Below are 72089 nucleotides of genomic sequence, written 5' to 3'. Positions count from 1 at the left end.
TTTTTCATTCCTTTTAGAAATAATTCCATAGCAATACAAAAACTTGGCTTAAAAATGAAATAGAACTGTTAAAATGTTTGAAAAAATACACAAAAAAGCCACTTTGAATATGATAGTAAGATAAAAATCATGAGAAGTTTTTAAAAATATGTTTGAATTAATTCTGCCAAGTGTCTAGTTTGAACCATAGGATCGGAATATTTATTTGATTGTTTCAAATAAAATAATTTATGTATGAAAATAATTTAATATTTTACAATCCATAAAATCTAGTTGTAGTCAAATTATCTCTGGCAACAAATTTGTCTGACAAATTTGTGCTTATGTTTTATTTTTTATAAATGAATAAAATTTATGATGTCCATTTTAGTCATTTTAAATATATTCAGTGTTACAATGAGAGCAATGGAAGATTTATCCTTTGGGTGAACTGAGAAATGATCGTGAAACTTTGATTTCTAAAAAAATATAATTCTTTAGTAAACTACAGGTTTGTTTATTAGAAAATCAAAATACCTGCTAAAAAAAATAAGGGAAAAAAAGCACCTAATTCAGCTAAATCTATTGAGAAGTTTGTAAAATCCTCAATACTTGGTATAGGGACTGCATAGATTGCAGAAACAAAACAGGAGAGCATGGCATTCACTTAAGATACAATAGAATATTTGATCAGAATATCTAGAGACCAGAATATGGCATTATAAGCACTATTCAAATGTTAACCATTCGGTATGTTTGAAGAATCATATTCTCCTCGCACATCTCTGCAGCACACATCCATGGCTATATATTTGGGGTTTTTTTTCTTTTTGTATGAACATCATGCAAATCCAGAAAAAATTGTGATGGCATCATAGCCGGGCATAAAGTTGGATAGGAAGAAGAATGCCTTTTTCCTACGGTTACAATTTGCTTTGGAAATAATTTCCTAAGCATATAGCTAAAGTCTTCTCCTATGCTGTGGCCATGCTCTGGAATATACTCTCTTGGAACTCTTTCTTCAGAGAGGCAAAAAATATAATGAATTAGACCGTGGAACAATAGAATAGGGGAAGAATGAGCAGCCTGGAATCCCTGAAGAAAGTTATAGTGACACCTTGAGCTAGAGAATGGGGAGGGAGCAATAGGAATAGTGTCAGGATAGGTCAGTGCTACCAATTGTAAATCCCTCCCTTCTCTTCAAATGGAATTTACATGCAGTTAGAGGCTATATAGCATTTGAGATTCATCTTATTTTGATAATCTGCTTCTAATTTGGGTTCATTTTTTAAAAAAAAGTTAGCCCTCAAAAATATACATGCCTGTTCACAAATAAAACAAAAGGCAAAGTGGCCTCGCATTCCTTATATTTGGTGTGGCCTACCTTATTCTGATTATAGCCGTCATCATTCATTTAAAGAGCAAGAGCCATGATTGTTAGGCCTCATTATTTTCAATGAGGCCTGACAGTTCCAAAGTTAAACAGAAGACAGCAACTTTCATCCAATGGGTATTTCTTTTCAAACATAGACAACTCTATTCTGCCTTGTCAACTCTATGGTTCCTCAAGCCTTCCCATTTATGTTTTAGGTTCTTGGGTTAAGTTATTGTATTCCTTATATTCTAATAGATGTGCAATTCAAATAGTATTGAAATTCACTTGCAAATATTACTAAAGTTCCAATTAGGCTTCATGCAGAATCGATGGCCTTCCTTCCGATGGAATGAAGATAGTTTTGTACATATATGCTAATGATGAAAACAACAAGGGACAGAAAGAGTGCTGACTTCATGAGAAGATAGGGATTAAGTGAGACATAAATCCCCAAATAGTTACATAGTTAGTCTAATATCAATGACTTGGATAATCCTTCAGATCCTAGATGTCTGTTAATTGTTACCTGATGCCTTTTGTATGCACCAGAGCCATGATGGCGAACCTATGGCATGTGGGCCACAGGTGGCACGCGGAGCTCTCTCTTTGGGCACTCCATCCAGCTCATCACTCCAGCTCAACTCCACCATGCATGCATGCGCACATGCCTCCCACCAGCCAGCTGATTTTTTGGTCTCTGCTGCGCATGCAGGAGACACGTGTGCATGCGTGGGGGACAGTGTGCACCCCATGCCCCATTTTTGATCCCAGGAGGCTACAGGGAGGGCCTGCTAGGCCCAAAATGGGCCACAAGGGGGGACGTGTGCATGCGCTGTTGCGCATACACGCTTTCATCACAAAAGGTTAGTCATCACTGCACTATAGTGTCCAGGATTTTGCCAAAGTAAGCGCATAGCACTGAGGAAAAGTACTAATTATCATTAGGTGCCTGCTGTACAAGAAAGATGCACCCTAAACTATCAAAAGCAAATATAAAGCAAATATTTTTATAGAGGTTGAGAACTATAAGGCAGGAAATCCTAGACATCTGATTGGCAGACCAGTTTGGGCAAGCTAGGTAGGTCCTTGGCAGTGTATATGAGTTGAGTTCTACAGTTACAAAAGTAAGCCTTTCAGGAGGGCAGCAAAACTAAAGGAGCCCATTGTTAAGGAGATGGAATGTTAGGACTCATCAGCTGATACATGATGTAAAGTTGGAGTTTCTCTAGGTTGCATTATTTTTAACTCCTTGGGCTATAGTACTGTGAGCTGATAAGGGCTTCTATTCTTTGGTTGGTTCTATTCTTTGGTTGAGGTAGGATTGCAAGGGGGCTTTGTTGGGGGCATGGAAAGTCAGTTTGCATTTGATGGGATTAGGCAAAGAGAGAAACTAGGCTTTTCCCTTGAAATATCTGAAGGATGGGGAGAGGGGCACAATTTCCATTTTTAGGTTTAGTGTTTTACCTCACTGAGGCCCATAGAGTATTTTATGGAAGCTCCAAGTTGATGGAAGCCAATTTCAACAGCAAATCAACAAGCTTTTTTTTTTACCAAACTTATTATTTTTAGAATAGATTACTTTAAAAATGACCAATTAAATAAATAACCTGGAAAATTAAAAAAAAGACCCAGACATATATGTATCTGTCCTGTCACCCTGGTTGCTTCCTCAAAAGAGAGGAGAGGGAATACATGTGGCCATTGACAAGCATAATATTGTTCATCTATGCTTTCACCAGGAATGCTCAAAATTAAATAACTATAAGCACAGTCACACCTTTGTGACCCTCTTCTACCCCTGTAATTCTTTGAGTCCAGGCAGTGATTTTCAGCAATATAGAGAATATGAAAAATATAATTAAATACATATCTGGCATCATATTCTGTTACTCAAAAACTCTCTTACATTTTCCACTGTCTTTCCACTACAATTATTTTTTGGGTTGGTATATTTATACACAACTGTATGAAAAGCTAGAAGTTTTTTTTGAATAATGCTATAAAAAGTGGTATGCAAGCTTGTATTTCGTGAAGAAAAAGTTACAGTTTCCGTATTTATTGTTCACCTCTGCTGTTCCAGCTTGCATCATGAAAATTGGTACGAACTATAGTATCTTTTTTAGGGATAATTGTTGTAGATCTCTATTTCTCATCCATTAGTCCTTAAAAGCTCTCTGTGCAGAGAGTGGAATTCCTTTTCATATTACATTAATGTTTCTGCTTAACTTCCAGAAAATCACAAAAAGTGTTGTATATTTAATTTCCTATATACTGATGGTGTCAACGCCTAAGGCGTTTTCATGACTACAATCACCTTGAGAAGGGTAGAGAAATTCCATGCATACTTTTGGCCAGAGTAAAAGTCTCATATTTCTGTACTGGGATGGCACGTAGTGGATGCCATTATTCCTGCTGCCCAAACCACTACCCAAGTGACCACCAGATGGCAACGCCGTGACCGGCAAGACCAACTTGCGAGCGACCTAACCACGAGGCTCAAAACTGAGTTGCTAGTAGACCCCTGTTTCCAAACCAACCAACACATCTTGACAAAGAGAGATGACCTTGCATGGAAGGGGACAAAACTCTCCAGAATCCCTACGTACCCTAGTTCTCCAGAGGAGTCATGATGCCAAACCAGCAGGCCACTTTGTGTTCCTAAAGACTTTACACTTAGTCCAGAGGCAATTCTGGTGGCCTGGCATGAAGAAAGATGTAGATAGTTATATGAAAAGTTGTACCATTTGTACCACAATGAAGAGACGACCAGGAAAAACCCCTGGACTACTGCAAACAGTAGCAGAGCCAACGAGGCCGTGGGAGGAGATCGCAATGGACTTTATAGTAGAGTTGCCAAAAAGTGGGGGAAATACAGTGATTTGGACTGTAATAGACCTGTTCTCCAAACAGGTACACTTCATACCCTGTAGCGGACTACCCTCAGCTCACAAGCTGGCTAAACTGTTTGTGAAGCATATCTACCGACTGCATGGAGTACCTCGAAGAATTATCTCAGACAGAGGGGTCCAGTTCACGGCTAAGTCCTGGAGGGAGTTCCTGCGGTCCATTGGATCATCACAGGGTCTTAGTTCAGCTTTTCATCCGAGCACCAATGGGGCAGCAGAGAGACTAAACGCCATGCTAGAGCAGTACCTGAGGTATTACGTGAACTATCAGCAGTCCAATTGGGCAGACCTTTTATCTTTTGCTGAGGTCGCGTACAATAATGCTGTCCACAGTAGCACAGGACTCACGCCATTCAAAATAGTGAGCGGTATGGACTTCGTCCCAATGCCTGAGTATCCAAGGGATCCCCCCTCCTCAGTCAGCTTGGCTGACTGGATGTCAATGCTGAAAGCGACCTGGGAAAATGTCAAAAAGGCACTGGCTAAAGCGGCACAAACCTATAAGAAACAACAAACACCAGGCTCCGCAACGGCCATTCCGGGTGGGAGAGAAGGTTTATCTCTCCACAAAATATTTGAGATTAAAACTGCCTAGCAAGAAACTGGGGCCAAAGTTTATTGGACCATTCCCTATAGTAAAGATCTTCAACCCAGTCACAGTGCAATTGAAACTGCCTCGATTGTTGGGGAAGATACGCCCAGCATTCCATAGCAGCCTCTTAAAACCCGTGATTGGATCCACTCTGAGACCACGGGCCCTATGGTCATAGGGGGCCAAACCCATTATGAAGTTCAGCGTATCCTTGATTCAAGGTGGCACAGGAGACAACTCCAATACTTAATCAAGTGGAAGGGCTACCCCTTATCAGTGGCATCTTGGGTGAAAAGTAGAAATATCCAGGCTGATCGCCTTATAGTAAAATTCCATGCAGAAAATCCAGGCAAGCCTGGGGGAGGGACACATCCCTATGTTATACACCTGTACTCAAATTGCTTTGTTTTATACAGGTCGCTTTCAGGAAGTGAGGGGAGCCGGATGTCAATGCCTAAGGCGTTTCCATGACTACTATCACCTTGAGAAGGGGAGGGAAATTCCATGCATACTTTTGGCCAGAGTAAAAGTCTCATATTTCTGTACTGGGATGTGAATGCGCATGTCCAGAACTCTGCTATAACGTCCTGTTGGAGAATGTGATTGATGACCTCAGCCAGAGGGGAGGGGGCACAGGGGTAAAGATCAGACGCCATTAAATGTGATTTAGTTTCAGCTACACAGAAGTCTGTGCCAAGATGTTAGTCCTAATAAACGAATGGTTTTACTTTGAATTTCATCCTGGGGCTTGTAAATTAATTAGGGCAACTCTTAGAACCTTCACAGATGGATTCATGCTCATTTTTGTTCACGTGTATTTTTATGCCACATGTTTATGTGAAAAATGTATCTTTACAAAAAGTTGTACAACACAGAAAAAGGAATACATAACTATTAAAATATCAACCAAAATATGTTCAGTTCATAGAAGTAGATCAATTTTCCAATATGATTTGTTCCAGAGATATTTGGACTACAAATCCAAGCATTTCCAATTATCATAGTATCAAAATGTAGAAACCTGACATCATCCATCAATTTACTGCTATTCAGGATGAAATAACAAGTTTGACGAAGATCAGATATATTATTTGAAATGTGACTAAAATGTTGCTCTATTGTTTTCACTTTTCTGAACCTTGCTACTTCTTCTGATAGGTTTTCCTAGAAGGGTTATAACAAAATTACCGTAGTTAATCTTCATCTCAGACAAATCAGCACCAGATACCAGTTGCTATTGTGTTTTTCCAAATATAACAACAGAGTTCTCTATAATTCAATATTTCAAAGTGCCCATTTAAACATATATTTTGAGAGGGGAAAAACACTTTAAATCCATATTAGAACACATTCCAGGTTTTTTTCCATCATGGACTAATAGAAAAATAGATAACGTGTGCAAATATCAGTATGAACTGACTGTATATTGCTTCAACTTTGCTCTTTCCCTCAACCCTACTCAGTATATGAAACAGGAAAATTCAGAGTTGCAAAACATTCTTATCACTACTTTCTCCATCCTTTGCTATGCCTGCTAAAGACGTCAAGTAGTTACTAGTCATTTCAGGTGAAATATTTGGAAAATCTTTTTAACAGAGATCATGAAGAGCCATTGTCTGCTGATGCATCAAAAAGTAGATAAATGCTAAAGAGTTGTCTCATATCCCAAAGGTGATTTTTATCAAAAGGCAACTGGATTTCTTTGTTTTTCCTTTAAGACATTTCACTTTTTATTCAAGGAGCTTCTTGAATAAAGCTTCAGCTTGAATATCCAGGCTTCTTGAATAAAGCTTCAGTTCTGAACTGAAGAAACCTCTTGGATGAGAAGCGAAGCATCTGCAAGAAAAAACAAAGTCCGTTTATCTTTTGAAAAAATGCACCTTTGGGACAACCATGACCTGAATGACTGAGAATCTCATAGACCAGTAGACTTGTGTGCTTGTATCATTTCCATATTCTCCATCACTGTGCAAAAATACTCATGTATATCATAATATAGGCAAGAGAGATTATGCAAAGGTTCTTGAAGAAACTGAGGTAGCAACAGTGACATTCTATAGATCTGAATCATCAAATGAAAACCATGTATGTTCTTAAAAATAATTGGTTTATACTGCATTTGGGAATAAGGGAATCTGCAAGGAAAAAATGCTGAAATATGTGTCATAAACTCCTCAAATGATGGGACACAATTAGTTTTGTGTCTGTTTTCATCAGATGTGAGATACATAGAACTCCAATCCAAGATGGTAACTTTTGATCAGTAACTTTCTGTCAGCCCTAGGAAGAAAGCGGTGTCAAACCAGTTCCAATTTTTTTTCCAAAAAGAACCGCATGGATCTGTCAGCTATCAGAAGACTTAAAGCCACCTAACTAAATAAATACTCAAGAATTAGAAAGAAAGCTGAAAGAAAATGAAACTGTTCTTTTCCCTATAGTATTGGAAATTGAATTAAAAACCTATGGTAACAATGAGCAACAAGATATATCTGTATCAGTGTTTATAATAGAACAGTGGGTCTCAACCTTGGCCATTTTAAGAGGTGGAGACTTCAATTCCCAGAATTCCCCAGTCAGCATGAGGAATTCTGAGACAGGAAGTTCACACCTCTTAAAGTGGCCAAGATTGAGAAACATTGTAGTAGAATAATATTCCCCTCATGTTGCCTTCCAAAGATGTTGGATTTCAGCTTCCATCATGCCTGGTAAGTACTACCCCATTCAAAGAGTATCAAGCTAGAGAAGGCTAAAGGTAGGAGGTGGAAAGAAATTGTAACTCTATAACAATAGCAATTGCATTTAGGCTTATGTATACTACCCCATAGCATTTTACAGCATTCTCTGGATGATTTGGAGTGTAGAAGTATTATTTTCATATTTCCCTCAACATTCCTGGTCCCCATTTTACCAACCTTGGAAGGATGGATGGCTGAATCAACCTTGAGCCACGTTAGGATCGAACTCCAAGGTGCAGGCAGAGTTTGCCTGCAATACTGCACTTCAACTATTACATCACCTATAGGGTTTAGCCATTCAACACTTTCCACCAAATTTCTCTTACTGAACAGTATAAAAGTATAATTAACAAACACATTTGCAAATGCTATTTTACATAATCACATCTAGAAAAACATAAACTTCAGGGAGCACCCAATTAAAGCTCACGTGCAGTTGAGGCAGAAATGAAGGCGTAGTGTTTTAATTAATTAGATGTTCCATAGTAGAAGAACCACTACCAAGGCAGCAGGGTATATACTTATATATTCCCCTCCACATACAAATACCATGGATTTTGACGTTGCTTGTGTAAAGGCATCTCTACAAGAAGCTTCACAGACAAAGTGTCAGAATACTGTGTAAACCTGGAGACATGAGAGCCTGAGATATTGTGTTTGTCACAGAGTGGAAGATGAATTAACACCCTCTTCTGACTGTGACAAGGCTGAGTTGTAGGTGAAAAGTTTCTTACAAATTGTCTGCATTCTGCCTTGGGAGCCTGTCTCGGTTACAGTAATGCTTTGTTTCTTCTATGACCACCCCTGGGTTATATTGGTCCAGAGCAAACACTGTCTCTTTTCAGTCAGGACATTCCTAATATTAGTTTCCTTTTCTTCCTCCCCACCCTCCCCCTTCCTCCATTCCAGATTGCAAAGACTGGTGGACGTCCTAAGGAAGAAGATTGGAGCAGGGTCTATTAGGATGGTGATCTGATAGAAAGCACCAGTCTAAGGAAGCATTCACATCTGGAGACCAGGCTGCTTCATTCAGTGCTATGTAAACATTAAAGCTTTAACTTAGCAAACAGTTGTTAGAAGTGGGACACTCCAACGACATTCCAAGCTGAGATAAAATCAAATCATAAATGTTTAACCACTTGGCTGCTGAGATCTGAGATTTATCCAAAGGTATTTGGTCAAATTTACTTTTGTAGCAGATCTATTTTGGTACATTTAGTGAACCTGTGGTTGTCTGCGGGAGTCTCTGTTTAATGGTCAATTGTTCTTTATGGAATTCTTGCTTTTTATTTGTAATTTAAGGTTCAAAATACTGTAGAGTGTTCCTAAACTCTTACATTCTCTGAATTGAATAGAAAATTTTAAGATTGGCAAAAGATGCTGAAATAAAAGATGCGTCTAATGAAAAAAGGGAAACCCAGAGGAAAAAAATATCTATTGCTAATATGCTGCCAACTGTCATATTACTCCTAAGGTATATTGATTTTTTATGAGTCTCCTGTTGGTGAATGAGAATATTCACTTCCAGACAGTGTCATATATGCTGGGTTGTGTGTTCGTGTTGAATTTTTTTATATGATTGTTGTTTGCCTAAATAAAGAGATAAAATAAAATAAATTGGTTGATTTATTTATAATTAAGTATAACTTAATTATACTTAAAGGTGATGGATGAAATCAATGACACATATATGTATACCCTACACTATTTCAGACACTATCATAAATCTTAAGAAACACAAATTGCTCCAAAAGGTACAATAAAACATTTATTCCACCAAATGATGTGGAACACATGAAGTTGTAAAACAGGAGATGTTCACGACTGTTCTATGCATTGTACAGAGCAGACTAGCATGGTTAGTAGGAGGAGAAATAGAAAAAATCTGTTAAAAATTCCAGGGTTTTCATTTTCAACTCTCACTTTTATTGTAAAATGTACTTTATAGAATCTTCTGCACATTTATTTTTAAGATGTATGCCTATCCAACTCAAACAGTGTAACTCTGGACAGTGTAAAGCATTTTTTAAAAATACCACATATACAAAATATAATATAGTGAACAAGTATGCAAGAAAAAAAACAAAAGAAGACTCTCACTCTATTGAATCCTAATGCCTTGGGAAATACCCTCTAATATCAAAGGATATAGGTTGCTTATTGCTTGAATAAATACATTTTTTACTTTGATAAATATATCCTTACCCAGGTGCCCAGGTAAAGTTAATAGCAGCAGGGATCTTTAATCCGATGCCTTTTTGCTATATGTGTAAGCACATTGAACTCACTTGGACTTGAAGAACTCTAACAATTTTGGGGGTAAAAACTTGCCTGAGCAGGACTTCCTGGCTTTTATGTATCTGTCATTTCTTCTAAAGGAGTAATGTTCCGTACTAGAGGAACAAAATAATATCCACTTTTCTCATTTCAGTAACAATGTGTTAAGGTTCTACAACAAGATGGTTTGAGAAGGTAAGAGGTAAGTCATATTACTTACAGCATACAACTCAATCTTTTAATAGAGATAAAGCCAGCTAACTTTTTTTTCCTTGATTCTGTCTTTACACCAGCAGTCCTCAACCTTTCTTGCTTCCCTGATTAGTTAACATGTTAAGTTGGAAATCCATACTGTTTTAAAGGACAAAATAATGAGGGAAATGGTTCAGAAATGTGAAATATAAATAAAAATAATAAAGATTATAAAATAAATAATAATATATTACATGGCCAGTACATTATTTAAAAATAGCAAGCAAGGCCTATAATACCTGGCAATGTCTAAGAGCAAGAAAATTGAAGAAAGAGACAGAGGAGCTAATTTTGGCTGCACAAGATCAAGGTCAAATGCATACCAATTCAGAATTGAGAAGACAGCAACAGACAGCAAAGGCCACCTCCACAAAGAAGCTGAGTAAACCACCAGTGAAGAAACAATGAACCACTTAGCTGCCTCAAGATTGTGCAGACTGACTACAAATAACAGCACAACAAAGTAGCAACAATGGAACACTGAAATATCTGCGAGAAATACTGTTACTATTGCAAGAAGAACTAATGGAACCATAAAATATCTAATACAAAAGAAAAAGCAAAAGTGCTCTGGACCTTTACTATCCAAATCGATAAGAACCATCCACATAACACCCCAGACTTAACGCTTATCAATAAGAAAGACAAAGAGTTTGGATAGCAGACATGGCTGTACCTAGAGACAGCAGAAGGGAAGAGAAAACTAGAGAAAATCACAAAATACAAAGCTTGCAAATAGAAGTGGAATGATGTGGCAAATGAAAGCAAAGATAATACCAATAGTAATAAGTGCAATCACTGAACACCATCAGCATTGACAAAATCACTATTGGTCAATTGCAAAAGGCAGCTTTATTTGGAACAGCCAACATCTTGTGACAATAACACCATCAAACAACATCTACACCTCTCAGGTCCTTGGGAAGGACTTGATAGGTGGATAAAATACCAAATCCAGTCTGAACATCTGGCTGACTCTGCGATGAACCATAATATAAAATGAATAGTATTTTTAAACATTTTTGGTTTATTTTAAGAGGAAAAGAAGAACTGAAAGAAGTTGGAAGCAATATTATAGATATGGTTAGACTTCAGAGCCAAAATCCAGGAGGTTCCAATGACCAGCCAAAGAGTAAGTTCATTACTGTCCCATTGTATGCAAGGTCTAATCCTAGCTACACCATGTTTCCAGTCCCTTGGAAACAACTGCCTACAACACTTACCATGAGGAAACCACTTCACTCTCTAATAGATGTGGCACTGGTTCCTCTGCTGTGATGTATAACTCTAATTTAGCTCCTCATTCTCTCACACAATTTCTTATAGCTATAGCATGATAACAATGAGCTGAAACTGTGACATATTGGCTGCTTTGTACAGCGTTTGTGAGACTATGTCTAATTTTGCACTGAAAATGACTTTCCCTTTCTCAAAGTTCAAAGGCAGACACTTTTTCTATCACCATCCCACTGGCAAAGATAATAAATTTAACTACCACTGTGAGTAGTGTTACTATTACTTCAGTGCTACATAGAGATATTGTGTATTTTTCTGTGGGATTCCACAGTGATCTGTGAGCTATCCATGGTCATGTCATGGTATAATATGTAAATAGCATCACGTTTCAGAGTAAGAATATTATTAAAGCTTTTCAGCACTGTAATTAGATTCATGATAAGCCTTCCCTAAGCCCTTACTAATTAACTGTATTGCAACAAGTCAACTTGAACAGAGAACAACTGAGGACCTTTACCCATCCAACAATGTTTCCTATGTAGCCCCCAAATCATTATGTGGCCATGGTAATTTGTACAATGAAACCCCTATCCCTCGATCCTGATGTCCTCTTACATCTTCAAGGAGAGCTCTGGGTGTACAGCATATCAAATGCCTTACTCAACCTAAACTTATAGGGTCTTGGATTTCTCTCTGAAATTAGTATGTTCTAATCATTCTAAATGCTTTTATCTGCTGGTGAAACCAGCGGTATCTAATCTGGAATGTCCTTTAGATCAACTTTTCCAATGTGGTATTTCCCCAGATTTTTTGAACCTCAACTCAGAGATTGAACACTTAGAGCCGTGGTAGCACAGTGGTTAGAATGCAGTATTGCAGGCTCTAATTCCACCAACTGCCAGTAGTTCGATTTTGCCTGGCTCAAGGTTGAGTCAGCCTTCCATCTTTCCAAGGTCAGTAAAATGAAGACCCAGGTTGTTGGTGGCAATATGCTGAGGGCTGTGAAGCACTATGAAGTCTAAGTGCTATTGTTATTGCTAACTCCCATAATGCTGGTTAAGGGGTTGAATGAATCAATGCAATGAATTAGGGAAGCTCTCATAGATAGTAGTGCTTTCTCCGCTAATTGTGGCGCAGTTACCACAATGTTATGCAAGTTGAGCAATATGAACTGTGGCTCTGAATCAGCTTAATGCTTATATTATTGGGGCTGATCAGCCACCAATTTTTTTTTAGGCAAAGGACAACAAAATCTGCTTCATTGTGGAAGTCCACAGTTCGGTATACTACCAATAAAATAATATTTTATAATGTAACTGAACAAAGTATAACATTCCAAGAGATATTGGGGAACATAATCAAAACTACTTTGAAAATATGGGGCTTGCTTAGTATATGTTATTGTTTTGGTCCTCAATAAATAACGTGATAATTGCAGAATTTCAGGAATGGCCTTTATTGGGATAGATGCAGTGGTGGGATTCAGCCAGTTTGCACCACTTCGGGAGAAACGGTTGTTAACTTTCTAAGCAATTTGGTGAACTGGTTGTTGGAAGAAATCATTAAGACAGAGAACTGGTTGTTAAGTTATTTGAATCCCACCACTGGATAGATGCCTCATTTCTCTTTATCTGGTTCAGTGGAAAAGCTGGCAATCATGGCTCTGAAGATGGACAAGGAAACATAGTGTGAATTGAGGTTCAATCTGCAAATAGGGAATTCTCCTTGGTTATCTGGTCCACATCTTGAGTTCAGATCCAAAATAAATTAGGAGACTCACATCTAATCCATGTATAACTTGTAGATATCTAGCAACCAGATGGTGATGCAGTTAAAACTTTTAATAGCTCCTAACTATTATAGACTGTTCCAGCAAGAAGCATTTTTGTATTCATATGTATAAAATAGTATACACACGAATATGTGTACATCACTTTTCTGAACTAAAGATTTATGACATAAAGCTATTCAATGTATATGTGTTTGTATCGGTAAATATACTCACACTTTATTTGTAATGTTCTAATGAATATTCAAAAACTTCTGACCTGTCTTACTTTGGAAGTCAGTTTGTAGTTTTGAACAGTCTAGACTTTTCATTCTTCAGTTTTGTTGAAGCTGCACGTGTTCCATGAGGCTTTTAAACAAATAGTTGGAATGGTTGAATGATTTACATTGCCAGTGCCTAGCTAAATATGTAGTCTTTAGAAAAGATGTGGTTTATTTTGGCAGGATTTTAAAAACTCAAATATTTTAAACATTTGTTAAGTTCAAGCCTGCACATTTGAACCAGGAGTATTCGTTCCAAAATTGAATCTCAGGTTACCTGTCTCTTACCCTTTTGTAGATTATAATCCTTTTATTAAAATAGTCTTTGAAAAGGTGGCTTTAAAAAACAATTCAATGTAAAGGATTGTCACCGCATAAAGGAGAATCAGTATTAACTATATAAATTAGAAATGAGGGAATTTAAATCCTATATTGCTGGTCCAGATTTCTTTTTCTCTAAGAATGTACTGGTCTATTCTTTCTTCCTCCAAACATTAGAGCCATTTACACATCAGCAAAAGAGAAGAAATATACCAAAGAAGACAAAAGAATACATGTTGGCATAATATACATAGGAGGAAAAACCCTAAAATATAAATACTATTATAGAAATAGAGATAAAATATTCTACAGTACAGTGGTCAGAATTATGACCAGTTATCCAGGTATTAAATCAAAAGTTATGGTCTCTTATGGTTCTTTATTTTTATCTGGGTAGACCTTCAAACTGTTGAGTATGTATGTCTTTTTTTTCACATACCCCTCTTTATGAATAAATAATTTGTACAACACTTAAGTAGAATCTGTGTACGTTTTGATACCTTTAGTTGATACTTGTTCTAATCTTTTTACAAATAATACTTCTGGACTCTATTTCTGGACAGAAATTGAAAATGTCTTTGATTATGTCAAAGAATTTCGTCTGATTCTGTTTAGAACCAATAGCATCACAGGAAGTTCTGTAATATCACTTCAGTTTATAGTCCCTATTATTGTAGACCAGTGTTTCTCAACCTTGGCGACTTTAAGTCCCGTGGACTTCAACTCCCAGAATCCCCTAGCCAGCTGGCTGGGGAATTCTGGGAGTTGAAGTCCACGGGACTTAAAGTCACCAAGTTGAGAAACACTGTTGTAGACTGTCTACACCGGCACAGAGACAAAGAGACACAGCTCCCTTATTGTGTCTCTGTATCTCTGTGACTTGGAATATTTTGCTCAATATCACAAAGTCTTTTGGGGCTTCTATGGATTATATTGAAAAGCTGTGTCAGTATGTTTTTTCCCAGAAGAACCTGAGTGGGGACTTTCCATATTACAAAGAAGATATCCCTATAATGTATTTTCCCCATTGGTAGCATTTCTGAATAGAATCTTGACAATCCTCACAGTTTCCAAAAATCCATATGATTCTGGATGTTTGGGATTTGAGGTCACATGTTTCAATCCGTACACTGTGGCAATTTTTTTTTAAAGTATTATATTTACAACTCATGGTGTGCCATGTCTAACAAATGTAGTATTGATGTGTTTAATAATCAGCTACTTCTGGATAATTTGAAAAGCAACCCATTATCTTAACATAGTTTCTGTCCTGTTGGGTGAACCATTCAATGCCTACCTTTTCCCATAGGACTAAAGGAAAATCCTTATTTTAGAAGAATTCTGCCTATATCGGATAAATCTTACAATGAACAATCCACACTTCAGTGTCAGAGTTCCTGGAAAGCCAGTAGAGTGTGTCTCTGGCACATGTTTCTTTGGGGGGGGGGGACTTTTTAATTCCTGCATGACCTTCATGTAGTTGAGCTAAATTAGAGTTGTAGAGAATGAGATATGACGATGGCCTAACCTTGAGGAACCGTTTTATTCTGAAAGCTGAGGCAAGACCAACCAAAAGCTTCTAGGTATTGTCTGCTCCTGTACATTTTCTTGAATTAATTCACAATCCTCCGTAAGAACTTTATCTGCTTTGGTGGCCCTGCAATTTGTGGTCATCTGTGATGCGTCATTGAATGGCTCCACTCAATGCCATTAGTAGAATTTCAGGATCACAGTTTCTATCAATATTAATTACAATTTAAAAATATCAATATTACAGACATAAAATATTTCATCCAGAATTGTGTATAACACACACTCACTCACTCACACACAAACCAAACGCTAAGATTAGGCATCCAATCTTATGTATGATAAAGGTTTCAGACTTAAGCTTACTGATAAGGTGTACATTGTATTATTACTCTATGCATATGTGCACGCACACACATTGAAAAAAATAAAGCAATTTTAAAAAGAATTAAAATACCAAAAATTGAAAAAAGATTAGTTCTAATCTTTCCCTTTTTATGCATTTGCTTATTTATAATATTTGTAGACATTTAGCCCGCCCTTAGAAGCCAGATTGTAAATGATTATATATGCTATGCCACATGATGCATTGTATGAATAGGAACCATTCTTGCTTAAATTTGGTTGACTTTTTTTGTGTATATATGATACAGTTCTGCCCTTATGCCATTCTCCAAGTTTAAGTTCCCAATCAGACATTAACAGAATTGTATCTTCCTTCCAGTGCTGAATAAAATGTTATTTTCACTGCTGTAAGCATATTTCTCAATAAGTTATGTTTCTCATTCAGTTGTGTAAGACAATGCCTAGTAAGAAAAGTGGCTTCGTTTCAGATTTAGATTTTCTGTATGTCTTTCTAATACTTATGGGGTTTTTACATGCGCAACACATGTGACAAAATGTTCCTTCTATTTCATGGCATTTTCAACATGTATTACTGTATGATTTATCTATCATATATATTATTGATGGAAGTTGTGTAGCATCTGTAGAATATTTTCTACCAATTTTACTTTATAGTGTAATTTGGTGTAAATTGTACAGATTTACTCTGTAATTCTTCCCTTTGCTGTGTTGTAACTATTTCTTTAACAATTTTATCATACAGGTATTTTTTTTTGTTTAGTCTGTTGTTGTATCATAGTAAAGTAAAAGTTTGTATGTGTTCCCCAATAGAGAGTGTTGGTAGGTATGACCATTTCATTTTTTCCCCCTTAATACCACTCCTTCCCTTTTTGAAATCTGATGTTTTGTTGTTGAGATTGTCAAGAGTCTTTCAACTGCTAGGTTAAAAATTAATCAATCAATTAATTATCTCATAGCTGCTCAGTAATAGTGCAATTATCCTGCTAACCTAGTGCTGACTTTCCATGATCTAACAGTGCAGTAACACTCCCATTTTCTTCTTTTAGCATATAGCAGAGGTTAGTTGCCAAAAGTGGATCTTTAGTATCCCATCATTCTGCACAGGAATTCAGCTTCACGTCTGACACCATCTTTCTTCATTTGGCAGGCAGTAATGACACAAAAGGGTGAATTACATATATTAAGATTAACTTTGACTCAGTTCTGACCTGAAACAAAAAGAAAACTTAACATATTGCACAGAACATACCATTAGCTCCCACATCATGAATAAATAGTAACTTTCTCACATTTTGGTTTCTCTAGAATATAATATAATATGTCCAAATGCCAAATATGTGCCAGTTGCATTGGATATTAGTACACTTTCAGTTGCCTTTTAAATCTTTGGGCATTTCACCAATGTAACCTTATCTATACGCTAAGATTTTTTTCAGACTTCTTTTTAAAATGCTGCCTTCTATTAAAGTTGGTAAGGCTGTTGAACAGTAGTGATAGAGCTTTGGGTTAGCAAAAAGTGAGGCAAAACAATATACTTTCCCCTTATTTATTCAGCCTATATCCTGAATACATATTGCAGGTTCCATTGGGAGGAGATGGTGTAGGTTTTTAAAACTGTGAGAAAAGACATCTATCTGTTCCATCCCAATGACACTACTCTGCTACACTACCCGAAAATGCAAATGATTTGCAAGCTTCAGAAATGAAAGTCAAGCAAAACAGTGAAAAAATAAGACTATGATTAAAAATAAAGAAAGGCAAACTAATGTCAACAGGGACAACAGCCAGTCTTAAAATTAACAATAAAGAGTGTGGTTTAGGAACAAATAGTAAGGAAACCAACCATCAGGAATACACCATAGACTTGAAAAGATATTCAGATGCCATGACAATATCTGCACCTAAAAAGATCAAAATGGTGCAAGTGATAGTTTTCCTGTGACACTCTAGAAAGTGAAGTTGAACTTTGAAGCAGCAGTATCCAAAGGGCATGGATGCTTTTGAACTCAGGGGTTGGACAATCTCCTGAGAATACCATGAGTAAGTAGGAAAACCAACATCTGAATTGTAGGACAAATCAATCCAGAATTCTCATTCAAGACACAAAGGACCAGGTGCAAATTACCATATTTAGGACATGTTATATGAAGATGAATGTCTTTTGAGAAGTCTATAATGCCAGGAAAAGTGGAGGGGGGAGACAGATCATCCTGGAGAAATTCCACCTTTGTGGTTGCTGAGTGCTGACCTTGTAGGTAAGTAGATAAATAGGTAGGCACAACACAGCTCCAAGTACTGGTCCCTACTCTTTCGTGAAAGTTTCACTTTCATCAAAAGTTAAATCCAGGTAATTAGATCTCTTGCTTGGAGACAAAACTAAGAACCCTGCAGTTGCGATATTTTGGCAACGTTGCCATAAACAGATGTCCCTAACATTAATTACTGAAGCTATGTTGCATGGACTATTTGCAGACATGGAAATCTAGGCATGGGCTTCATTTTGCTCAGTTTTATTTAGTACTAGACTTGTTGGATCACCCTTTGAGAGAAAGATAATGCACTCTGATGTGACCAGAATGAACATTACATTTTTCTGGATGGCATTGCTTTGAGCAGGAGCATCTTCGGAATTCCTGCTAGCTTTGCCTCTTACTTTGCTTGTGGGAAACTGGCAGGGAATGTGAGAAATCATGATCTCACGATCACAGGAATTCTATAACAACCAGACTTTGCAAATAACAATAGTCTGATCATCATGAAAATTTGAATTCCACAAGAACAATGACTCCTGGGTTTTTTTTAATGCATTCTTTAAGTTAACGGATTTGAGATATATTGATTCAAAAATTATTCCAGTGTAATGCACCATTTGAGCTGATTAGAGTATACAAAAAGACAAATACAGTGAGAGTTTTAGTGGTGTATGCATGCATGTGTATTTTACTTTGTGCGTATATATGTCATCTTCCCTCAGGGGTATGGGTCCTGGTGCTAATTGTACAGCGAGATCGCAATACCTCTTTTTTTTGTCCTTAGAAAATTCCTAAATAATTACTCAAATTTACAGATTTTTCATCTCTTCTTTTTTTAGTCACTGGAGTTACATCGGTGTTTTTATACATTCAAACAAATGTTTGGCAAATTATGAGCACAACAAATTCCTGACTCAGCTCCACTGAGATTTTTTGCTTCATTTTGTTTTTGCTACGGCATCTATCAAAAAATACAGATGTACAAATATACATTCCTGGTTTCAATAAAAAGTAAAAAACAAAACCTTTGACCTACCGAACTTTGTTAGTGGAGAGCATATGTCTAGAGCATTTGGTTGGAAATGAGATGTGTTGACCAACATTTTCCAAAACAAAACAACTGAAAGAGAATTCCAAAAATTAAGATACATGATACAAAACTGTCTGGGAACTGCTGAAACATGTATGTCTGGAGGTCTACAGCTTTGTTCTCCAGTATTTGATTTTCACAGATGTTGTTTTATTGTTTCACAAGTTCTTTCTGTAGCATGATGGGCGTGTTCTCACTCTACTATTTATAAAAAAACACCCTCTGAAATATGAGGCCATGAACAAGCAGGATTTTGAGAGTTTCAATAGGTTAGAAGAATCCCACACACACATTTTTTTTCTCCCCTCCTGCAAATAAAATTAGCAATTCTTAACAGGGTCATTCGGGTTACTTGGCAAGAGCAGTTTGCTCGGCATCACTTAGCAAATAAGCTGCCTGCCTGCTTGTGTATAACTTCAAACGCCACACAAATAATTTCATAGCCAAAAGTTGAAAGGTTGTATCAATGCTAGGTTTGTTTATTTGATTATCTGTTCTCATGCGTTTTCTGAGAAATCATTTGGGTGGTGAATCTACGATGAATAATGCAGAGTAATGCAATAAAATGGGGATCAGCTTGGCGCTCCAGCCTGGGAAAACTCAGAGGATCACCGTTATCCTACGATTGACCAGTCAATCTGCTTTTAAGGATTTGAAGTGTTGACGTTCTTTCCCAGTAAATCACTAATAAAACTCTTTCTTAAGAGAAGGTTGTCATTGAACAAGTAACTGCAATTTTTTAACAAATTCTTGCAGTTGAAAAAGTATCACGGTTTACATATGATGCTAAGCCATGGTTTAATCAATGAATAAATCACGGTTGAATAGATTCTCACATATGGAGTCATAAACCTTGGCTGACAAATCACAATGACTAACATTAACCATAGCCTGTTTATGTGGGAATAAGTTCATTGTACTTTTTTTTTTTTACTTTTTGAACATGTTTAGTAATGCATTGTAATTACCCTATGTGCATTAGAAAATAAATCATCTTGAACCAAGAAGGACCAGAAACACTACAAAATTAGGCTTTTATGATTTTTTTGCAATTGCCCTGCCTCATTGATACCATTTTATTAAGAGTTCGGGAATCAGTGCTTTTCATTTTGTTAACAATCGCTTGTTTTTGTTTTCCTATCAGTTTCTTCATTCTTTTTTTAACCAGATAGAGATGTAAGAAACAGTAGCTGCACTGTCTTTTTTTAAACTTCTCACACTAATTGCCCTTAGTCTGGAAGTCCTAATAAATGCACATAAGAAGAATTGAAAATAACGCCTGGCTAGATATTGCAAATTATCTCCAAAAATAACATTTTAAATCAAGGTATCCATGGAGTAGTTTTTTTTTTCTTTCTCCCTGCCAAGGGAGTTGCAGCATCCCCCATGATCACATAATCAAAATTGAGATGCTTGGCAACTGACTCACATTTTCGATGGCTGCAGTGCCTCGGGGTCATACGATCCCCTTTATAGAGCTTCTGACAAGCAAAGTTAAAGAGGAGGCCAGATTTAACTACCATGTTACTAACTTAACATCAATGATTCGCTTAACACCTGTGGCAAGAAAGGTGGTAAAATGGGGAAAAAGTCACTTAACAACTGTCTTGCTTTGCAACAGCAATTCTGAGCTGTATTGTAGTCGTAGGTTGAGAACTACCTGTATCTGCAGCATTAATCTAGTGCTGTGTGTATGGGGGGGTCCAAACATGGTCTGGCAGATTCCTTAAACCAGCCTTTGTTCTTGGCTCACAAGTGTCAGCCCTGATATTTAGTGCAGATGTTAGCTAGGAAAAGAGGTAACATATCGAGTATTGACAAATAACCATACACAATAAAACTGCTGTTAATAGTATACTGTCTGTTGTGAAACACAAATGCCAGAGTGGGATGACACAATTGTAGACACAATTTGTCTACAAAGACAGACACATCAATGATTACACCAAAAGAGAAGAGAAAGAATATGACAGTGTAAATTTTCTAGGTGCTTAATCTCACAAAAACAAACCAACATTTGGGATGAGGGCTCCGAGGACCATCAGCCTGTTTAAGCAATCTGTGTGAGAAAGGGAAACTTTGAGAACTGTGGGTCTTCTAAAGCATAACTTTCTTGTCATAAGCCTAGTTTAGCCCATGTCTAATTAAATTGTTCCTTTTACAGAGCTTATTTTCATGAATATGCACAGGCTGGCTACAAGCCTACTCCACACAGCCAATGGCAAGCAATGTAGCTGGACCTCCTCTTTTGCAATAATCATGTTATGTCTGCACTGCTCCAGTCATTAACTGTCTGTCAAAAGAACAGCTCTCATCAGGCTGAATATTTCTCATTTAAAGCTTCACACATAGAAGTCTCATTTCCTTTTAAATGTCATAAGGTATGACATCAGGCTAACCTCTTTTTCCTTTCCCTCCCTTCTCTAATGAGTGTCAAATCTCTTCACAGCCATTTCAGGTTTTGTACAGGTATTATCTAAATCCTCCCTGAGCGACATATTTCGGGCAAAAAACCTGGTCATGTAGATGCTCCTGTTACTTAACTCGGTTATATTCTTTTCTTAAGTAAATTTTGGTATAAAGTTCATTTCAAGGTTTAGAAAAGGCCACCATTTTCCATGTCTTCCAGCCAAAGTACACATTTAGAAATCATCTCAGACTTATCCCACCCAAGGCTATATAATTGACCACAAAAATACATCTATCTCCGTACATTTATAAACATCACAATCCTGAAGCTCTAACATGCCAGTGGGAAACTTTCCATTTTGTCTTCCTGCAAGTGCATTAGTTTTTTCCTTTTATTTTCCTTACTTTTTAATGTAGTTTTATTACAATACTTTTTAGTGTTTTTATAAGACTTTTTAAAATGTTTTTAATGTTTTAAAAATGTTTTTAAAGTTTGTTTTAAAAAGAAAGCAAAAACTAAAACTAATATAAAAGAAGAAAAGAAAGAAAAAGTTATCAGATACCAGATACCAGAAAGCTGATAGCGCAAGAAAGAAGACAAAGAAAAGAAGAAAAAATATAAAGAACTGGCTTCCTGTCTTTACAGCAGTCATTACAATTATAAATTTGCCTATTTGTCTATGGTTACATGATTCTCTTCTTTCTATAGTGTATTCTGTCTGATTATAAAAACCACAAAGCATAAATTCACTTATATTTTTATGGAAATAGTCCATAAGGGGTTTCCAGGCAATAATAAATGTAGATATTGGCTTTCCTCTGATCAAATAAGTCAATTTAGCCTTCTAAGCAAGTTTAGTCCTCCATTGTAGTTAATGCGAAATCTTTTCACCTTTGTACATTCCCTAATCTCGTTGCAATTATCATTTACAAAACAAAAGCTTTGTAACTTTTTTCAATTGTTTATCCATTAATCTCATCACAATCCTCTGCTCTCCATTTTATGTTTAGTTTTAAAATCCTCTGAATTAGTGTATGTATTTGAATCCCACATTTTCTGGCTTTTTTACATATCCACCAAGCGTGATAAAATATTCCTTCTTGTTGTTCATACTTCCACCATAAACATGAAGCCCCTTTGCAGTTTGTAAACAATTTTTCTGACATTATACCATTTTATATCATTTCACAAAAGATAGGTTGCTTTTTCATGACAAAAATATTTATGGGAGAGGACTTCAAAACAAATACCCCCCCCCCAACAAACTTGAAGCAGTTTAGATATGAGGAGACAGTGCTACCTGTTAATCCTTTTGAGTGGGGGGGGGGGAAGGGATCCCATTAACAACCTTGATTACATTTCTCACAGCTCATCACTAATTTTGTTGTTGTTATTCTCAAACTTGACCATAGAATTGCTCAAGCAATTCTTATGCGAGTTCATACAATGGGGGCTTCCATACAAAGCCAGCATCTTATGAAGAAGGAGGAATCTTAAAGGAAATTATACAGTTCTATACTTTATAACTCTTATCATAGGGTGTTAGGATGGTGGGTTTAGGTCCCAGATAATTTCAGATTTTGCTGGTTTATGTTCTTTCAGAAAAATGTCAAATTAAAAAGACAGTTAAAACAAACTATCAAAAGTAATTTAGAAACAGGAAGTCCAGGCTGACACATAGAAAGTCTTTTGTGTGAATGTGTGAGTCAGCTTAAAGTTAGATAACTGGAGGAAAAGCTATTCACACTTTCAAATCCTTTTCTACCTTGACAGTGAAGCAGAATTCATAATTCTGTCCATCAAAAAGTAGAAGAGATGAGAGGCAGAGTAAGTAATGATTCTTTTGGTGTCCACTTTCTTTCTTTTCTTGCTCTGGCTACCCATAGTAAGATTCTCTAGCTTTGTTTCTCATTCCATCAGGGTTAGCTGCGGGTAGGAAAATCCATTACCAATTGTTCTGGGATGGCGGGGGAGGGGGGGGCTTGAATGAATGGCAAGATCCCAGGATGGGGGGCTTTAGCCATCTTTCAAATTGCCCAGCTGAGAGGCAAAAGTGCTCCAAACTGATTCACTGACACATGGTTTGTTTCTGAACACAGGTCTAAGATCATCTTACGAGCCAGGCAAGCTTGATAACTTGCCTATTCTTCTTCTTTAGGAGTGGTAATCCTCTGTTTAAAAACAGTCCAGTGGACAGGGCAGTATGGCAGTGATGAGGTATAAACACCTGAACTTCCTCCATTTCATTAACCTAGGGGTTGGAAACCTTAAACACTCAAAAGGGCCGTTTGGACCCATTTCCCACAGAAAAGAAAACACCAGGAGCCACAAAGGTCCTAACCATTCAATTCTGGAGCCGACCAGAAGTCCGGTTCCCCCACCTTAGAGTCTCCTCCTAGCGCAGCATCCTTTTTCCTCTACCTGTCCTATCTGAAAGCCCTATCAATTGTGGCGCCAACTGGAAAACCCACCCCTTGCCATAGAGTCTCCTCCTGGTGCGCCATGCTTCCACCCCCCAACTGGAAGCTCCTCTCAAAATTGTGGCACCGACCAGCGACAGGGAACCACAGCAAAAGAGTTGCCAACCCCTGCATTAAACTGTCAGGTAGGCTATTTTTGGACAGATTTCTGGAAGTTGGATCACAGCAACTGGACTTCTTTTCTTTTGAGTTGTCTGCTTATCTGAAGTAGCTTCTTCAGATAAGCAAAAAGGCCAAAAGAAAGAAGAAAGTCCAATTGTCCTGATTCAACTCTACCAGGATGACAGAGAATCTTCATTGGCTTTTTGGACAGATGTTTACACATACTGAAGACAGAGAGATGTATTGCTCTTTCTGTCACTTAGGCTAGAAAGCAAAATTGGGAGAACTCTGATACTTATTTAACAAGATGTCTAATGTGCTCTAATTCTGAAGGACACCGGGTGATAAAGATAAGAAATTAATATTGCAGGATTCAGTATAAACAGGCAAAGCGCTAATCATTATCTATGATCTCCTGTGAGAATGCCCTCACCCATCAGCTCAGACTATAGCCCCCATGTTGCAAAGGAATGCTGGCAGCAAGTGGAAAACAGTATCCAGGAATATCCCAGGAAGATGGCAAAATAGCATAGTCTTGCTGCATTAACAAAGAGGGAACAGAGATAAAAGCAGTGGACACCTCCTCCATGCACTGTTGCTGAAATTCTTGAACTATTGAGCAGTACCGAGGGCCTTGCTCATCCATGAATTGGTGTGAATTCCAGTACATCAAACTGGTGGATATCCTACAGCTGCAGGAGACCTATGAAGTCCAAGGTATGGCCTACCCAAACAAAATACACCCAGGGTTTACATTGAAAGGTGCTTTCTGAAAATGATCTACAGTGAAATGTCAATGGACACCAGCTCCAGTGATTGGGGGGGGGGGGGGGAGCATGCCAACAATTGCATACACTGGCTATTTTAAGGCATTATAGAAAAAGAGTCGTGTTAGTGTGTGCTAGCAATAGATCAATACAATACAATACAATAGTAGAGTTGGAAGGGACCTTGGAGGTCTTCTAGTCCAACCCCCTGCCTAGGCAGGAAACCATGTACTGTTTCAGACAGATGGCTATCCAACATCTTCTTAAAGCCTTCCAGTGTTGGGGCATTCACAACTTCTGGAGGCAAGCTGTTCCACTGATTAATTGTTCTAACTGTCAGGAAATTTCTCCTCAGTTCTAAGTTGCTTCTCTCCTTAATTAGTTTCCACCCATTGCTTCTTGTTCTACCCTCAGGTGCCTTGGAGAATAGTTTGACTCCCTCTTCTTTGTGGCAACCTCTGAGATATTGGAACAAGTAACACTTTGTGTAACACTTTGTGTAACACATCAAGTAACACTTTGTTGACAAACATACTGTATATTACAAGGTGGAAACTGCAGCTCACAAAAATATATGCCTCTTAGTAAAAAATGTTACTGGGAAAAGTTGCTACCAGACTCCAGATTGTTAGCTAGTTTCAGTAAAAGCATTGCCTACAATGAACTGAATGCCACAGACAGACTGCATAGCTCTCTTTGTGCTGGCAGTAATCAGAAAACATGACTTTTCTGAGGAACTACTTGTTCCTCAGGTACTTCCTGTTCCTTGGGTACTTCCTAAGGAACTACCTGTCTCTACCTGAGGAACTCTCTTCTGAGGAATTACAGAAACTACTAACAAGGTGAACAATCGCACCGTATAAAGAACAGCCTAATCAAGGAACTACCAGGGAGAAAACAATGCCCCCCCCCAAATACAGATGGGGCAAGCTACTGTACATAAACAAAGAGCAAACACCATTCCCTTCTAGCAACTAAACATGCTACTTATTCTGAAAACAAAACATCTGCAAGTTAACAAGCAAGCTCAGAGTGTGCCAAGGACTCCATCCACCACTTTTAATGTGCATCAAGAAAATATAGAACGCTGCCCTTGCAATGGACCAAGGGGTTTTTGCATTTACCTCCTCAACAAACAGCATGGCATCTACATGGCATAGGGCCTAGTTATTTGAGGATCACCTCTCTCCCATAACATTTTCCTGGTTAATCTCATCCTACAGGGTTGGCACACTCCAGTTCCTTCAATTAAACAATTGAAGTCATTTCTCGGGACACTAGAAGTGCATCTTCTCTGCAGTAATGTCTGCCCTCTGGAACAAGGTTCTTCTTGAGATCTGGATATGTCTCACTCTGCTGTTGCTTAGAAAAGCGGTGAATACCTGGCTTTTCACCCAGGCCTTTTATCTTTATTTTTTACTGATTTTATTAGAATTTGTTTGGTTGTTATGCTCTTCCCAGAATCATTGAAAGTCAGGTGGCATAACAATGTGAAATGCAGTTGCCAGTTCTTTAGCTGGTGTTGGCCTTCATATGTATTGAGTTCTTCCAAAGGACCTAGGTTGCTGTAATATATCAGTATAATATACTGTATGAGCAGATCCAAGCAGTGTAGCCTTTTGCAATTGACAGATGGAAATTTTGTAAATATTATCATTTGTATTGGCACAAGCAGGCTATGCAGATGAGCCCTAAGCCTAGACAGCCAACCATGAGAGCTGAACTTAATTGATATATGCCAGATATCATCCTAAGATCACGAAATACAGTCATACGGAAGCTTTTTCATTTCATATAAATGGGCTTAAAAGCTCCCCAGTTAGACAGACTGGGGTTTCAAGATGTTGAGACAGGTTGGTGTCAACCCAGCAGAATTATTTTCTTTTTCTAGGGACAGTTAGAAAAAGAGGCTGCTGTGAAGTCTCAATTTGTAATAACTAGCTAATGAACTTTGTGCCCAGATGGACATTAAAATATGAACCTCTCACACGATAAATTAATGTTTTGGAAAATGTGATACATTTATTTTTCTCTTTTCTTTAGCAGCAAATAGTAGGGTTTCTGAGCTAGCTGGAATGTCCTTTTGAGGCTTACAACCACAGGTATGTTCTAATGAATTCTAGGAGTGGTTAGAGTCGTATGTTAGAGCAATGTTATGTATGTTAGCGGCGCCCAGGAGTAGGGCCTTCTCTGTGATGGGCCCAGCCCTCTGGAATGACCTCCCCCCCGACATTAGGACAACTACCGATCTCCGCTCCTTCCGCAAGAAACTCAAGACCCACCTGTTCCAACTAGCCGGCCTGGCTTAATTAGAACTCTACTCTCTAATCCCCCTGGCAATTCTAAATTGTAAATTTTAAATTTTAGGGTATTTTTAATTGTTTTTAACTTTATTGTTACTGCTTTTTTAACATTGTGGCTAGTATTATTATTTATGAATTGTAAAAAATTTTATGTATACCTCCTCCGTGCCATATGTTTGTATATTTGATTGTACGCTGCCCCGAGTCCCTTTGTGGAGAGGGAGCGACTTATAAATTGAATAAAATAAATAAATAAAATAAATGTTTGTCAATTCAACAATTTAGGTTGCATGGACTTCAACTCCCAGAATTCTGGCATGCTTCCTGGGGAATTCAGGGAGCCAAAGTCCATACATCCTAAAGTTGCTGAAGTTGGGAAACACTGCTTTAGAGTATTGTTGTGAGAATAAAATAAACATACCATTTCAATATTCAGACTGAAGTAATGGTGGCACTGGTGATAAATATTAGAGCTCCTTTGGGGTTCTGGGATGCTAAGGGGAATTCAAAAGCTACCAGAACTAGCTGTCTAGCTACCTGTCCCAAAGAATAATAGTGTAAGAAAGCAAAACAGGAAGGCTCAAAGGTCTACCCTATAAAAGGAAAGTAGTCAATCTTGTTAGTTCTGTATTCGGGTGGTTTTAATTATACTGTAACATGAGCTAAATCAAAGGATTACCAAGTGCCATAAGAGCAATGGCTGGGTGGTTCTTGATGGAATGCTAGTTGCGAACAGCTCAGTTCTTAGCAGAAATCTGATGGGAGGACAGGAGGAGGAGGCTGTTGCCTGCCACCTTAGAACAAATGGAAGGAAAACTGTTCCAGAACTATAAGAAGAACATCAAAATCTGCATGATGAGAGAGAAGACAAGAGTTAGTTTTCTGTGTATAAAGTGAGGGGGAAATATTGACAGCTAGGCTATTGCACAATGCTTCAGATTTGCGACCAAGCAGCACAAAACATCAGAACAAGTGGGCACATGGATATAATCTTTGATTTACAACAATTTGTTTAGGAACTGATCAAAGTTACAACAGCACTGGAAAAAAGTGACTTATAACCAGTCCTCGCACATATGAGACCATTGCAGCGTCCCCATGTGATCAAAATTTGGACACTTGGAAACTGACATGTATTTATGACTGCTGTAGGGTTGGGTGGTGGTCATTTTCAATCTTCTCAGCTGACTTCTGATGGGAAAGCCAGATTTACTTAACATGATTCACTTAAAAATTGCAAAAATAGTTGTAAAACTCTGTGTGACTCACTTAACAACTGCCTTGCTAAGCAACAGGAATTCTGATCGCAATGGTGATCGTAAGTCCAGGACTGCCTTTGGTGCTGTTTTCAGTGCTGCTTCAGGTAAGAGAACATGTACTCACATTAAGAATTTGGCAACAGCAAAGCAGAGGCATCTTTACATACCCACAAAAAAAGCCTTTTCTTCTCTTTTCTTCCTTTAGATTCTCATATTTCTGCCAGATACTCTCTAAAAAAAATATTTTGCCAAAATATTACACCAGGAAGGAGAACGAGACTTCTTCAAAAGCAGACCCAGTATTTCATTTCTACAATGGCTGGTTCATTTCTGTACCATTGACGTCACCCAGTGAGAGCTAGCAGGACATTTGAATTAGGACTTCCTTGTCTTCTGAATTACAGATATGAAGTGGATGATCATCGTTCTTGGAACTGAAAAGAAATATATACACATTTTTTGGCAAATATACTTGGCCCAGTTTAACTAATTGCAAGGGTGGTAGCGAATAGAAACTTGATGTCAGGGTAATTATAGCCTGCAGAGGCCACCTACATTTCTTGGTTGGCGGTTCCAAGTATCCATTCAATCCATCCAAAGCCTCAAGCTTAATCGGATCTTTTCATATCTGCCATGCATCTGAAGCCAGACTTGCTTCTTCAAAGGGGTGAGTACCCAGGAGCCAGGTTCATGTCACTCTAAACCTTAAACCTGGATTAACCAAATACAGTTCTTATGCTTCATTGAATAAAATGAACCATCCAAATAAATAAAGCTAATTATGGATTAATGTGTTGGCTTGGTGCATACATGATAAGATAATGGTTGTGTTCCCACAGCTATATTAACCATAAACTACAAGCCCAATTTAATCTAATCTAGCATTGTATGAATCCAAGCAATATTTGGATACAGGTCAATTTCTGTAATGTTGATCTGAAGGAAGTGCCAGATTAATACTTTGCAGAATTTGTGCATCATTAATACAAAACGTTAAGAAGTTGTGCATCAAACTAACAAAATATTCAGGTTTCCTGTGCCTTCTTAAGTGATCTCCAAAATTAAAAAAATAGTCCTTGTGTGTGCTAGGTGCTCACCTCTTCTTGGAATTTAACCTTCTTTTGAACCATGGTTGCTGAAAGAAAAGCACTTCAATGTATTGTTCACTTGCTCCACCCATTCAAACTCTTATCTAACAAGAGTCATTACTGCCTGTAGCTTTCTAACTTTGATAGAATAAAACTCAACTTTTAACAGGTAAACTCTTATACACCAGCCCTGCCTTCTGTGGGTAATGTATTTAATTTCTTAGCTCTGGAAACAAATGATCAAGCTCTTTCTGGGCAACATCATTTGTATAATTCATTGTGTTGAAAAATATTGTTCAATTCCACTACAATTATTTCTAAAAATCACATTGCAAATTCTAGTTGCAATAATCAGCAGAAGCCCTTCCTAAATGGTCACCTGATAATGTTTGTGTGTGGGTATGTATGTGAGAGAGTATATACCCAAACCAGGAACAAACAAAAGCTTTTTAGCTGGACTGTTGCTGGTAGTGAGGAAGACCGATGGTTTTAGAATGACACAGAAATGTAGACAGAAATCTCAAAATTAATTCTACCTGGAAAACATTGTTCAAACAGTTTTCAAATAGTCAGTGGCTTCACAATAGTGGGAATATGTAATATGATTAGATCTGTGGAAGTTATCTTAAAAAAAAACTTTATGGATACCATCTCATCAATTTTCATGAACAAATGTAGAGGGAAAATACTTTGTAATAGAATAACAGAATTAGAAGGGACCTTGGAGGTCTTTTGGTCCAACCTCCTGCTCAGGCAGAAAATCCTACACTATCTCAGACAAATGGTTGCCCAATCTCCTCTTTAAAACCTCCAGTATTGGAGCATCCACAACTTCTGGAGGAAAGTTGTTCCACGGATTAATTATTCTAACTGTCAGGAAATTTCTCCTTAGTTCTACGTTGCTTTTCTCCTTTATTAGTTTCCATCCATTGTTTCTTGTCCTGCCTTCAGGTGCTTTGGATAACAGATAGACTCCCTCTTCTTTATGGCAACCCCTTAGCTATTAGAACACTGCTATCATGTCACCCCTTGTCCTTCTTTTCATTGAATTAACATACCCAATTCTAACAATCATTCTTTATAGGTTTTAGCCTCCAGCCCCTTAAATCATCTTTGTTGCTCTTCTCTGTACTCTTTCTAGAGTGTCAACATCTTTTTAACATCATGGCAACCAAAGCTGGATGCAGTATTCCAAGTATAGTCAAGACATTATAAAGTGGTATTAACACTTCACGTGATCTTGATTCTATCCCTGTTTATGCAGCCTAGAATTGTGTTGGCTTTTTTGGCAGCTGCAACTCACTACTGGTTCATATTTAAATGCTTGACCACTAGGACTCCAAGATCCCTCTCACAATTACTACTATTGAGCCAGATACCACTTATCTTATACCTGTGCATTTGGGGTTTTTTTGCGTTAAAAAGAACCTTACTTTTTTCACCATTGAATTTTGTTTTGTTAGATAGGGCCCAATGTTCAAGATCTTTCTGTATCTCAAGCTTATCTTCTGGAGTGTGGTTATTCCTGCCAACTTGGTGTCATCTGAAAATTTGATGAGTTCCCCATTTATCGCCTTATCTAAATCACTGATGAAGACTTTGAAGAATATTGGGCCTAAGCCAGAGCCTTGGGGTACCCCAAGTGTTGGATGTTGATCTTGTGACCATAGGGATGCTGCAAAAGTAATGTGCGAAAAACAGTCATAAGTCACTTTTTTCAGGATCGTTGTAACTTCAAACTCAAGCAGTCACTAAAGAAACTGTTGTAAGTCGAGGACTACCTGTACATTAGCTTCAGTCCTTGCTCATCCACCCATCAATTACTCCTTACTTTGAAAATGAATGTAGCCTTGTCCTTCCTGCTAAATAAATATCTTTCTGGGAAGAAAGGAAGGAAGGAAGGAAGGAAGGGAGGGAGGGAGGGAGGGAGGGAGGGAGGGAGGGAGGGAGGAAGGGAGGAAGGGAGGAAGGATGGATGGAAGGAAGGAAGGAAGGAAGGAAGGAAGGAAGGAAGGAAGGAAGGAAGGAATGTTTCTGCTAAATTCCTGCAAAGAAACTCAGTGGGGAAGCCTGCAGGAAATTGGAAGTTGCTCCTGTTCCCACTGTTTTTTGCCAATCTGTGTTCATTCTGTTTCTCTATTTAGATAAAGAAAGATTTCTGAAGTTATGATCTAGCAGGGCATGGATTGTTTAGTCACTATTAAATAACTGACACATAGTTTTATTTTGAATTGAAATAGAAAGCATATCTTATGTATTTCTAAAGCATACACAACTACTGTACAATACAACTTGTATTCATTGAAGCTCATCTCATTCTTCACTGCATGAATCACTATTCTGGAGATACAATTCGAGACAGGAAAGGTATTAAATCAAGTGATGCTCATATGAGAAGATTTTCAGTGACCCACTCCATTTTTCTAATGGAGTATGTCTGTCTTTTGTTCAGTATGAGTCATTAACTGATTTTTTTTGTGTGGCCTGTGCCATGCCTTTTTGCATACATTTTATCCTTGTATATATAAGATGACTAATTTAACTCACAATGTACATGACATTTATGGAATACAAAAAGCTTTCTTAGAATAAGAACAGCTTCTTATCCCACTGAGATTATAGGTGGGGAAACAGAAGTGAGGTGAATATCAGTGTCACCCTCAGGACTGAACAATGTTACTTGAATTGATAATTTCTTTTAGCCAAACACATTCCAAATAGTATGGGACTAAAATTAAGAGATCTCCTTGTAAACAACCTTGAGTTTTCAAAGGAAACATGGGGTGAATGGCAATGATTATGAGAGCCAGATCTAGAAGCCAAAGCTGTCATTCAGTTCTCCTAATCATCTTCTTTATCCCTCTAAAATCACGTCTGTACAATATGGCTAAGGATCCTATTCTTGATTTTTCTTGAATATCCCTTTCTTGATGCCTTGCAACATCTTGGGGTGATGCTGCCCATCAAATTTGGTGATTATAATAGTTGGACTATAATAATGCCAGCCAATATGATTAATGTATAACAGAATTGTTTCAATTCAGGGAATTGCATAATTGTATAAGTGTATTGTATAATGCTAGTCAAAGCCAGTGTGATCAATGGCACAGTATATTTGCGGGTAGGTGGGTGAGGGAATCAGATGAATAGAAACAAAGGAAATAGACTGTGATAATGCTTAAAGTCTTTTAAAGATCCTGAAAAAGAATTGTGCAAATAGTAAATATTCTTTCAAGAAAAGCTGTTCCATTCTCCTATTCACATTATTATCAAACAAAAGAATAATCTGGGAGGAACTAACCACTCACCATAAACTGCCAAAAAAAGAGTACCATTCTGGCTTCTAACCCAATCAGTGCATGCAAATCTACCATATGTATATATCCCTCAAAATCTGTGTTTGTAAAGGTTTACTCCCTAATAAGTGTCCTTAGCTGAATCTTGTTACATTAAATTGTTTCCAGACTTGTCTTAAAGGTTAGTTAATAAAAATGGGGGGAAAATAAGTTGCTTTTTAACGCCCCTTATTTTATCATCAGTTTTGTTAAACAAAAAAGAAACCAGTAATAATTAAGTAAAGTTTAGATGGATGATTTTGCACTGCACAGTTCTTTAAAATAATAGCCTAATCAGTTTTGCTCCACCTTTGCTTGATTTCATTTCATTCAGTTTGAGAAGCTATTTCTCTTTATTCTTTCTGCTGTATAACTAATAAACAATATCCAAAAGAAATTGTCAGCATGTGTTGTATCTTATGGTTTATGATTGTATTTTATGATCATGATCATAATTTATCACTCGTTGCCTGTATGTACATTGAGAGCTTATACACCGGAGACAAATTCCTTATGTGTCCAATCACACGTGGCCAACAAAGAATTCTTTTCTATTAAGAAATATCTCAAGGCATTAGAAAGTAATCGATTAATTTTCACATTTATTAATAGCCAAGGCCAATATTTGTTTATACACAAGTATATCCCATTGAGTTAAATAGGATTTACTCTTAAGTCAGACTGTATATCGAAGACTGTAGCTTAATTGTTGAAGCTTAAAATGTAGCAGTTATGTGTCACATCCTGCAGAGACATTCAATGTAGTTTGACAATGCTGGCCATAGAGATTGCTTGGGAGGAAATGAGAGTCTGCCACATTAGCAGCAGTATGACCTGAAAATCACCAGTAGTGACTGCACATCCTAGAAATTACATTTGGAATCTGTCATCTTTGATTGGTTTCACAAAAACCCATAAAGAAGAGAGCAACTGTTTCCTGTCAGGAATCAGGCTCATTAGCAACTTCTGTTTTGGAGTTGTTAATTGTTATGTCCTGAGGTTATCGGTACTGATAAACAACTGCTACTTCTCAACATCAGGAAAACATGGTGTTGTCTTTGCTTATCGGAGACATTTAATGATGATATAGATCATGCCTTCCTCATGCTGCTGCATTGGGGAAGGTGGATGCCAACTTCTACAATGCAAGGAGTTTGGTTAAATTCCAAACCAGAACATCAGTGGACACAATTTAGGTTGCAATATTTTACCTCCCTATCTACTTTGAAATAATTATCTATTGAATGTAGGCTTACTTCTGAGTTGACCTACATAAGAGTATTCTGTTGAGTTTCTTTAGCCCAATATACTGTTTGCCTTGTAGGAAGAAAAGTTAAGAGCAGAGGAAGAGCAAGTTTTCAACTGCTAATTAACTTCCATCAGAAGAATCCAAGAAATGGGATTTTTCAAAAAATAAAACAGATCTATTTTGAGTTACATTTTACCAATCCCTACTAATATAACTAACATAACACTTCCATTTAAAGGGTAATCATTTAAGGAAAAATTCAGCTATCTCTTCTAGTAGTGATGGAAGTAAAGCGCTGCCCCTCCAGGCTCCTGTTTGCCCAATAAGAAAGTGGGCTATAAGGTCTCTTGTGAAATATGGTCAGATATTAGAATTGACAATCCAAATCTGGAAGATGCATCAGCCTGAAGAGAGAGAGTCCTTATTTTAATTCCTCCCCTCCATCTGATTTTGTTTTAACAGCCCGCCTGAGGAGAAGTTCTGAAGAAGTCAAATACTTGTTCCCAAAGTTGTAATGTTTTAGTTGGTCCTAAAAAGCTTTTGTCTTACTATTGGATATTTTTCTTCTTCAAATGAGCCAATACAATCACTATTGTTTTTTCTGGCTGGGTTTCTCTTCAGAAAGACTGCAGCTTTCTCTTCCACTCACCTCCTTTTTATCCTTTCCTAAATTGCAAGATACCCCTAGAAATCGAGAAAGCTTGCTCAATATCTTAGGACATTAGTTCATTCTAATAAATATACTTCATATATCTGATATGCACAGATTAATGATCTTAAGTATGAAAGGTTTCCTGTGAACTGTAATAAAAATGAAAATATTTGCAACCCTGTGTCTGACACACAAACAAACCTGCTCAAGCTTAACAAAATAGTTCTTACCATTTGACTTTCTGAAAGTATTTGTTAGGTGTCTTCAGTTCATTTTCAGAATTTCCTTTCAAAGTAAATTTTCAAAAGATAACAGTATTAGGCAAAATTATTAACTTTTAAGATACGAAGGGCCTGGTATAGAGCCAGACTAAATTTATTCTGCATGCCCAAAATGTAATCTGGAAAGGTTTAGGAGTTATATATTCTCTGTAGCTCCCCTCTACTCAACTAATACAACTTCTTGCACATCTTAATCTCATTGCATTTGAAGGATTTTGGACAGATAGTTGTCCTTCCCCCATGAGAGCTCAACAACTTGGAGCAACCTTTAGCATTTTGGCTGATCTTAAAGTAATCTAATTTCCAACAACCAAACATTTTTCCTGTGTCAGACCCTGGAAGTGGATTGTGCAAAAGTTCCAGATAAAACCTGGACTTATGAGGTTTGCATCATGACTGCATGCAAGACAGTAAAAGCTTGTCAGATGCTAGAAACTGCATGAAATGCACAATCCAAAAGAGAAAAGTCTCTCACATTTTGATTTAGGAATTTTATATCACAATCCTGTTATGGCTGTGAGACAGCAATAGTTCTTTGTTGGTGGCAATAGCAAATATGTTCTGCACATACTTAGCATATACCAGGCATGTCCAAAGTGCGGCCCGGGGGCCAAATGCGGCCCTTTTTCAAATTGCAAGCAGCCCACAGCCTCTTCTCCCCACCGGAGTTATTTGTTTAGTCTTTCATAAAATACCGTATTTTTCGGTATCTTTTTTCCCTCAAAAAAGAGGCTAAAAATCTGGGTGCATCTTATACACTGAATACAGCATTTTTTGCCTCCTCTCTGCCCCCTTCACCAAAATGGCTGTGCATAGCCTTTAGGAGGTTTTCAGAGTGCTCCTGAGGGCTGTGGAGGGCATAAATGAGCAAAAAACGGGCCGTTTTTTGCTCAACTTTGCCCCCCCCCAACCCCCAGGAGCACTCTAGAAACCTCTTAAGGGCTATTCATGCCCTTTAAAAAAAAGGCCCGTTTTCACGAAAAATGGGGCGTTTTGGGGAGAGTGTAAAAACTTTTTTTTTAATTTGCCTCTTCAAAATCTTGGTGCATCTTATACTCCGAAAAATACGGTAGTCAATTCGCATTTAATGTTAAGGGTTCAAAGAATGTCAGGCTGAATGATCGGCCCCACACATTTTTACCTCACCAAATCTGGCCCTCCTTGCAAAAAGTTTGGACACCCCTGGCATATACCATGCGATATATTTTTTGGCATTCACATAGGGCTTTTGCAAATCTAGTCAGAGTTTAAAGGAGATTCATTTGTGGCTCTTTAACATCCCCTGCCTTCATTCACACTAACTTGATCTCAGTTGGTACAATCTCAGACACTGGCTGGACAACTAAAAAGCAGAACTGGGATTGTCTCATTCAACCCATTCTAATAATAGAAGGTACAAAATCAACCTATTATACATTAACCTATCTTAATATAATATCCTATTATGCCCTGTTAGGGAAGATGGGAATTGTAATTCAAGACCTCTGGAGAATGCCAAATCAAATAAGGCTAAATTATGCAAATAAACAGTGCTAGACACTAATGTTCTTAGAATATCACTTAGATCTTACTTTTATTCACTCTTATCTTTCAATTTCCACCCTTATCCAAGCTCCTCCTGTCAAGGTTATTCTCTGGATTTTTTGGCTTTCCTCTTCACATGAAATCCCTGAAACTTCCAGTAGAGGTATCAAAGAACAGGAAAAACTTCCATTGCTAACACTTCCATTTAAAAGTAAGTATGGAATTGTAAGCACTAAATCTTTGTCACTTGTTTAAAATTGCACTTCTGCCTGTGGGTGAAGGAGCTGTCATTTATTGCAAAATCGTTATACCTTGTCTTTCTAGTGCTACAAATGCAGGTCAGGCACTGCATTTAGCTTATAAGCATGTACCAAATAAAAATAATGTAGCATTTGTCTGCAGATTTGCATTCATTCACTCGAATAAAAATTCCAAACTGTCATAAATGATTTTGAAAAGAAATCAACGTGGCAACCATACTTTTTAAACTGCAGTTCAGACAGTTCTCCAGCCAGAATGGACTTGCTGGCTAGGGTGACAGTGTGGTAATCCAATATGTGTTAGAAAAATTGTAAATTGTTCTCTGCTAAATACTTTGGCTGCCTTTTATGTCTGCACAATTTGGGTGGCTGAAAAACTTCAGGATTCTTCTAATATATTTCCTACGGGGTCTTTTTTGTTTGTTTTTCCTTAAAACCTTTTTAGAGACTGCAAGCAGAGCAGGAGTTGGTATTTTCTCTTGATTTATTAAACTGACTGAGGACAAGCAACTAACACTTAAATAATTGTCTGGAAGCCTTTTGAAAAATCAGACATGTTTGCTTTAAGTAATCACTTGTTTTCCACAGCAAAAGAAAAGGAAGACCATCAGGACTGGCTAACCGTTCACTGCAAAACTGACCATCCATGTTTTATCCTCGTGAAAACCGACCGGGAGGTGGGGTGGGGGGACACACACAACACGGCAGTCGCGTTTGTCAGGGACCTTAAAGCTGGTGGAGAAACACCCCCATCCCCACCCCAATTTTCGTGGTAGGCCACGCCAACAGGCCCAAGGCTTCGAGCCCAAACGCTGTCTCTAAAAGACGCCGCCGACGGAGACGCATTCCCCACAACCCCGTCTTAAACCCAGCTCGCAAACCAGCGCGACCACTCCCGAAATTGCAAGCAAGACTGCTGGCCGCCTCCTGGGGGCAAAAGCTTCTTAAACGCCCCTTATAGTTGCAGATCAGGCTGGAAATTCGCCTCAGGCACACAATCCCATTTCCTGGACCGTCTGGAAGCGCTCCGTGCTTACTAGAGAAGCGTGCCTTTCCCAAGGCCTTGCAGAGGGGCCTAACTCGGCCTGCTCCCCAGCACTCCCCAGCAAGCTCCGAGCGACCGGCTCTCCCCTCCCCGCTTTCTGCCCAGTGGGGGCGCCAGGGCCTGGGTGTGGAGGATCTTCCAGCCTCTTCTGGCCATAACTGGAAGCTAAAAGCCCAACTGGACATTCATTACTTCATAGGGTATCGTTGATTTGGATGAGTATGTCCTTGTGCCTACATCACTTTCAAACTAAGGAAATTGTAATCCCACTCATCTAGAGGCCAGCCAGGAAAGATGTTAAGGGAAGATGATGGGAGTTGCAGTCAAGCATATCTGGAAAGAGCCTTACTAGGTATGGTGTTTTTTTTTAAGTTATAGAATAAAATACAAAAGCACAAATAGGAAGATACAGTGGGGTGGGGGGTGGGGAGAAGGGGAAAGAAAAGAGAAGGAGGGAGAAAAAAAAAAGTGTTGACTTCTGTCTCCCTCTGTTGCAATAGAATAAAGCATTAACATTGAACCTCAACTTTTTACTTTTCCATAATATAAACTAGCCATTTCTATAACAGCAAATCAATCTAATCAGTAAAACCCAAAAATCAAAGTTTCTTTTCCCCCCCACCTCAATCACCATAAGTGGCCGGTCTCCATGTAGCAACAAAAGTACTTACATTCTTTTCTTTTGATCAAAATGGTCAATTTTAGCCATTTCTGCCAACTCCATCAGCTTCTGTAGCTATACATCCATGGTGGGAATCGAAATCCTTCCATTTTTTTAGCCTTACTAAATATGGTTGATCAATTTCTCACAGAACAAGACAGTGATGGTTGTTTCCACAAAGTTTGGGATAAGCTCAAGTACAGACTGAATCTGTTTATATCACTTCAGAGATCAAATTTCAGCTTCCTCCAAGCCAGCCTTTCTCTAGCTGGCTCTTATGGAAGCTAGGTTAGCACACCGTTTGTGTCATACCAAGTTGTATGACATGGGTTTGGTAAATAACCTATCACTAGTTGACTTTGCATCTGTCATAATATACACACCACTGTGACTGGGCTTACAAAACACAGTTTCAGGCAACATTATGGCGGTATTTGTAGCACATGCATACCTATGAAAAACTGAACCATTTTCCTGTTTTCCTTAAACAAACTGAGTTACAGGGTGCATTGAACTATAAGCCAGGGTCTGGAATAGCAAAACACAACATGTTAGTCCAGTGCAAATAATGATCCCAGCCTTCCCTTTACAAGGCCTGGAAGGCCAAAATAGTGCCACACTCTCCAAACTGTTCACTTGCTTGCTGAATTGTGTTTTTGTTTTTGTTCCTCTTTAGATATATCATCTCAGGATGATGTTTGTTCCTTCACAGCATCCCCATGACATATACAGTCAGAGACCAACAAGGATTTCTGTAAGATCCAAAAAAGGCAACTAGTGGCCACAACCCCATGATCAAGAACATGTTTTTGGTCACTATCTTGACTTTTTTTGACCCCCACAAATTATCACTGTCAATAAACATCAGGGCTAAGTAAGAATTTGTAAACCCGGTTTCTGTTTCTAGCTTGAATCATGTAGATGCCCTGTCCTTTAAAGAATAATCCAGAAAGTTTACCAACCCAGCACAAACCTTTCCTTCCTTGGTGTGTTTTTCCCCCATTAGGAAAAGAGTGGGTTGAATTTACACATCTTACTAAGACACCAAGAAATAAAGCCTATTATGATTTAGCGCCATATGCAAGCCCAAGATTTTTTTCAGCAAACTCTGGTGAAATCAAACTGGCTTAGGTTGATGGGTAAACTCAGACAAAGACTTGGGCTACATGGATAAACTATTCTGACCTATAAAACATCCAAACCCCGTTTCCATTACAGGTTGTTATGCCTGCAAAGCCTCAAAACTACCTCCTTCAGCCACATTAATTTTCCAGGGTCAGATGGGATCTGGTCCAGGCATTTCCTTTTTGTTTGTACCAGGCAGGTGTCTTCTCTGCCCAGCCTTCTGGCCCCCTTCTGTTCCCCCCTCCCTCTTCTTCCAAGCAAATGTGATTATAGAAGTGAGCTGGGGGCGAGGCATAAGTCCTCGGCCCGGGAAAAGGAAATGTCAAGACCTCGGCCTTGTTCGCCTCGACTTGGCCGGCAAAGGCAGGAATGCGCAGTCAGAGACCACCAACGTGCCTTGATCCTTGCAACGGCCCACTTCATACACTTCTGGGCATTAAACTGGGGGACCCCCTTCGCCTCGCGGATTGTCCAGCTAGGTGTTTTCTCATTTTTCGCTCCTGCCCCCTTTGAAATGGCCCCTTCGTCCCTTTTCTTCTGAGCCCCTCGCTCTAATTCTAGATGAGTATTACTTTGCTCTTTTCGTTGGCCAAGCACAATTGTGTTATTGGAGATAATGAATTCAATCCCCATCAAAGCGTATTAGCAGGCCCTGGCCGTGTTGTAAGGGCTCTCCCCCTCCCCTTTCTCTCTCTCTTCAAGCGGGGAATGAAAGGCAGGCAGGAAAATGCGTCGGGGAGCCTCTCTGATAGTGGCTTTTGAAATTAAGGGGGCCGAGGGTTGCCCTTTAGGGTTTTTTGGCTGAAGAAAGACTAGCCGCTTTTGATGCGAAACTGAGAACTACCTCGGAAGTGACACGAGCTAGATCGGCGGCATTTGGCTGAGTTGCTGCTGACTTAGATCGAGATTTTTCCCGCAGGACTATAAAGCCAAAGGACCACTGATACTATTTTGGAGAACGTGCAAGATGTTCGAGCATCGCTTCACACATGCGCTTAAAGTCGTTTCATTTCACTGGAGCGATCTGGCGGCCGCAGTTAATTAAAGCCGTCTACAGTGGCAGGCTTGCTTCTTAATGATGACAAACTCAAGCGATGACCTGCGCAAGTGAATGGGTTGGCGAAGTTGTAAGAGAATAAGCCGGAGTGTTGTGACAGCTTAAAACTAAAAACAACGCTCGATATAAATAAGCTAATTTGTTTAGAGGAAACCAGCGTGGGATACCTAGACAGCCACAGCGATATCTCTTTGCTGGAAAACTCCATGATTTAAGGACCTCTGACTAAATTCTCACGTATTTTTTTCTTAATCTTTGCTCATAGAAAGCTCCTCTTGGCTTGCAGTTTATTGTGACAAGTTGCTATACAGATGGTACCTTCTTTACCAAAGGAAGACCCTTTCACTTGCCTCCATTAGCATATTTTCAACATGTTTGTGGCACCTATTCAAGCTATTGGGGAAGGGGGGCTACTTCTCTTTCCTGGATGCAATTCCCCTAATGTTTTTAAGAATCTCCAAGTCCCATCCAAATTTGATGGTTGGTTGTTGCTTATTCCCCCCTATGTGAGTTCTGAATGCTACACCAAACCCTTAGCTAACCAATGGCTTGGCTAAGATGGTTGGTTAGGATGCAGTTCAGTCTGTTGCTGGAAAAGCTATTGAAAGCTTTAAGGTTTAATTATCTTGTCTTATATGGAGTTCAGCAGAACCAGGCACAACAGAGGTCTCCTTAAAGGGAAGTGCCCACACCCTCATTGAGTTAAGTGCATGTCCTATAGAATTGCAGTCTCCAAAGTGCTTACAGTGCCACTGTCTGGGCAGAAACAAGAGCAGGGGCTGCTCATTTGAAAATTAAATGAAGGCACCCTCTGTCATTTCAGCTCACTAGGTTCCTGATTTATCCACATCAATTTTTCCCTCCCTAACTGCACATCTTTGCACCCCAGACTCTAATGGATTAACTTGTAATAAAGACCATTGTGTGGAGGGGAGGGGGAGCCAAAAGGAGTGAGCACCCAAAGAGTCCCTGGCCTTCACTAGACCCCCCTATCCTGTCTCCCCACCCCAGCAATCTGTCCTTTCCCCAGGCTCAGGGCTCTCGCCCCTCGGCTCCTATTTTCATGCTAAGATCTCTATGGAGAGAGGGGCATGAAGCCTTCCCCTCCTCCTACCCTAGTTACCAATCTGTTGACATTTCCATCTGCAGGAGGAAATCTTCCTCTGCCTGAAGGCCTGACTGGTCAATGAACAGAGGCTGGGAAAGTCAGCTTAGACCAGGATGCTACTCCACTCCAGCTTCAAGATGCAAGATCCTTTAGCTTGGATTCCAGAGAGCCAAAGATGTCTTGGCTCATGCCAGCAAATACGTTTCTGCTACTCCAAAGAAGTGGAAGAGAGGACCAGACTTGGCAACAAAGGCGCAGTAGGCCACAGAGTGTAGCAGAGTCTTTGGTATTTAGGTGGGAGGACCACAGGTCCAGGTGGCAAGTTTGCTTTTTTGACAGAGAATCAGGGTGCACGAGTTGGTTTGTGGGCCAACTTTGCACCTTCCAGAGAGACTGGGAAGGTCAAAATTCTGTGGGTAAAACTTTGCATTTTCAATGTGGAGAACTGTCACTTGCACATATGTGATATTGCTTTCTTATTTATCATTTTACCTTTGCTACTCCTATGGAGTGTCTGCTACTTGGAGTTGGCAGTGACTGAATTGCTTTTTAAGACTGAGTGAAGGAAAGAAAGAATTTCGTACACAGTACATAAATTCCTTACTATGGTTCTGAAGAATGGGTGGGATGGTTTCATCTCAGCCAGGGAAAGCTGTTCAAAGAGACCAAGGTTCTGCCATGCTTCCACACTGCAACTCCCTTAGTTTCTAAAATCTCTAGTCGGACATCCTGAACATGGTTCAGATTATGTGGCCACGATGCCCCTGTTTCTGAACATGTGCAAGAGTAACTTCCATTCGCCCTGGGTGTCTACTGATATTCTCTGTTGACTGGATTTAGATCCACCTTTCCTCTAGATGTGACTCAAGGAAGCTAACAAAATTAAAAATGCCATTGTTTTTACAAATATAATTGATCCATATTAAATGCACACACACACAATAGAAATAATTTTATTGTCTGATTTTTATTTAATCACCTAAGTTGTGGATTTGGGAAGGATAAATACCAAGGCAGAGTGGTTTACTTATGTATAGAACTTTAGCTAAACATACATAATGACTAGACCAATACTAAGTATTATTCAGGAGATTTTTAACATCTTTTGTCATCCGGAAAACATCAGAATATTCAATTATGATTAGATTTTTCTATTTTGTTCAGTTGTCCCTACCATCTAACAGTTTTGATAGTGGTAGCCCATTATTTTGGGAGGACACCATATTGGAAAAGGCAGTTCTCATAATGTGGACAATTGCATGTTGTTTATATTGATTGTCTTGTGAATTTCCTATTCTGAATTTGAGGATCTGTAGTCCTCATATTATTGGACTCCAACATCTATCAATCCCAGCCAGCCAGTTGTTAGGGGAGATGGGAATTATAGTCCAACAATAACTTGAAGGCCATAAATTCACCCATCCAGTATTAAAAGTTAATAAGTCGTTGCTGTTATAGACCATGAGAGGTGCCACAGAGAGATTCCCATTGATATGAAAAAGCAGGGGAAAGAATTAAGCAATGAACACTGAGGCAGAGTAATTCAGCTGATAACATTTGGGATAGCTGCGATTTACATAATTTATATAAGACACATTACCTTTTCCTGAAAGCAGAACATTGCTAAAAAGGATTTTGAGATGGGGTTAACTCTAAGTGTCTTAGGTTCATTTCCCCTTGCTGTGTGCTTTCACCCTCCTCTTACTTCAATTGGAGCTGCAGCACATGATGTGTTTAGGCTGGAGTGTGTGGATTTGTTGACATTCAAATACTTGGCCTTAGCCGAGTTTCTTAGAGAGGTGACAGCTGAATTCATTTCATTTAAGCACAAAGTTAGCAGGTCTGTACACACTTTCTGGAGACTCTGTTCAGTGGGACTTACTTCAAAGTAACTTCATGGACTCCTGCTGTAAGATGATTCCAGCATCAGATTTAGAGTTAAGAGAGTTGGATTTGTTGTATAAATTTGTAGTGGAAAAATCAAGTATAAATGGATGTCATGTTGATAATTTCCACTAATGATCCTGGCACTAAATACAGAAGCATAAATTAAGTAGTAAATCCCGCCTACCTATAATTGGTCACTCAGTCACATTGCGTGCAGAAGAAAAGATTTGCCTATTAAGGAACATGTTGCATCTGTAATGAACTGGTTTTGAATGGTCTTTGGAAGTTAATAGGCCAACGCTGTGCCCTTACATAGAAATTTGTCAGTTTTAGTGGCACCTACTTCCAAATAACCAGCATATTTCAGTCAACAGGATGATCTGAATGTCTTGGGATTTCTTAATTTTTAACAAGTATCTTGAGGATTGCTGCAAACCTACTGTGACCCAGCATAGACATGAAGGTGCTGTAAAGCCCATCTCCATTATTGTCATATCAGCACAACCATGGTTGGATGGCGTTGTAAATTACTAGTGAGAAAGAAGGCAGAATCCAGAGTTGGTTCCTGATCATTGAACAAGTGTGCTGTCTTCCTTCTGGGTCATGGAATATCAAGTCTCAATATTTTGCAAGCAAGAGCAAGCAAAGGTTCAGACTGTTTAACACTTTAAAATTCTTTCCCTCCATCTCCCCAACTTAAAACTCAGTTGTAGCGGTGGGTCTTTCCTGCTTAGTAATGTTCAGAAGTGAAGCAGTTTAAAATGCCAGTGACAATTTAAAATGGCAATTAATTGGGCTGTGTAACATTGAAATCATTCTTGCTTTACAGTAGGAACAACTGATAGCTGAAACTAGATACTTTGCTAGATATCTGCATCCACATATATAATATGTAGGTCTTACTCTCACATAAATGTACACAAGATTACAATCTTAATTGCTGTGATCCCAGCTTTCAGTCCCACCCTACTTGCAATGCACTTTGCTTGATCTCCAGCTGTTGCACCGTTTGTCTTTTGCTCGGTTTCCAGTAGAAACGCCAAAGAGGTTGCAAAGCATTCCGTGTGGCTATTGGAATATATTCTTTGCCATTCTTTTTCCCCCTCCCCCTCCCTTTCCATGGGGAATGAAAACGAAATCAAAGTTCAACCCTACATTGGGATGCGCTGTAAATGAGCTTCAGTAAATGAGATCTTTACTTTGGGTTGCAAACCTACACACACACCCTTGGGAGTGAGTTTGATTTAATTCAATGGGTTTTTGTTTCTGACTAGACATGTATAGGATTTCATGGCTAATATACTTTGGTAATTAATCAGAGGGGGCGAGGGGTTTTTTTCCAAGTCAATGCAATGTTTGCCTATTTGCATTTTGCTCCTACACTTGAACTGTACGGTGCTCTAATATATTGTACTTGGTACATTTTTCTCTATTCTAACAGTAACAATGCAGTCCTAGTTGTTTCTAAAGGGAGGAAAGAGGCTGAGCAGAATTTCTTTAAGTTTGTAATTTGATCAGAAAGAACTTTTGCCAACATCTTCACCTTGAGATAAATAGTTCAATGAGAAAATCTAAAATCAACTGTGTAATTATTTTTGCTGCCCCCTGTTTTAAACAGATAAATAAATGTTTGTCAAATCAGTGCAAAGAATATGATCTTTGATTTGAAAATAATACAACATTCCTAGAGTTCTAAACTTTAAACTGAACTTTAAAGAAAAAGCTATCACAGCTATCACAGCTACAAGTCTCTCGTATCTTCGTTTCTAAACGGGCTGGGCTAATAATGCAGACCCTCGTGAAACAAATGGACTGGTACCCGAATTATTCGGTTTTAGTGTGTGAGACATGAACCTGCCTTAAATGGGTCTCTTATCCTGAAACTAGAAAGGAATCTCGGTTCGACTCACTTCTTCGCCTATTTAATATCCGGATAGAAACAGCTGATCTATTAAGCGGAATGGACTATTTCAACATTCAAGATCGCAGCCCATCAATTCCATCCCCAGACTACTTCAGCTGAAATACTTGGACGTAATATTAAATAACGTTATCTAGGAATAATCAACGGTGATCTTAAATGGATTGATTTCTGAGTAGATATGCATTGGATAGCCTGTCTTGAATTGGGTTAGGGTTCAGTTACGTAACTGGATTTAACAAGAAATGGGAAGGAAAGGGAAGGAACTGCGACCTGTCTTTCCCGGACAGAGCAGCTTTGAAGGACATTAGCACACAATACAAAACCTGCGCGTTGGATCTCAGGTCACCTGTCAGTCTTGAGTTCCTTTCCGGTTAAGGTTGCAGCAGGCTTTGATAGGAACACCCAGGGAGGGGGGTACTTGGCAGCAGGTATTCCCCCCTTTTTTTTTCAGGGCAACCCGTTTCCCTAAAGAGTTGATGCAGAAGAAATTCAGCCTCCTGGGGAAAATATCTGTGACGAGCCTGGGGGATTTGGAATCTGGGATGCAAAGCCGAGTAATTCAGCCGCACCAACACGTTTGGGAATTGTCAGGAAGCAGGAAGAGTGTTTGCTATTCCGACTGAAATGCGCAACAGCAGAGGGCTGGATAGTTTGCTCTGTCCAAAGTTCAAAACTTGGAATTCGCGCCCAGATTGTCTTTCAGGCGTTCGCGCGCACACATGCGTCAAGGGAGAAGAGGGTCTCTCAGGCTTGGGACCAAAATGACACTTTCCGGGAAATAGAAACGTTGATTTGGCTAATCTCACCTTAACTATCACAGGCTGCAAAATAATGGTGGGGCGGGGGGAGAGAAAGAGAGCCCTCGGAGAGAACAAAGGCGGCTTTCCATTTCGTCACTCTTCTTTCTTCGCTTGGCTTTCCTCTGCTGGCCTGCCGGGAAAAACGGCGGCCGATCTGTAGTTTCGCCAGAGTGGAGGAATTGCGCTCCTTCTACTTTTCCGAGTGGTTTCTTGAGCAGCTTGTGGTGCAGTAGGAAACCCAGTAATTTTTTTAAAAAAACAACAACCGTAAAGTCGGAGGAAGGGATCCTGCCCTCCACAATAATCCAGTCCTTAAAATAGCTGCTTAGAAGTTAAGTCCCACCGAATGGGAGACCACTTTCTTCCAAGAAGAAGGGCACTGCAATGCAACTCCTAGGAAGAACCTACCTCCTCCCCCCCCTGCCCTAAATGCAGCTGTTCGGTAGGCAACCTAGTTCCAAAGGTTGCATATTACTTTAGTTGAGGAAAGCTTCCAACTCTCTCTGCCTTCTGCCTATTCCACCGAAATCAGCTGTATTTTGACATAATAAGCGTGGTCCATACGGGCAAGATCCTGGGGCCAAGATGCACAATAATCGACTTTGGTTTAACATCACAGCTCTCCAGTATTGATGAGGGAATCACATTGTACACTTTGCATTTTGCTTTAAGCCTGGGGGGGAAATCAATTCATTACTGGATGTGGGTATTAAGGAGTCCTCGTTTTTGGCACAGGACCTTGTTTTCACTGCAAACAATTCAGTCCTGCTCAATGTAAAGGCACACACGTTTAGATACCGAGTACATTCCCTCAATGCAATGCAAATCCATTCAAATCTGGAAAAGGTTCTTTTCCTGACTTCTATAGGATGTGGATGGAACCCACAGTAGAACAATTTTAACAATTTGTGCTAAAGTGATGTTTAAAAACAGGTTGTGCTGTCTACCTAACACATATTGGAAGGGGAAAAGGCAAAAGGATTTCCCAGCAATCTCAAAAAAGGTTCAGCTGTAGTTAAACTGGTGTTGATGAAGTGGTCATTATCTAAAGAATCTTCAGTTCAAAACTATTATCCAGCTCATTTTTATAAATAAAAAAATAGACTGTTGTATGCCTTTGGATGCTTATATATCATAATATACTGGTGTTCAAATTAAAGATTGTTTGTCCTGCTGATTTAAATTATGCTTCTTCCAAATCGGTGGCTTTGGATCATATTCTTGAAGGACATGCTCAATAAATTAACATCAAATATCACCTTGTAAGTCAGGTATCCAAAATTCTGAGCTATTTCCCGCAATATATTCCTTTAAATTAAGTTGGTTTAGAAATAAGTTAAAATGTAAGAATTTGTAATAATTGTAAATATACTTGTTTTAGCGTCTTTCTTTAATCCTGTGTATTCATCCTGAAACCACTGGATGCACTTTAAAAAAAATACAAGGTTAATATTAATTTGGAACCAATGCAATTTGTGATTATTCAGCCCTTTTCTCAAATTAAGTTTAAATTAAATCTGAGTATTACAGCTTGAAGAACGAATTACATTATGGGTTTTTCTTTCAAGGAAGAATATTTCATTTACTTTATTCATTCATTTACACCTTCATTTATAATTTTAAAAGATGTTTCTGTATAACCTGGTTTGGGGCTTGACTCAATTATCTTGTGTTAACTTTTTTTAAAAGAAAAAAAAACTGTAAATGTGTCTGATGAGTACACCTCGAAAGGATTTTAAAAAGTGGGATATTTTCTGGTCCACGTGATTTATTTTAGAATTTCAAAGTTACTAATTACCTGGGGAAACGGCTCCCAAAACATCTATTCTGGTCTGAACTCGAAAAGTTATAAACCTTCCCTTCGCCTGCCTGCCTCCCCCCCCCCCCCGCCCCTTTGACTGTTTGGGTTCTTTACACCAGCCAAAATCCAGTTAGCTCTCTTAAAGGCTTCAGTAATATGCTGAATTACTCCCTGCTTGACTTTAATGGAGTTAAATGAGCCTGAATGATGGCAACAGTTTTAGCTGTCTAGCACGTGCCTTATTAAAGAGGGTAATTGCATTTGAAAAGGAAAGACATTTCCTGGATCCGCAGGAAGAAAGTCAAAGAGCTTCTACCCTGAAGCTGGAATCTACCTAACTTTTTGGCGTTCTGTGGGACCCTGTAGATCAACATCCTCCCCCCCCCCCCAAATGAAATTGGCCTTGATTGACATTGCTGGGAAAAGTAGTTATCCACCTTTAAATTGACCAAAAATGAGATTTTTAGAGAATGGCCCTTGCAAGAACACCTTTTTCTTTTTTTTCCTTTAAATAAAAATTGTTTTAGAGCGCGAGTGTGATAACTGAAAGTTTGTCCACCGAAAAAGTTTTGTTTTCCTTCTGCTGGCTTGACGCTGACATAAAAATATATGCAAGAATGGCTTTAGGAGTGAAACCCTACAAACAAAAACAAAACCGTAAACTCTACCCAGCAGTGAATTAACTCTCATCTTCCCTGCACCCATGTTTTGACTTAGATATAATTTCCTCTTTATATTCACTATTTCTGTGCTAAATTGGTGGGTGGGGGATGTTTATATTTTAGGCTTTCTAACAATTTGTCATCTTTCACAAACTACCTTAAATATATCCTCATGGCAATCAGTCTCCTTAACTGATCTGGGGAAATCGATCCACTAAAAATCAAGAAACCACATTCCCTGGCAATTAGAAAAAAGCAAATAAAACCGTAGTCCATAAAATATGCAGGTGCGCGTGGCTGTAAAGATACTTATAGGCGCATGCATCTACTTATTCTCCAACTCCTTTGATTAAGAGTAAAGGTCACATATGGATTGATTTTTTCTCTCCTCCTCTTGAAACGCTAGGCATTAGCCAATAGAAGTTTCTGCTCTTTTCCGTATGCTTTGCAATATTAAGGGAGAAATGAAGCTGTACAGCCTTTTTTATATTATTATTAGTCAGGCTCCTAGTATGTCTTCCAACTAAGCTGCATAAGCTATATTCTAGACTGAAGGTTGAACCCCCAACACTCACCTTTTTAGTTCCTTAATTTTTTGTAAAAAGAGGGGAGGGAAGAGATTCACTACGGTAAATAATAAGCTAAGGTGAATGGGGGGAAAGTGTGAATGGTCAGAATTAAGTCATCAGGTTGCCTGGCCTGTTTTTCTTGGTCGCTCCATCTAGAAAGGTTGGGCATTGTTGAAAGAATTGAGTTTCATCATCAGAAAGTAGGTTATCTTTAAGGAGCAATCCTCTTTTCACTTGCTACCCTTCAAACGTGCTGGATTCTCAAGTCTCATTTTTTCTCAGCTGGCTGGAGATTATGGTTTGTTGGGAGCCTGGAGCACATTTGATGGAGAAGAACTGAAGTGGGTAACGCTTTTGCAACAACTAACTCCCCAATGTTTTGCAAAGCAGATAAAAATGTCTCTGAGAAGGAAAACTATGCCATTTATTTGTCAAGGTCCAAGCCAAGTTGGTACTGTCCTTGAGACCCGCGGTCTAAACCTTCTGAAGCCAGCGGCCTTGAATTAAACACATTTCACTTTAAATTATTTCATTGTATTATAATAAAGTATTCTAGGATGCGATCTTAAGACCGTATCCAGCAGAAAATGCCTGATTAAATAACGCTTTACTCAAAAAGTAGCCAAATCGGTTAGTTACAATTTCTGAATCTTGCCATTAACTGCATCCCACAAAGTTATTCCTAGATGCGGCTCTTAAGTACTTCCCGAAAGAAAGCAGGCTATGGCTCATTCCCCGTTGACTCGGAAGGGGGATCGACAGCGTCTCGAGACCCCCCCCTCCCCCTAAAAATAAATGAATGCTGGTTCCCTTCTTTCCCTTCTGGAAGTCGGTCGTCGCTGGAGTGGGGAAGAGTCTTGGTGAAGATGAAGCGTCTCTTCCAAATCCATTCCCGATCCTGAAGCCTCTTTGCTCCGACGAGGCTCAGCCCCATCCCTCGTGTCGCGTCGGATCGAAGAGCTTCCGGGTCTTTCCCGACTGGTTGCGGGAGGGTGGGTCGGTGGGGAAGCAACAAGGCCCTGTGGACCGAAAGCCCGCGACTTGGGGGGAGGGGGTTGATCAAAGCCAGGCGCGAGCTGCAGCTGAGATCTCCTGTCCCTCGACTGTGCAAGGATCACACGCAGCCCGGCAAAGATGGGAGAGATCGGGAGAACGGGAGCACGCATTGGAAGATCCCGTTTTTACCACGGTTGCCAAGCCAGTCAAAGTAAAAAAAAAAAATAGGCAAAAAAAAGAGAGAGGAAGAGAGAAGGGGGAGAGCGAGGAGAGGGAGAACAACGGCACCTGTCTCCTTATGGTGACCAGGTAATGCTACTCCAAAATCTGGAACGAAAACCTTTTGGTTTTCGGTCTTTATTTCTTCCATCTTGCCTGCAAACCCTGCGTGAATTTCTCTTGGAATCAAACTTTTGCTGAACGTAATAGGGCTTACCTTTGAGTAAACACAGATGAGGGGCTGTGCTGCCGAATTGGGGGATCTGGTGTAAGTAAATGGCTTTGTGGACCCTCGCCATTCTTCCTTTCCAAAATCCCTCCCTTCTATCATTATTGTTGTATGTACATTGAGAGCTTACCCACTGGAAACAAATTCCTTGTGTGTCTAATCACACGCTAATAAAGAATTCTATACCTGAGGACAATTGAAGAAGAGCGGTTGGATCCAAGCCCCATAAAATAAGAACCTCTGAGGTGGCTGCATTCTAGGGGGAAGAGACTTACCTTCTGCCCCAACGGCAACAACAGCAGCAATGACACTTATAATACAATATATTTTTATCAGGTTTTCAATTGGTTTAGAAAGAGGAGAAAAACTCGTTGGGCCCAATACCGGTTAGCAGCTTAAACCTCTATTGTGTACAATAGGGCTTATGTGTAAGTAAACTGGCATATGGTCTCTACTGTTGTGCCAGACCTAATAGGACTACTTCTCTGGAAAGGAATAGGATTGCAGTATTGTGTGCATGCAAGAGACACAAATGTGTGTATGTGTGTGGGCAGGTGTATGCATAATTACCGTAGTGGCAACAATTTACAAAATTCTGTTCTTTATCCCGACACACCTGAATGGATCTTTCTTTCTTTAGTTCTAAGGGAAATGATTTAAACATTAAGGATGTAGACCTGAGCGTGCATGGGATACATGGAATTCACTGAGATTTATTTGCCAAGGAAGATGTCCTGGTGTTGAGTTCCAATAGTAAAGGCAAATACATTTTTCAATGGAAATAAACTCATTAAATGGGATTGCAGCATAGCATGAACACAGATTAAGCTCCGCCAGAGGCCTGCTTTCTGCACCATCAACACTCATGACAGGATAAATACACCAATGCTTAATTTTTTTACTCCAAGAGTTTAGTTCAGCATTATAACCTCAATATAAACATATACAGTCCTGAACTACAAATGTACAAAAAGCATGACCACATGCTAACCAACTGGTCCAATAAAAGCACTGCATGCGCTGGGAAACATATGAATACCCCCGTTTCCATATGAGTTAATTTCCTAAATATATTGTGAGTACAACTTCATTTCAAGGGAGGTATAAATTGCACCAGAAACAGGATTTAAACTATTTTCCTATTGCCCCACTAACATGGCGAGTTACATTCAATTAGTAGTAAACCACCTAAGAAATGTACTCCCAACCTTTTGCGTCAAATGCGGCAGATTGTATTTGTGCAGAATTGTTTACAAGGCTAATAGCCATTATCCACTAAGGTGTTAGCCTTCAGAACTATACAACTAGATTAGGTTCAGAATAAACAGCATTCTATTCTTGGGGATTGGGGGTGTAAAAATCACAAAGAATCCCATTCCAGAATTCACTTCTAGATTGAAAAAAGCCCCAGTCCATTGAAGAAAGTCAAAGTAACACCCCCACCTTTAAAAAAATTATAGACAGTGATTATGATTCCAGAACTCACTCAACACATTTCATTTTTCACTAAAATCAATAAAAATATTCCCATTGATACAACCATTACAGGTATTTTTCATGCCAAGTTTTCATTCTAGTAATGAAATTGCTAGAATTTCATTCCTAAATAACAGAAAGGAATCTGTTAGGAAGAGAAGGAGACTTTCCTCTTAAAACTGTGGTTGCTAAAGATTTGTTTATTCTATAAGTCTTTGCTCTCAAACTGAAATAAACTTTGGTGTGCTTGAAGAAAATAAGATATATTGTACGGAAATCCCTAATTCAGTTTTTTTTTAAAATTAAAGCAAATATTTTAGTTTGTGACATTTTTAGTAGAATTTGTCTGATATTCAATAAGTTTAATAAATACTTACTACACATCTAATAAGGTGACTCTTTGGAATAAGGTGACAGAAGTCACGGTTCTGCCATTGTTCTCCTAATATATTGCCTTGCCTGGAGAGGGGCGAAAACTGCCAACAATTCCTTTTGTTTACCCCTGTCTTCCTCTTTGAACCCTAGGTTCATTTTTAACTGGCCTAGAAGTAAATATTCTTTCAATAATGGAATAAAGTAAAAGAAAATAGCCAAAATCCACTCATTGATAATATTTGATTTATTTGAAGTCCTTAACTGGAAATGATAAAAAAAAATTAAAAGGAGAGGTGGAAAAACATGCTCCATGGCTTATATTTTCATAAAAAAAACCGCAAAAGAATCAAAACATTTTTTTTTCAATTACAATCACATTTATTATAAAATTAAGATTTTTTTTCTATTTTCTTTAAAATGGTGTGTCATTTTAAAACCGTTTATTTAAAGCACTTTCAAGCTGTCAAGAAGAAAGTATAAACCGTGCAAATAAATTAAGAATATTGTAAAGGCAAATGGGAGGGGGGGGGAAGGAGGGGAACCAAAAAAGGGAAAGGGGAGAAACCCGTCTGGCTATGCTGAAACATCATGTAAAAACTGAAGAAAGTGCATTAACACTGGATGAACGTGCTAATAAACTGTAGGGTAGAATTAAGCGACCTAAAAAAAAAAATTCAGGAAGGTGGTGACTGATCTGATGAAAACAGCCTCGGAGCATCTCCCAGTTCAGAATATTCTTCCACGCAGGGCTCGAACAATAATAGTCCTAGAGTTCTGGAACCCACGGAGGGGGTTGGGGGGTGGGAAACTCCGAGATTAAACAAGTCATCCATGTAGTCAAGGATTTCCTGATGCTGAAGGAGACTCCTTAGTAGCAGCTTGTGGGAAGTGGAGGGAGGGGAGGGGAGTTGAAATCATAGTAACATGCCTTAAAAGGCTGTGTGACCTGTACAGTTCTGTATCCCATCCAGATCCCATTGGAAATGCAGGAGACCCCTTTTCTCTCTTCCACTTGCCATCTGTGCTCTGTCCCTTTACAAGGCAAGGGGTGGGGTGGGGTGTTCGGGACCTGTCACCCGTGCTTCCCTGGGGTCAATGTGTCTGCGGGGGAGGGGAGGGGGGCGAGTCCAGCAGCGCGTGAAACGAACGCCCTTTCCTTAAGTCTCAAAAAGGGAGCAAGTTCTCCCTCTCTGCGCTGCATCCTTCAAAGGGCCGGATCTAATGTCAACTCTCCACCTGGGAGGAAGAGCCACGCGCAGGCCAGTAAGTCCGGGCTCAACTTCGACCTACTGCATCCATTCTCGGGGCTGGGAAATGCCCCCCTCCCCCAACGCAGAGGCTTTCCAGAAGCCACCCACGCGCGGAGGAGAGCGGAGTGGGCTGCCTGGGTCCAGATTCGGCTTTTTCCAAGCAACCCTTTTCCTATTGAAAAATCCTCCGCCCCACCTAATTTTGGCGAGATTGCTTCCAAGGAGGGGAAACGCAACCAATTATGAGTTTCAAAATGGAAGCCTCGCTTGCTTGGTTCAGTGGTCAATATATATGTATATATATATATATATGCTCGTCTAGGAGAGCCGGGCTGGGATCTGCTGGACTGGTCAAGCCGAAACCGGAGAAATGGGACGCACCGGCGGCGTGCCTTATCCGAGCCGCCCCGGGAATAAAGTAACAGTCCTTTCGCTTACTGTGTGATTCGTTTGCCTTTCGGTTTTCCCTCGCACGGATCGCGGGCTGGAGATGGGGAGGAGGGGGGCGGGCGAAGGCAAGCGGACGGTCAGTTTGGGCAGAGATCTAAGGAGAGACGCAGACAAGGGAGGGAGGGAGGGAGGATTCCGCTCGCTTGACCCTCCAGTCCCACCCGGCCGGCTAAGAGGTGTTCAGCACCGGTCTGGAATACACACCTTGGTAGTAGGAGGGCTCCAGGGCCGAGGGCTCAATGGCTCCCCTCCCGCCCATGGAAGCGCTGCTGAGGGGCAACCCGCCAGGCAGGCAGGCCCCGTAGGAGGAATATTGCAGCGCTTGCTCGTAGGCTTTGAAGTCCAGCTTGTGCTGCTGTTCGGAGGAGGACATGAGGTTGTTGATGGAGAAGGGGTGGTTGAAAGAATAGTGGGGGTCGCCCTTCAGGTGCAGCTGCGGCTCGTGGGGTCCCAGCGCGTGGCCCGGGTGACTCAAGGGGGCCAAGGCGGGCCCGCCGGGGACCGAGGCCGCCACTGCAGCCGCCGCCGCCGCGGCCACGGAGGGCTTCAGCTCGGCTCCGTTCCCGTTTTGGTCCAGGGCTTGCGGGCTGCCGGCGCTGTGGCTGGACGGGGCGGCTTCCAGCTGCCCTCCTTTGCCTTGGCCTCGGTGCAAGGGAGAGTTGGCCCCGCCCGGGTCTTTCCTTCCCTCGCCTCCGCCCGAGCCGCCCTTAGCCCCGGCTTGCTTTTCGCACTTGAAGCGCTTCTGGCGCCGGAGGTAGCAGCCGTTCTCGAACATGTTGCCCGAGTCCGGGTGCAGCGTCCAGTAAGAGCCTTTGCCCGGCTTGTCCGGCGAGCGGGCGACCTTGACGAAGCAGTCGTTGAAGGAAAGCGAGTGGCGGATCGAGTTCTGCCAGCGCTGCTGGTTCTGGCGGTAATAAGGGAAGAGGTCCATGATCCACTGGTAGATCTCGCTCAGCGTCAGCATCTTGCTGGGCGCCTGCTGGATGGCCATGGTGATGAGCGAGATGTACGAGTAGGGCGGCTTGGCGTGCGGGTAGCTGCGCTTGAAGCTCTTGGCGTCGCGGCCGCGGCTCAGGTTGGAGGAGGCGTAGCCCATGGGGCTCATGCAGGGTCCCATCGCCCCGTAGGCGCCCAGTCCGTTCAGCGAAGACTGCGGGCCGCCCATGGCGTTCATGCCCCCGGGACTCAGGGCCGACCCCATGGCTGACATACTGTTCATGCTGGCTCCGGTTCCGCCGGGGCTCAAGCCGGCCCCCAGGCTTGGGTTGGCATAGGACATGTTGAAGGAGCCCGACGTCATATTGCCGCTGGTGGTCATGGCGTTCATGCTCATGTAGCTGTTCATGGAATTCATGGAGCCCAGGCCGGAATTCATGTTGCTCACTGGCACCGTCGAATAGGCCTGCGGAGGGAGCACAGGTTAAAAACGGGCTCTTCTGACCCTGCCGCCCTGCCCTGCCATATGGTCCCGCGTTCCCACCATGTGGCCCCCGAATTTCCCCTTGGAGAACGCATTCCCCATGCGGCTGGCCTTCCCAGCTCATCCTTGCGTTGCAAGGTGAAAAGGTGAGCGAATCCAGCCTTCTGAAGCTCGAGATTCCGCAGAAAAGCAGTGCCCAGCTTTGTCCCCAAGCTTTCCAAATGGGTACTAGTTTCCGCACTGTCGGTTGCTAAAGAAAACCGGAGAAGTGGCAGAAAACATACATGCATATTATTCACAGTAAGAAATGGCACGCATCCGAAATGCCTAGGCCAATATAATAATAATGATAATGATATAAACATTTTGGCTGCATTGGCTGCGTTGATTAGGGAGCTGGGGGTACTATAAACATATATTTATGCAGCACAGATGGGTGGCTTCACAGGCACCCACAAGCCCAGGTTTCCTTTTCAGAAAGTTTTGCCCAGGGCCAGATTTGCAGAGCTGGAATCCCGTTTGTCCCTTGCACAAATTGCGACTGAGATTTTAAAGAGGGGTTCGATTAAGCGCCCAAGTTAACGATCTGGAGAGATGTGGAGAACATCCGCCCAAATTCCCAAGGCGGAAGCAGACTGGAAACGAGAAACCTGCAAGGCCCAATTTTTTTGGCCAAACAGCAAACTCTCCTGGAATCCAGTCCCCAAATCGGAGGGAGCCTCCAAACCCGTTTCCCACCTACGTTTGGCTTCATTGAAGGCCCACCCAGTTTTTTTCTTTTCTTTTCAAAATCTGAGGGCAGTGAAGGCAAACCAAGCTGCTCCGAATCGCCTCTGAAGAGAGCGAGGCAGACCCTTCTCACGCCCAGGCGGCCCACTGGGCCAGCCCCACTCAACGCGCAGAGCCCGGGCAAGGGAAATGTTGGAGGGCAAGCGGCCTAAACCACACAAGCCGGATTTTCCCAGCTCCCCAACGTCCCCGAGGGCGCCCAAGAGAAGCCGAGGCCTTCTTACCCGCCACGGGCCCTCGAAACCAAGAAAGCGACATCGCCGCTTTTTCTCAGCCCCGCATCCCCCTCGAGCTCCTTCGCTTGCTGCTTCTAGGCTTCTCCTTCGGGGGGGGGGGGGAGCCGCTTTTCTCCCAGGGCCTTGGCTGTTTCCTGCTAAATTGGGAAGCTTTCCTGGGAGGAAGAACGGTAACTTCGGGGCAGGGGACCGGGGAATGTCAAAAATCAAACAAATGATCCTGAAATTTAGGGCCAACGTTCTTCTCTTTGCCTTGCAGCCCAGAAGTTTTGAAGGACAGTCGAAACGCCGACGTTTTTCGCGGTTTAAATTAAAGACCCTGCCGTAAGGCGCTTTAACAATAATCCTTGGAAAGGCTTAAAGTTTCCCCTTTAAAATAATCCAATTATTAAACCATTGATTTACTTTATCAACCCATATTGAAAACTGTACGGGAAAGATTATGCCTTATAAACTCGTCGCTTAATTAACTTTGTAAACATCGCCTATATTTGAGCTATATTCTGCGGACTATATCGTCCCCCACTATTATGATTATAGTTTTGTATCAGCGGAAATATGTCCAGGAATGGTGATATTTGAATGATTGGCTATGTCCACAATAGAGCTTGCCTAGGCGGAAATGTCAATGCGGGTGGGGGAAGATGCCTGCTTTTTCTCAAATTCTAGGAATCAAATCGAGGCTAGAAAATCAGTACTGTCTAGCATGAATTGGGGGGAAATGTCTTCCTAAGCACATGCATAGTTTTTTTACGCGCGTTTTGAACTGAATACGGAAGTAATAGGAATGTGCCAAATTCCTTTCAGTCTAAAAATACTTCCGTATAAAGCAGGATTTAAGTTGAGGGAGAGCTGGCAAATTCTTGTTTGCCGATCAAGACTCCATATTCGCCTAGGGTGGTCCTCGTTCTATTTTCTCTCCCACCCCACTGGAATACCGGTGAGGCGGGAAGACGCACCCAATGATTCTCAATCTCTTTCTGAGCCCCCTTTGACCCTCCTAGCATTAAATCAGAAGCCCCTCTAAAAAGGGGCGATGTCAAATGGGGCCGGTGGGCTCCTGGCCGCATTGGCCGCGCAGCAAACCCGGATCCTCATTCCGGCCAAGCCGCGCAAAGCAACCACGTTCCTTGCAACGCGCTTCGGACTGTTTTAACGTCTCATCTCGTCGCTTTATTTTTCTCCCTATAGGGCTACGTTTCCTGGGTTGCAGCTTTTTAATTGTACGTTCCGCCTTTATTCACCAAAAGGCTCCATTTATCCCCCAGTTAGGGGGTTCACAGGTTTCTCCACCCTTATTGTCCCTTCGCCCGCTTTTGATCCTTTTTTTCAGTCCTTTGGGAGCATATTGTAAAATAAGGAACGTGGACATGAATGGACAATGAAAAGTTAGGCTCCTGGTTACGAATCGTATTCTCGACAGCGCCACCCGCCGGGCTCCGGGAGAATTGATTTCTGTTTTATTTTTAATCTCTACCCTTCCACACACACCCCTCCACCCCACAACTCCGTGAAAGAAGCGTGCGGCAAAGTATACACACACACACACACAAATGAGTATTTTGCCTAGTTAAAGAACAATACTGGCACAGGTGAGGAGCGGGAAGGGGACCAACAAAACGTGAAACTGCTGCCCAAGGGGGATGGCTGGGAGGGGGGGCTCCTGATGATTGTTCCCTCCCGGCACGTACACAAATCGCGGCCCTCAATGGAGGGACTCTGGCGCGGTTGGGAGGACCTGGGGTTTAGAACTCGACGCGTAATCCGAGGAAGTGATCAATAACGCCTACCTCTCCCACCCACCCCGTCGGCTCGATTGCCACTGATCTCCCCCCCCAGCCTGCATTTCCGTCGCCCCCTCAGTTGCCCCGTGGGACGATTGGAAATTATGTGGATTCCTTCCCGGGCTTTGCAGCCAGCTGTAGCGCTGGAGAAAGCAGGTTTAGTAAATCCGTCGGGAACTGGCGCTTAGGCTCGATTCCCGGGAGTAGAAAAGACCCCCTTCTTGGCTGAAGCCCTCCCGGCCAGCTCTCGGATCCCCCCCACCTCATCCCCCCACCCCCGGGTCCGCTCACCTCCTGAGTCTCGGCGTAGTAACTGTTCCACTCGCTTGCGTCGTGCCCTTCCATTTTCACAGTCCCTAACATCCTGGAGTTAACGTACGCGGTGTAACCATTCAGTCCTCTCTTGGCGAGCGCAAGGGAGGTCAGGAAACGGAGCCCCCCCGAGTCTAGCAGAAGCCGGCCCCCGGGGAGGGCTCAGTCAAGCAGGGACGTTGGGTGGCGGCAGCCACTCGAGAAAGTGAGGAAGTGCCGGTTGGGATGTGAGCAGAGTTGAGCTGAGGTGGATCTTACGTTGCACCAGCCGCCGCCGCCGCTGCCGCCGCCAAAGCAGTGCCCACCTCCTTCTCCTCCTCCTCCTCCTCCTCCTCTTCCTCCTCCTCCTCCTCCTCTCCCCATTTGTCCGCCGCACAAAGACGTTCGCACCTACCAAGCCGCAGATGCACCTGCAAAGCAGGCAGTTCCACTCGGCTTGCAACTCCCCTGGGGCGTCTCTTTATTTGCAAAGCGGTGTAATTGGTTTATGCGGGACGGCGGTGGGAGGGGGGGGGGGAGAAAAGGACAGCGAGAGCGGAGGAGGTAAAAAAAGAATTGGGGCGGGAGAGAGAGAGCGCGGGGGGGGGGAACAAACCCAGAGAAAAGGCGGGGGAGGCAGGAAGGAGAGGAGGAGGACAAGCCTTTGGGTTTTAACCCCTCCTCTCCGCCCGCTGCCGCTGGTGAGGGCGGGGGCAATTCCAGGGAAAGGCGGACTCCTGTCTGTGTTCAAAGAGCATAGCGAGAAGGGCAGACGCACGACCCTGCGTAGGAGCTGCCCTCTTGGCTCGGACACTTCTTTCCAGAAGGGGAACAGGGCGGGTGGCTGCCTGCCGTTAAAACCAAGCCAAGAGCCCCGGGTCATATTCTGGACGGCTTCTCCTTTAGAGTTAGGCGCAGATGGCTGTTGTGTTAGGCTGCCGTTCTTTAGCAAAAGCGGTTCATCTTGAACTTTGGCGGCGGCTGTTGGGACAGCACAGCAAGCAGCAGCAGAATCAAACTGCCCAGCATTGCCCCCCCCCCCGTCCTTCCAATGATGAATAAAAGAAACAGGGGGCTTTCTTCCTGCCCAAGTCGAAGGGCAAGAGTCGGCTTTGGGCACTCAACAAAATCAAGCGCCCCTCCTTGCAAAGGGGAAACTCCAGACACTAAAACGCAGCCTTTCATGGACATTATAGCTCTCCTCCCTTTTTCTCCCAGTGGTTCCCGCAAAAACATAAAATAGACAGTTCCTTCTGACTGGGAAAATCTGCCCTGGAGGAAAGTTTCAGCATTTCCCCCCTCCTTATGGCATTATATTCTCCCTTTCGGGCAAAAGCACCGGCTGGATACATGAGTCACTATTGTGACGTTCAGCCAGTCCAGTCCAGGCCCGGCGCACGGTGGATCCCTTTTGGCCTGAAACCTGCGCTTGGCAAGGGGCCCAGGTGAGTCATTCCGACCATTTTCATGGCTTTCTTCCCCTGAGCTCAACCTCCTGCTCCAGCCCCGCGCCTTGCCTGGAAATCGTCACCTTAGGAACCGCCCGGGCGAGTCAATAACAGGTTATTGCCACGGGAGATTTGGCGACTAGAGCCAGAAATGGTTGTGGGGCACAAATCTTCGGCTGTCCTCCTGCCGATGCTTTAGACTAGGTGGCGATTTTCCCTTGCACATTTATTCCCCCTGTCCAGCGTTTTTCTGGAAGGGCACCTCTACTCTCCTCCATCGGTGGCACATCACAAAGTGTTGGCTTTATGGAGGCCTATCGGCACCAAATAGTTACCAAAATGAGCAGTCTTACTTGCTCTCCCCAGCGCTGGTGGCAATCAAATGGCCTGGAAAGTAATTTCGTGGGAATTAAAGCAAGCAACTCAGGAGAATTTATTCCCAATGTCCCTATGATTTAAAAGTGGGTCTTGGAAGATCACACGATTTTCTGTGGGTTGAATCCAAGCTGAAGTATGTTTTCCTAAATATTTGGCCTCCCTCTCATTGACTTCAGTAGAATAAAATAATTTAACCGGAATCCAAAGCCAAGCTATTTACAATAGAATACTATCAAGTGGCCTTTTCCTCGAAATAGCTACCTTTATTTATTTTTCTCATTTCTGAACCGCCCATCTACCTCAAGGATAAATCATTTTTTCTCAGAATTGAGGGATAAGTGTGCATTAGATGCCGCACAGGAGATGGTGGTTTATCAACTCAACTCACTTCTTGTCCTTTTTACCTTTAAATGCCCCCCCTCCCCGCCTAATGGCAGTCCTAATCAAGCATTAGGCTTCAGTGTAAGCCACTTGGAGAAACTAAGGTTCACTGAACTGAACTCCAGATATGGATGGGTTCCAGTAAGAGTCCCTTGGCTCAAGGGATGCGGGAGAGGTTGCCAGTTAATTTCCAGAGGCGTAAAAGTGGCCGGAAGCCAAGCATTTAATTCTGCCAGGGTTGAGCGGATGCTATTCCTCCAACCTGCGTCCTTTTCACTAGAATCCACGTTGTGTGTTTGTGTTTACATGGATATACCGAAAGAGATGAGAGTTCTGGGCGTTCCCTAATTTGAGCATCTTTTTCAACACAGACCAAGGGAAAAAGTGGCACGGGAGCAGTATAGAGCAGGATTTCTCCCAGATGGGGCAGACAGGCAGCGCCAACCACGGTGCTAGGAAAGGACATTCTCCTTGCGTGGAAGATGCCTTTGGGTCAACTCGAATGCAGGCGCTGCAATTGGAATCCAGATCACCCCTTAGGAGAATTTTCCCTGGCGGTGTTAAATAATTTTAACCCAGAACACTATTTCCGGTTTACTTGGGATGGCAAACTGAGCTGTTGGTCTCTTTTGCATTCCTGAAATTTCCTTGAATTCTCCATCAAGCTAAGATTTGTCATTAATTCACACCGCTATGTAGTTCTAGTCATAAATATCGATGAAACCAAAGCAAAAGGGTTTTTTTTTCCAAATAGTGACATCCATGTTTTAAAAAACGTTTTAACCTGCGAACAAAAAGCTCCTTCTTCTTTTCTTCCCTGCTGCCAAACCCCCTTCTTAAATCTGGCAATAGAATGAAGTTAAATCCTTGATTCGAGCGAAGGTCTCAAATCAGCAGGAAAGATCAAGAAAGAAAAGTATGCTATTGAAAAAGTAAAAGCGAAACACATTCTTGCGTAGGTACAATGTAGGTACATCGTTTTTGCACCAGATTGCATTGTAAAATGAAAGGCCTTGGAATAAAATGCTTCGGAAACAAGTTTGCCATGGAAGAACCTTTATACTGTATAGCCAAACCATGCATAATACACTGATAGAACTTTGTGATCCTAAATGCATCATCCGGCATAAAATATTATTATACAAACACTGTAAGGCTACAGCAATTAAGACTGGTAAGGCTAATGAAGTCCACTGGAATGTTAACACCACATTAGGGCAACAAATGTGATAGAAATCTAGAACATTTTTTTAAAAAATCTCAATCCAATGTGATCCAGAGCAATCCCGTAAATTTAAATTTGCAATCCTTTGGCTATCAGCCAATAAAGAGGACTGGGAATCTAATCTAAACTTGAATATTCCTAAAACCCTTGCAGAGTTCCTAGGGACGGGTCTGCGGGGTGACGCTGGGAAGGAAGGAGTGAAGTGTGAACTACAGATACAGAAGAGAAATGATTCTCCCAGATTATGCCTTGGTTTCCCTCTCCCCATTAATTCAGCAAAACTGTATCATTCTGCTGTAAATATAATCAGTTATAGTGATGACGGTCGTCGTGAAAAAGCTATTGGGATCATGAGGGTTTTTTGATATGGGGCCAAAGGGTAAGAAATCACAGCAAACTAAAATTCCAGGCGACAAGAAATTGATTGACAATTTGAGCAATGAAAAAGACAACCCTGATTTATACTCCTGCCTTTCCCAAAGATTTTAACCTTGCGCGTTAAGCTTGGCATCCCGAGGGCACCACGGTCCTCGCTATTTGGGAAGGAAGGAAGGAATTCTGACATCCCCCCCCCCCCCGAGATGAATCTCAGCCAGCGGGGAGCAGGTGGAAGAAAAGGAAGGAGAAAGGCCGCCGGGCAGCCGGCTCTGCTTCTGCAAACGCGCAGCGCCTCCTGTTGTTGGCTGCGGCGCCAAGCGCGCACGCAAAGGGCAACGGGGAGAGCGAGACTTCCGACGGCTGGCTCTGAATAACGACGTTCAAAGCCCAGCCTGGCCAAGTAGCCTTTGGTAACTGACTTCCTTGGGTCAAGGAAAGGATGCACCGCTCGGGTTTAATATTACCATCTGGATGGGGGTGGCGTGGTTCATTCCGAGCTTCTGGCCATGGGTGCACCTATTGTTGGGACTCTGAAGCCTCTTGTCACAACTTTTAAAAGGAGCCCGCGAAGGAAGACGAAGAGCCAGAAACGGGCTGCTAGTGCTGGGGGTGGCGGAGGGGGGGGGCTCAAGAGCCTTCTGGCTCAGCGCTTCCCGAAGAGTGGGCGTGCTGCTGGGGTGTGTGTGTGTGTGCCGGAGGCTCTAAAGAGCCGGTGTTGTCTCCCCACCTCCATCCTCAGCGCTGGGGCGGGGGGAGTCTCCTCCTTTACCTGCCGTTTTCTCCAGAGGATAATTTGGACAAATGGGGCCGTGGCGGGGGGGGGAGGGTGGGGGGCTGTGTGCGTCAGAGAGAACTCCAGGAGAATTCGGAGGGTTTGGTGTTTTTGTTTTTAAGGAAACTGGGAGGGAAGGAAAATGGAGAGAGCCCCGAAGACAGAAAACGCGAAGGAAAAGCCTGATTTGAAGTCGCAGCAAATGAATCAAAGAAGAGAGAAGGTTGCTTCGTTCAGGTGATGCGGCCCAAGCGGGAAGAAGCCGATTTAAGTTCTCCCGAGGCCAGAAATGCTCCCCAACCACCGTCTGCGCTGCCCTTCCTGGGCCAAGCACCACCACTCTTTGCTGGGATCCAGAGCTTAACTTCATCCCTGCTATAAAGTCCTCGGCATGGGACTTGGTTGCTCGACGCGGTCAACTGGGGCGGTAAAAACCCGATCCGAATATGGTCGGAGGCATCTCGTCAGCGGTACCCAGCCAAGCACTACTTACCTCAAAACAGCTAAGCGGGGTTGGATGGCTTTAAGGCTTGGTTAAGCGATCCGGGGCAGTCCAAGACTGTAAGGTTAGAGGGAGAAGTCGAAAAAGTCTCCCGTGGAAAAGTCAGGGGAGGGAGGCCAACAAGGGCAGGGCTGCAGCCGAGAAAACCACCTAGATGTGTCCACGTGGCGTTTAACTCAATCCCTGGGAATCCTGGTCTTCGCTTTCTGAGCGACTGAAGCTCTGCTTCTGGGACAACTCTTGAACTTGATCCACTCCTTGGAATCTCCTTTCTCTCTCTTGACGGAAAAGCGCCCCTTCTTGTCCCCCGGGGCACTTAAGAGCCCAATCCAGTCTTCTCCTTTCCACCGCACTTAGTTGCGCTGTAATGTTGGGAAGCGGCGGCTGAGAGGATGGGAGGAGATGGGACTCCCGTACTTTGCTAAACGCGCCATTCACCAACCCTTTATTTGAACGGCGAATTGAAAGCCAGACCTTTGGCGCAGCAAATGTACTAGGGAAGAGAATCCCTACCAAACCTAGTAGGACTATTGTTAAAGGAAAAGCATGACAGAATGAATCACCAAATAGAATGTACTTTCCTTTTATTGTTAAAACAACAACAACACATTTCCAGTATTAGTTTTAGATTGGAGAGTCCAGTGGCAAGCAACCATTCAACACACGGAAGGAAGGAAGGAAGGAAGGAAGGAAGGAAGGAAGGAAGGAAGGAAGGGAGGAAGGGAGGAAGGAAGGGAGGAAGGAAGGAAGGAAGGAGATAGATTTCAGTTTCTCCTGGACTTGGCTGGTTTTGAACATTTTAAAGCTGGTACCCAGGTTATTCACATTCAGCTGTTCCAGATGTCTGACTGGGAGGATAGCTCTACTCTTCCAAAAAGCAGGAGGGGGTTCAGCCCTTTCTCTGCCTTTTGGGAGAAGGGGATGGTAGGAGTGCATTTGGTAGCTATAGCTATAGGTGTTGGGAAGTAGGATAGTTATTGGATGGTAGGGTGGTAGGAGAGGAGTGTATTTAACCTTGCTAATGGAGTTCTAGAATTTTGCGTCTGAGCCTTGTGAAACAGAGACGAGTCCCCCAGCGGGACAGCCTTACTTCTGTCTTTCTCAGCTGTGTAAAAGGGCAGTAAGATGGCACAGAGAGCAGCAGATGCTTAGCCTAGTCGGCTTCTACCTGTTTTCTCCAAATATTCTTTGACTCGGAGGGCAAGGCAACCCTTAAAATCCATGAAGTGAATTTCCACTCTCTGGATCTTTATTTAGGGAAAGGGAATCTGGACAGGACCAGAGTTTTTGCCAAAATTGAGATTATAGGCAATTTAAGGACAGAATCGCTATGCCCAGGGCTAATTAAATAGCGGTTTGGAGGTTTACTTGGCTGAGAAAGAGGGCGGGGGATGAACTGCTCTTGAATAGCTGCTGCACTCTTAAAATAGATGTCATCTATTCTGGAGACCTCAGTTGGTCTCAGCAGAGATCCCCCCCCCAGCTCATCATTTCCAGCAACCGTTTCCTTAATTAGGAATTGCATATTCACCTGCAAGCATATTCAGATTTAACCAAATACCAGCTCAATTATCCGAAAAGCCAAATTTCAAGAACCGTGTGGTTTAATTTGGGTCTTATCACCCTTTCTATTTTAAGAACGCTTTTCTGGTGTCCCCCACATCGTCCAGGTTATCTGTCCCAGTTTATTGACACTGGAAACTGTTTATCATTTCCTGATTCTGAGACTCCAACATTATTTTCCTTCCATTCTGGGTTTACCTATTGGTTTATTCCCCCCTCATTAAATTTCAATGGTAACCCAATCAAAATCCCACGTCTTTTCATAGATCAGGATATGCAAGAGTTGTTGCTCCGTTTTGTGATTTTTTTTTTAAAGAGCACTACTGCATCGACTCATTCATTCAACCAAGAAGGACCGATAATCATAATAAAGTATAGATGGAACAGATTTTCCAACAATATTCTTATGCTATGTACACCCAATACACACTAGAAACGAAGTGTATGTAAGAGGTATGATCTAACAGGTCTGGATGACAGAAGATTACTGCTCACCTTTCAGTTCGGGTTACCTTTCAGGACAGAAGCAATAAAACGGCTTGATCTTTCCGTTAGATTTCTCTGGGTGAATTTCGAAGGCCTTCTGAGATTTTGGAAACAATTCCCGGTTGACACCATTTGTGTATTTTGCAAATGCACAGCCCCTTCTAACGAGTTTGCACCGAGGCAAGTCCGGTGTGCTTCAAGCCCCAAGATGCTTTAAGACCTTCGATGCCCAGATAGCTTCAGGATAGCGGCTTAAATCAATTTTGCTGAGAACGGATAAAATCGGGATGCAGTACCTACCAGGGAAGTGTCTTACTTATTGAGGAAAAGCTGTGCTTTGAACAAAATTTGCTTCCCTTCAATTTTTTTTTGTTAGCGCTCTTCACTGTCAAATTATGAATCTCAGGGATGTGCACCGAAGAAATGGTAACAATGTAGGACTACATTCGCTGTAAATTTTAATCCCTAGTGGTCAGAGGGTATGGCCAAAAATCTGATCAGATGTTATGATTCGCTTGGGCTAGGATTTAGCAGCGTTGTCAGAGAATGCGCGCGAATGATAGCCATATAAATCTGCCTAGAGAAGGGTTTCTCAATCTTGACAACTCTTAAGATATGCGAACTTCAACTCCCAGAAACCCCCAGCCAGCATGCTGGCTGAAGAATTCTGGAAGTTGAAGTCTACACATCTTGAAGTTATTGGTCCAGTTACGTATAAAGGCAGTTTAGGGGAGGGGTTCATTCGCTCTTGGCCAGAAAGCTTACAGGTGTGGTTGGTTCTGAACGGCAGTTCGGCATGTTTAAAGCTGATACTTTAGGAGTTATCGTACCACCTTCAAATGTCCTATTTTTCCCCGAATACAACTAGTATTATCTCCAGTCAGATGATGGGGGTTATATTGTACATCAACTCTAAGCCACCAGATTTTCTGTTCTATGCTATGGTTTCACACGGCTTTTAAGCAGGAAGGAGGCATAGGGATATGTTCCACTCATGCAATAGTGGCTCGGGTGTAGGATGAGAGTAGAGGTTCGTTCTCCGAGCTTGGAGAACTGCACAAGCTGGGAGAACGAACCTCCACTCTCATGTCCTAGATTCATCCTGTCTATTACGTAAATATGATCGATTGTTTCCTTCTCACAGATGGCAACTTGCCCGAATACAAACGAAAAGGTTTTTTAGTATGTCTAGGAAGTCGTGAGACTTTTATCCAGAGGCTGGCAACACGTAGTAACTGAGGAGGAAGGAGCACAGAAGCCAGGGCAGAACTTCGACCCCCGTGGTGGAATCCTTTCGTTATCCTGATTTGTTTGATCCCCCCATTCTCCATAGCTGCATCTGTTTTCTCGTCCGCGAGAAACTAAATGACAACAGGTCTCTCTTGGTCCTCCATGACAGGTGAAGAACAGGATCTGATCCGACCTGGAGCGTATAATATCTCCTCCTCCCTCTCATGTGTCAAAATATTTACCTCTGGTTCCCCTTCTAAATCCCGGAGCAGCGCCTGGTACAGCGGTTAGGTCACATGCAAAGGAATCCGGTGATCGGGACAGTTTTAATAGCACTCTCAGTCCCAACAGGCAGAAGCCGGGGTGAACAGGACATCCCGCAGTCCCGCACAATCCTGCCCCCCCGTTGTTTCTGCTGTTTAAAATCTGGGTAGGCTGTTTTTCTGCCCAAATCCTTCTTCCTGATGGGCCTGGGATATGTTAGGGGAGCGTTTTCCCCAACTTTTGCTGGGGCTACAACTCCGGAGTGTCAATAGGATAGAGTAGAGTAGAGTAGAGTAGAGTAGAGTAGAGTAGAGTAGAGTAGAGTAGAGTAGAGTAGAGTAGAATAGAATAGAATTCTTTATTGGCCAAATGTGATTGGGCACACAAGGAATTTGTCTTGGTGCATATGCTCTCAGTGTACATAAAAGAAAAAATACATTTGTCAAGAACCATAAGGTACAACACTTAATGATAGTCATGGGGTACAAAAAAGCAATCAAATTATATTAGGAAACAATCAATATAAATCATAAGGATACAAGCAACAAAGTTACAGTCTTACAGTCATAAGTAGAGGGTCTTGGATTGGGGAAATTTTACCAGAGTGCATTAAGGGGGGAGGGGCAGCCAGCAGCTTCCCTAGACCTAAATCCTCTTCATCCTGATGCCAAACTCCTTACCCTTTCCCCCCCTCGTTGCTCCCATCAGAAGGATGCCTATGGAAATTCTCAGTCATCCAGGTCATGGTTGTCCCCAAAGGGGCTTTTTCAAGAGGCAACGGGATTTTCCGGTTTTTCTTTGAAGAGGTTTCACTTCTCATCCAAAAAGCTTCTTCAGCTCTGGCTGGATGATGGGGAATGGAAGGATTTATACTCCTTGACTTTTCCTTGAGTGCAAATCCTTCTGTTCCCCACTATCCAGCCAGAACTGAAGAAGCCTCTTGGGTGAGAAGCAAAATGTCTTCAAAGAAAAACCAGAAAGTCCAGTTGCCTCCTGAAAAAAGCACCCTTGGGACCTTGGAAGGAAGGTGTTGTTAAGGAGCTAAACAAGCTTTCCCCTGGTCTCCCTCGTTGATACTGATTAATTAGCGAGGCTACTTAAGAGAAGAAAAGAAGGACAAATACAAAGCAGGTAGCCTGAGAGCTATTTGGAGGGAGCTCTTGGCAATGGTCTTCCTGTTTCAGCTGCTTCCTGCTGCATGTATGGATTGACCTGTGCACACAGCTGGCTATCCAGTGATGCTGCGTAAACAGGACTTTCCTGGTCCAGTCCGGGAAAGATCTCCTGTGAGATATTGTGCCAGTGTCACCTCTGATCCCTTTGTCCATGAAAGGAAAATGCTGGTGGGGTCGAGGCCAAGATTGTGACAGCTGATTTCCTCAGTTTAGGGGATGCAGTACTGTAAGTGCAATGGTAGAGGACCATGGCCTCAGCAGATTTAAGAAATAATCCCTGACCTGGCTTGAAATCCAATCTCCAATGCAGTCCAGTTGGAAACAACATGGCAAGAGAAGGAGGAACCAACACTCTGAGGCTCCCTGCAGCAGCCCTAGGTCTTCCCCATCATCATTTCTCCAGGTGATGCTTTCCAAATCAATGAATCTCTTATTTATGGACATCTTCCTTAAAATTTAGGTTGTGCCGCCCCCCCCCCCTCTCACACGCACACTGCATTGTAGTCTAGTGACCTTCTCCAAAGCCAAGAAGATCTGGCTCTTCCCCAGGTGTTGGGATAAGAATGCTGGCCATGGGACTGTGCCAAGGGTGTAAGTGATCAGTGGTTTTGTGCTTTTACGGTTTTAATAACATTATTTGCTTTTATCTTATTTGCTGCCCAAAGTTTCTTGGGTAGACAATGGCCATATAAATTGGATTAATAAATAAATTAAATAAATAGATCTCCAAAATGGAACACCTAACTGAAGTTATTTGTGAATCTCTCATCATGATGTAATAGTTTGGCATTGATAGGTGTTATTTAGAGCTCTTCATTCAAATCTCTATATTCATGAATAAATATGTTCATCTCTCTACATTTTTCTATATCACTCTACTAGACAATCAGTGACCCACTGGGTTATCCTTTCAGATACATTTCCTTAGCTAAATACAGAATGCAAAGACCAAATCTACTGCAATGCTTTGACCATCAGGCACAGCTTTATGATCCGTATTGATTTTCTCCCTGCAAGCTTCCTAGGCCTCTCCACTGACTTGTGGGAAGATGTCTGGGAAAATTATAAATGGAGATCATGCGACATGACAATACAGCATTAAACAGCAGTAGTGCAACAGCCCTGAAGCAGCAAGGACTTTCCAAAGTTTTGCTTCCATGGGAGTAATGGGTCCTGGCATTCTCTAAGTTAGCCCATCTGAGATACCTTGGTTGAAAAGGTTTTGCCCTGTGATGCACCGGTTCACCCAGTTAAAGGTACAGACACGAGAGTTTTAGTAGTAAATATTGTAAGGTCTCTATTGTGGGTTCCATAGATACATAGAGCTCTCTATCTCTAGCTATCATTTCTGCCAAGTATTTGTGGCTCTCCCATTTTGTATTTACATTTTCTAACAAACTTGTGACACAGTTTGAGTGAACACAAAGAGTGAACGACTAGTCGACAATCAGCTTCTGAAGACTGCAACTAAACATTTTTGAATGCAGCACTGACTGGGCCTGACTGAATGCACAAGGATGGAGAAGACTGCATTAAGCAAACAATTCCTTGAGACTGATATTCCTATAAATAAGGATAGAACAACTTTTCATACTCCCCTGCAGTAAGCTTGCCCTTAACTTAATAAACCCATGGTCAGCATTTATTTTGGGCTATAACTTCAGGAATTCCAGATGTTGTGTTATGTGAAATGAATAGCCTGCTTTCCTTCTGCTAGTATGGTATATAAGTGAATTATTGTCCCCAGAGATTCACTATGAAAGACCAAGTAGTATGATGAAGATTTTATGGTTACCACAAAGACCCACCAATTTCTGGATGGCATGGCACATTGACTTTGGTTTTACCCTTAGGATCACTCCTATTTTCTAATACTAATAATGTGATCCATATGTATGCAACATTGTTTCATAGCTAACATTAAATTGAAAATACACATATTAAATATTTGTGAACATTTTGAAGAGGGATGTTAAAAGCAGCAGTCTAAAAGATTGTAAGGAAGTCAAGAATAAGGAAAACTGTATTTAGGTTCTAAGTCTACAAGACTTAGTTTGTCAAAATTTGACTGAAAGTTTGTAGAATGACACCTTCACCAAAGGCAACATTCTATACAAAACTCACATGTAAGTAAAATATTTTTGAATCCCTCTTTAATTCAGATATATGTCATGAAAAACAAACCAGCAGAAATAACTGTTTCCTCCTAGATATATGGGATTTTGGTATGGGAAATACAGAATATTAGAAACATAATGATTGTTAGTATAATCCTTTGCACGTTTTACTGAAAGTTTAAGTCCCATAAGGTCAGAATGGCTTACAAACAGCTCCTATGCATGTAGTAAACATACTTACTGAGTAACAAGTTTAACAATACCACATCTGTAATACTACACCATGAATCTCCTATGCATTTTGCTTAGGAACAAGTCCTGCTCAAATCAATTAAATTTATTTCTCAATCCATTGGGATAGGTTTTAGCTACGATTCTGTAAACTCTTTGGTATGAATTCATCTCACAAACACAGCAAGATTTTCACCTTTCTAAAAAAGATGACCAAAATTATCAATGTGCAAAAGCACCCAGTGGTAAGATAGTATACTTTTAAGGATAGACAACAGCTACTAAAAGAGGATATGGAGATTTATGAAATCATGTGAACACAGTTTTCATCTATTGAAGTGAAATATGTATGAATAATCAGTTTACTCAGCAGATAAACAATAGGCTTTCTCTTTCAGAGGCAGTGATAGCCACAGATTTAAATGCCTTATTAAACTGTTAGACCCCTCCCATTGAGGATAGGACTATTGACTACTATTCATCTTGACAGCTGTATTTTATTGTGTCAGTTTACAAGCTAAGTAGAATGATTTGTTTTTGGATGCAAGACCTCTGGGAAATGCCAGTGCAGTAAACTAGACCAGTGATTATCAAACTTTTCTTCACCATGGACCCCTTTTAAATAACTTTTATGGCTATGCACCATGGCCATGGACCCAAAGACTTAACTCCAGATTTAAATAATATTTCTTCAAGCCTTCACGGACCCCCTGTGATGACATCGTGCACAACCCGTAGTTGAGAACCACCGAGCTATACTGCAAAATCAAGAAACCACTTGGAAAACCACAGTGGCCAGCTACATGGACATAACTATGAAGATACCAGAAACTATGTTTGAGTTTGAAGTAAGGGAGGTGTTTTATTTTACTTTCAGAACTAATGCCACCCACAAATCAAACTAAAGCAAGCAGTCAAATATAAGATGCTAGGGACCTGCTGTGGAAGAGAATGGTTGTCCTATTTGCCTCCGAGTCCTGCTGCCTCTGAGTACCTCTAGTGAGACAACATAGTATTGGATTAGATTGGATTAGATGGTCCACGACCTGAATCAGCAGGGAACTCTTCACTAAAAATGCATGCATGTCCAAGAGCAGACTGCAGTAAGATGAGAA

The 72089-nt window shown here is 41.2% G+C and overlaps 2 protein-coding genes across 3 annotated transcripts in view; one reads left to right on the top strand and one right to left on the bottom strand.

The window, feature by feature from the left end:
- MIPOL1 (mirror-image polydactyly 1) overlaps positions 1–9216 on the top strand; it is a 215445-nt gene extending 206229 nt beyond the window's left edge. For both annotated transcript variants that reach the window (XM_081968555.1, XM_081968556.1), the window contains exon 12: positions 8497–9216. In XM_081968555.1, coding sequence (XP_081824681.1) covers positions 8497–8563 — 67 coding nt within the window. In that variant the 3' untranslated portion in view covers positions 8564–9216. The remainder of the gene's footprint in view (positions 1–8496) is intronic.
- A 42933-nt stretch (positions 9217–52149) lies between these two features.
- On the bottom strand, positions 52150–59120 carry FOXA1 (forkhead box A1). Its single transcript, XM_081936395.1, has 2 exons — positions 58825–59120; positions 52150–55706 (listed from the first exon to the last, which is right to left on the bottom strand). Exons 1-2 carry the CDS (start codon positions 58894–58896, stop codon positions 54474–54476), a joined length of 1305 nt encoding a protein of 434 aa, XP_081792521.1. The 5' UTR covers positions 58897–59120; the 3' UTR covers positions 52150–54473.
- Positions 59121–72089: the final 12969 nt, after the last annotated feature.

The sequence above is a fragment of the Natrix helvetica genome (genome assembly GCF_964273705.1).
Source record: "Natrix helvetica genome assembly, chromosome: 1".
In the NCBI taxonomy this organism is placed as follows: Eukaryota; Metazoa; Chordata; class Lepidosauria; order Squamata; family Natricidae; genus Natrix; species Natrix helvetica.
Note: the sequence above shows the minus strand (reverse complement) of the source record. Positions and strands in the feature narration are given on the sequence as shown.

Bases quoted from the DNA above. Each gene is read 5' to 3' on its own strand.
- FOXA1 (XM_081936395.1), bottom strand. From the start codon at position 58,896: ATGTTAGGGACTGTGAAAATGGAAGGGCACGACGCAAGCGAGTGGAAC. The intron at 55,707-58,824 runs GTGAGCGGACCC...CTCCCTCCGCAG, and splicing joins ACTACGCCGAGACTCAGGAG to GCCTATTCGACGGTGCCAGT.